The following is a 72089-nucleotide window of genomic DNA, read 5'->3' on the forward strand; positions in this document are numbered from 1 at the left end:
TATGAAATTTGTGCATTTCTGATATAAGAAAATAATTGATGAGAAAGAACAAGAAATTTTGTTTTTTATTATATTTTTAATAGTTAGAGGAATATTATATTGGTTCGAGCTTCTTGCCATATTGTATTGGTTTTTATTAATTGCCCATGGAAACCATGATGGCTTACTAAATTACGCCATAAGGAGTGCAATAACAGAATTACAATGTTATTATTATTATTATGTGTTATAATGCATTTTAAATAATTTATCTACTCCAGATATTCATAGTCCTTTCATCTGTTTTGATTGGATTTATTCTAATATCTCAATCAATAAAATACGATGCTTTAAATCTACTCTTCTATCTATTGATACTGATAATAAATTGTCATGAACTTTTAGTCTCAAAAACCCAAAATTTATGAAAAATTGGGACCACACTTAACTATTGACTTTAAATGCGTGTTGGTGACGAAAATCTTGCGAGATTTGACTACCTTCCTAACTCAAATTTTACTTGTGTTTTAAAGTTTAGTCCAAATACAGTCTCTCATTAATTCACATTTCAACATACAGTCCCTAGTCGGAGAGATGGATCTATAATTTAAGATTTACGGATTTAATTTTTAAAATTTCTAACATTGAATTGATTAAAATTTTAAAGTTATGGGTTCATATATCTCTACTACTATTTAAATTTTATTTTACACATTAAAAATAATGAATTTAGATAAATTCAGTACCATGTAAGTTAAGATATGAGGACAGCGCTTGCATTCCGATTATGAAGTCCGCCAATTAATCCGGTAGCTTTAGTGTATATCTTACATTTGTGTTAAAATTCACTTGGTAGGCGTATATATAATTTATCAAGAATTCAATTATTTCATTTTTTAAATGAAAAACTCATAAATTTAAAATTCTATATCCGTCTGCACAAAAAACCTGAGAACAAAATTTAAAAATGGTTCACACCAATATATATATATTCAGCAAGACGGACACATCTTACCAAATTTTTGTTGGTCCAAGATGCCACATTAATAGAGATCTAGGGTCGAATCAAGTAGTATAACTTTTACCACTGTCTTGGCATGCATATAAGTATACATGTAGTTACTTAAACATTAAGTTCAGTTGAGCCGTCGATTATGTATAACAAATAGCTCAATTCAAATCTGCTTAGACTTGATCAAGGAATATAAGACATACTTCAATTTTTATTTTATTTTTTTCGAATTTCAATTTTAAATATTTATTTTGTTTAAAAAATTTCAATCAAATCATGTCCAAACGCTTAGCAATTGACTTTTATGGTATTCTTGAAGGACGACATGTAGTGCAACTTGAAACTAAAGCGATCCCCTCGTGTGTAGCATTAAGGTACATATTACAAAATATTCAGCGACTTACGGCGATGTAAGTCAAAAGTTAGATTTTACGTAGTTGGTACTGATTACTTTTCCACCTGCTAAAGCTGACTGATAACATGTTCATAAAGGGAACAAATTAAATAAATTTCTATATGCATAGCATATATAATTAACGTGCTATATATTATAGAATAGGAACAACTTAAAATTGTTGCTTCATTATGGTTTTTATATAGGGTTGATTTATCATCGGATACTCAGTTAATTAATAGTTATCATCTTAAAAAATATTGAAATCTAGATTAAAAATATTTTTTTTCAGATAATAATTATTACTTTTAGTTGAGTAATCATCGATCAAACCGGGTTGGTTCGGATGTTTTGCAAATCAAACCAAACCATTTATGTCGGGTTATTAAATTTATAAACCAAACCAAACCAATAAAAATCGAATTTTTCGATATCAATTTTTCTCGGGTTTTTTAAATTGGTTCGGATTTTTTACAAACCAAACCAAATCATTTGTAGTCGAATAGGGTTTTCTAATTACATAACATATTTTGGGCTTCCGGTGTTCATTTCCTTCTGGATTTTTTTTGTATATTATTTAGATGAGTTTCTCAAGTCCAAATCTAAATGTAAGAAAGAAAACCAAAATTATGAAAAATTTTAAGAAAATATTTATAAATTACATTTTAATAAATATTTTTATGTATAACATAATTTAAAAATAATATATTTATAATCGGGTCGGTTTGAGTTCGGTTTGACTTTTTTTAGTTAAAACAAAACTACCCTATAATGGTCGGATTTTTTTTCAAATACCAAACCAAACCAAATCAAACCAAACCACTAGTCGAGTTTTTTTTCCGATTTGATTCGATTTATCGATTTGATGCGGTTTATCGGTTTGACTTATCCAACCCTAACTATTCCAATAAGTCCAGCTAATGTTTGTACTTCACATGCTTTTACATGGGAATTTTTCTGGACCCAACAGGATGTACTATGTAGTATTGACTATTGAAAACTCTATTTCTCTTCTTCTCTATCCTATACCACAGATCCAATTTGACTAGAATGTAATTAAGCTTACTTTGGGCTAATACAGACAATTCTCTATAACAATATAATTTATTTCGATCTATTTTTTGATGTTGTAGCAAAGTGTTGTTATAAAAATCATGTAATATATCATAATATGAAAAATTGATTTCACAGAAAACATAATTGTTATTGTTAAATGTTGTTATAAAATATAATGGTCGTAAAGAAGTCTGATTAGTGCCTTCAAACCTTCATAATTAACTAATTGAACACCCCGTATTGAAAAATTGCCTTAATTAATCTTACTTAATAATACATAAAGTTTGAATTCAGTTTGTTTTACATTTGGATACATTTGTAAGTTTGTTAAGTTTGTTACTACTCCATAACCATAAACTCCAGGAGTTAATTCCGTTGGCATAATAATAAAGCTGCACGTGTGAAGCAGTTAATATCATATGAATGTAGACTGATTATTTTCTTTTTTGCAATTTTGAACACCCCATTTTCAAACATGCACGTTGCAGTCTTGCAGAATCTAAAATATTCTTCGACTTAAGGCGGTGCAAGTCAAAAGTTAGATTTTATGTGGTTGTGCTCATAGCTTTTCCACCTGCTAAAGCCGACTTAAATGGAACAAATATGTATAGGATATAAAATGCTACAATTTCATGCTGTAGAATAGGAAATGGAAAAAGTTTGTACCTTCATGGTCTTAGCCTACGGTTCCAAAAAGTCAAGCTAATGTTTCCTACATCATGCTTTTACAAGAGAATTTTTCTGGTTCAACAAGGTGTAATTTTTAAAACTACTATTACACTCTACTTGGTTGCTAATTCTTATGACTATACCATGCTTCTTAAAATTGGGCTTACTTATTGGAAAACTTAGGTATTAGTCAAGGGTATCAAAAGCAACCTCTCTATCTCATCTCATAAAGATAACGTCAACATGCATAACCATCCCTAAACCCACAAAAATATACTGGTATGTCATTATCGTTGTGTCATTGCCATTCAAAGATTTGAGTGACTAGTTAAGCAAATGTCAAATGGATTTTTGACTAATGGGTCCTTGGTTGCAGCATTTTGCTTTGAAATGCTAGCCTTGAAATTAGAATTTCAAAGATGACAGCATACAAGCCAACAACTTAATTGAACCTTTCAACATTCCGCATGGAGAAATCATAGTACTACATACATGCCATAAAGTCTGGTTTTTTTTTTCATCCTGGACAGATTGTAAGTTTGAAACTATTCCATATTCATAAACTCTTAAAGAGTTAATTCTATTCATCTACGAGTCAATGATTGAAGACATTGACTATCAGAGGCTACACCCGCTTTGCATCCTACAGCCAACTCGAAAGGCAGAAGATTTGATGATGAGGATGGAATTTTTCTGAAGATGCTTAGCCTGAAAAAATAAACATGTATTGGTTAAAAAGACAATTTGTGAAACAGTTCTCTCTTTCAACGTTGGAATTCCAAAAAAGATGTGATTTGTCTTGAAAATCTAGTATACATGCCTTCCAATTGAACGACAAATCACCACCTTTTGTATCTACTTCAATATATGAAAAACTATAGCCATCATTTGCACAAGCAACAACATACCCTATGATATGCCACATGTGGGGTCTAGGAGGATAAGTTGTTGTCATGAGGTAAAAAAAGGTTCCGCATTTAATGTAAGTAAAAACATCTCACAAATAATAACCACGAAGTAGTAAACATGGTAATCTTTTCCACTTTCCTTTCATGCCTATTCTATGTAATTTGAGATCTCTCGTAATTGGGAGGGCAAGATTCTCGTGATAAAAGGAAAACTCTGAAATCAAGACACCCTTAAGTAAAGAGAAAACATAAAAGGAGGTAAAATGATGCCCTCCCACGCTGCTATAGTTAAAAAAAAAAAAACTCATACACCCCCTTCTCTGGTGCTTAACTAAGAAAGGAGACTCTTCTTTGCCAGGCCAGATTCTTCTCCTTTATCCCTTGTCTTGCTTTTTTGCTCGACGACTCTCTGTTCTTAAGTAAGGGTTCCCTCTTGAAAAAAAAAAGAATAACTCTAAAAGCATAACAAGTTATTCAGCACAAGTCAAACATGCCAATCCTAACACTGGGCAATTACCACCTTCCAAATGTTGCTTTCAGCATGTCCAAATTCGTTTACCACCTTAGCCCTAGATAAAATGAGCTACCGTGTTGCAGAGCGTGGGATTAATATCCACATTTGCAATATTAGCAATAATTGATTATGTCAAAATTTTGAGCTCGCCCAATAGACCAATACCAATCAGAAAATCAACTTCTCTTAATCCCCAAGCTCATCCCATTCTCCCTAAGTTTCTTCTTTCATCCAAACTCACTAAAGTTCATCTAGAGCCCGTTTGGATGGGCTTAAAAAAATAACTTTTATGTATGAAGTGCTTTTAAAACTTTGAAGTGCTGAAAGTTATTTTTATAAATAAGCAGTTGAGTGTTTGGATAAAAGTGCTTATATTGAAAATAAGTGTTTCAATTTTAGGGTTAAAAGAATAAAAAGGGTAGTTTGAGAATTTAGTTAAAATATAAAGGATATAAAAGTAATTTCCATGGTCAAACAAAATGGCTTTAAGCACTTAGAAAAAAAAAGTTAGAAATCCTAACTTTTCATTTTTGACTGAATTTAAGAACTTTATGGCCTAAAGTTTGCATTAGGCAAACACGTCCAAAAGCTAAAAAGGGGCTTATAAGTTGGTTTGACCAACTTAAAACCCATCCAAACGGGCTCCTAGTTTGAGAATACAGAGTATTCAATAAAAAATCCATAGCAGGCTATGTGTACCATCCATGTCATATTAATCGGTTAGTTCCCAAGTTCATCAGATTCACCCTAATGTGCGTTAAGTTAAAGAATAGACCACATTGTATTCACATTTAGCACATAAATGAAGGTAAGCAAACAAGGAGATATCATCCTCTATCAATCAGAACTGTGTGGTATGTGATAGTAGTATATATAAACACCAAAGATCTTGGCAAAAATACAATCAAACACAGCAGTGACTACTCACTTCCTGGTAATTAAACAAAGTTCGGACTTACGGAAAACAACCACTGTCTTTCATTCTTGTAGGCAGGACTCTTAACAAGTTCCATGAACTGAGCTTAACCTTTCTATTGCACTAACTAGACTAATATCAAGCCTCATTATGAAAAACTTGAAAACCAGTACAGTGTTTCTTACTCTAATCCTAGATGAAAAGATAAATAAGCTTCGATAAGAAGGATTCGCACTAACCCTAATGCTCTCACAAGTAACTCCCTGTTTATCACATTCTCCAGAACATGCATGGAGTTCATAAATAAGTATAGATTGCGCTCAATACGAATTCAGAATAGAAATACTCTTCACCTTATTAATGCACCTAAACATATACCAGAATATAGGGAAACAAACAAAACACAGCAGCCTCATTAAAGGAAACATGCATGTCTAAGCTCCAATACTGTAGTTATAAAGTAAATAATAAATAGAAAACTATTGAAAACTCACTTTCTATAATCAAAACAGCAGAACTCTCCCTGCAAATTTGTCTTATCTTCTTAAAAATCTATTGTTTGAGAGGACATCTAGTGACTTCTTTAGATGACTCTGTCCTCCCTGCTCATCTATTTACTTTTCACTACTCTTTAGGAATTTCTCTTGTTCCTAGATCTTGAAACCACATTAACAACAATTACTCATATCATTTCTTAATAGATCTACGATAGAAAGATCTGTATATGGACTTCATATCTAGTTATAGAAGGAACTTTGTTGCAACAATAAAAGCTCCACACTACATTGTTATCTAACAATGTTACCTGAGTGAATGAAAGTTCACTCTTGAAAAGCTCCAGCTCTCTCTTTTAGTTGTAACCTCTACATATGTTCCCTATCATACCTCATAGACTTAACATCTCTTAATCAGTGGTAATCAATCTATATACATTTATTCTTGCATAATCTTCACGTCACACCGAAAGTTCATTCAGTACATAATAACAAGCATCCACCAGTTCCATCCGAATCATAAAACAAATACATTCAATAGTATGCAGATCAATAGGCATTAAAAGGAAACATAAATAAAGTAATACCAAAATCCCAACTTTATCCATCAACCACCTTCAAATAGCAGCAATTTCATGATATCTAACACAACATTTAAACACCTAAAAGATCCATAGACTGCATATAGCTGATGTCTGAGTTAATAAAAAACCCTAGATAATTTCTCATTGCAGAAGCAAACATTTAACAAAACAGAAATAACTAAATGACCTCAGTGCACTCTTCAGGGCTCGGTTTCAACGGATGAGACTTCCCCAGTGATACCAGAAGCAGAGGAGGGTTCGGAAGCATCAGCCGGCAACTCCGACGGTTTGCTCTCACTCTCCGAATCAGCAGCAGGAGCAGATCTGGACTTAACAGTGTCAATCATGCGCTTGCTGATCTCCTTTGAGTAAACCTGAAGTATCTCGATGCCGTCATCGGTATCGGTGGCCGTAGATCCAGCAGCAGCAAAGGCCTCCTCCTCAATCCGCCTTGCGGCATCAGAAGCCTCGTCCTGAGGGAGAGTTCCGTAACGCTTTGAGAGTATGGAAGGTGTTGATAGAGACTCGATGAGGCGATTAATGACGGCGTCACGAGTGCGTTGAGTCGGTGGCCAAATGCTGAAGGAAATGTTCAGGGGTTTGTTTTGAGTCTCATGAGAAACGGTTTCTTGGGACTGAGCTGAATCGATTTCCGCCATTGATGGTGGTGCTGCGGTGGAGTAGAGATTGGGGTTAGGGTTATTCTGAAACTTGCCGTCGTTGCTTATTGAAAAATGGGAATTTGGGTAAATGGAAAAAAGGAAAGAGATATAAATAAGGGGACATTAAAGACGAAATTAATTGAGTTACTATTTTGGGAAAAAAGAGGCAGATCCCCACTGCTGTAATTTTGGGGAAATTAAAATTTAAAATTTTTCAATATAAATTTTGATTTAAAATTTTATATTTATAAAAAAAGGCTCATGCATAAATAGATTGTTCGTACCATGTAAAATAATTTTATTAAAAAATAATTAGTTACTATTATTACTAATCTATTCAACATTTTTTTTGTAAAATTATATATATTTTAAAATTTGTAATAACATATTCAAAAATATTATTTATAAAAGGAAAAAAATGATATATTATTTATTAGCTCGGCACGCGGTGATGAACTACGATTTGCTCATGTATCAAAGTTCGAAAAGTTTTAAATGGTTGTCACAATGTTTCATATTTTTTTTAAAAAATAACACAACTGAAAAAAATCTAAATTGTATATTCAAATTAAATTTCAACTTCAAATCATTATTTGAAATCATATCTAGGCATAGGCCGTTACTATTGTTGTTTTCCCCAAAAATTATTTTCGTATATAAAATTGGGATAATTATATTAGATGGCCATTTGGTCATTTTAATTACCAAAAAATAGTTATTCGGTGTATATTTAATATATCATAATATATATTTAGTGTATAACTCATATATAAGTAATTTATATTATATAGTCAGTATATACTTTCTATGACTTTTGACAAGCTATATTGTATAATCACTGTCAGAAGCGGACCCACGTGTAGTTGAGGGGTTCATCCGAACCCCCTTCGTTAAAAAATTACCCTAAGCATAAGCCAAGCCAAAGGACTAGCTCAGTGGCAAATGAGGTTCAATATTTCGCCTTAGCTTGTCTCAGCTCGCGGGTTCAAATTCGAATAAGCACATTTTTTTTCTGATTAGCGTGTTTAATTTTTTTTGAACCCCCTTCATAAAATTTCTGGGTCCGCCACTGGTCACTGTATATTTTCTATGATTTTGACTAATTTTTATGTAAATAAAACATTACTATATTTGTTGTAAACTAATTAGTTTAATGTATATATTTGAAATTGTCCTTATAAAATTTCAACAATAGTTTTTGGAGAAAATTCAACTTTGAAGCTTTAATAGGTTACGTGGACTTCAAACTTACTCTATTCATTTCAATCAATGTGATGTTGTTTGACTTAATACGAAAATTTGAAGAAAAAAAAAGGAAATGTCTTTTAGAATTGTGGTCTAAAAATATTATTTTGCGCAAATATTACAAACATAATAGATATATACAATTGCAACTTGAAATTTATAAGAATTTTTCAGTTTGAATATCTACAAGTGAAGTTTCATAAATGAAGAAGCAAGGTCTCTTCTTCTTTTTAAAGTTGTAGGTATTTTTGTCCAAGAATTCAAAGAGTGGGAATTTGTCAACTATATTTTAAAGTTTATATATTAATATAACTGCAACTATCTATTAGTTTACAAGTTGAATAAATTGCGCTGATGATCAATTGATCACACACATCATTCTGTAAGATCAATACACACAAACTAGAAATCTGAAAGTTCTGCTACAAAAAACTCTACGACGTTCATCTACAAGATCTTGCATAAATCTATCAAGCTTTTTCATCAAAGTGGCAAACTTTTTCTCTAAGAATGGTGTAATTGTAGCTTATAAGGTGTTTAGCTGCAATGCTAAATGGACGATTTGCAAAAGTGATGTCGTTGTTGGTAGAACATTATTATGTCTTTGAGTATGAACTTAATAGGCATCAGTCTCACACTATTATGCCTTTTCCTTTAGGGATATCAAAAATCCAACTTAACTTTAGCATTTGTTTATGATGTTTTACATGAATGCGATCGTCCTCATGAGCAATTAGCTTGGATTGATCAACATTAACATCAGTTTAATCTTGTATTTGAAGATGTGATGTTGAATTTTCAGGCTGGTGATCCTATAATCAACGCGGATGTTTCTGTTACTGCAAAGTTTAATGTCTACACAAAGACAAATTTATCAGTGACTCTCAAAACTCCCTTCATTATGACCAGAAGATTCATGTCTCAAAGGTCAGAAAAAAGTAGAAGATGATGCTTGAAACTTTAAGAATCCCCATTCTATGCGGAAGTCAAAAGGACCCGGGCAGAGCATTTCCAGGGCTTTTTAAAACTAAAGCACCAAGCCCAATTGGAAATGCACCATCGCCGAGAGTTAGTTGAGTTATGAAAATTACCTGTATAATCATTTGTATGATATGCTTTGTTTCGAAATCAAGTTGCAACATCAACATATCTAATAATGTTTTGCTGGGATAGATGAAGAGACTTCACTTGTAAGGATAGGTGATAAAAAAATTACATTTCATTTATACATCTTGTTTCAAATCTGGGAGAGAAGCCGCACGATGTTTGAACGTGGAGTGAGATAGCCTCCAAAGACTTAATTTTCTGATTGGTGATTCTAGAATTGTAGCTTGCCTCCAAGTTTTCCTCTCCCACACTTTGCCAATCAAAGAATTGAATAAGTGCACCAAGCGCCAACGAAATAGTGTGCATGCCCATGGCAGCTCCAGGACATGATCTTCTTCCCATTCCAAATGGTACAAATTTATGGTTGAACCCATCTTTTTCCCCTTCCATTGCCTCAAATCTCTCTGGTTTGAACTTGTTAGACTCCTTCCATACTTCTGGATCCCTCTGAATGGCCCAAGCGTTAACCAGTAGGATCGTATGTTTTGGTACATCGTAGCCACCAACTACAATCTTCAGATGAGTAGTGAGGCAACAGAAGTGGTACTGGAGGGTATAATCTCAGCGTCTCTTGATAACACTATGCAAATAAGGAAGATTGTTGAGATCAGATTCGTTTAGCAAATGCTCCTTCCCCACTTGGCTATCAATCTCAGCCCTCAGCTTAAGCAATGCCTCAGGGTGAGCTAAAAGAAGTCGCATTGCCCATTGGATGGATGTTGACGAGGTATCTGTTCCAGCAACAAATATGACCTGTAGTACAATTCAAGCAGCTAGCTTTCTAAGTCAAATGAAGCAGAAAAGATAAGATGGGGATACTATTTAACTGACACAATCTTGATTTTGTTCTTTTATCAGATAGCTTTGGTTCTAAATAAGTTAACAAACTGTAAAGAATATGTACATAGAGATGAAAGAGTTAATCGTCAAAATACATCTGATCTATTCTTTTCCGCAATTCATACTGCAACTATCAACTTTTCCTTTTTTTTACCTGAACTATCATCATATATAATATTAAAACACTCCTGGACTATCAATATCACCATCAGTTATTCCCTTTTCCTACCTGAACTATCATCATCTAATCTACTCAATTAGGTGTGCTTTAATATACAGCTGGTGATAGTTTAGATACAGTTGGTGATAGTTTAGGTAGAAAAATGGAACAGTTGGTGATAGTTCAGATAGGCAAAGGAAACAATTGATAATTAGGGTGTGAAACTAGAGAAAAAAGTGATAATTAAGATGTGTTTTTGACCATTGTCTCTAAGATGAAATAAGTTGTAGAAATATAAGGGAAGTGTAACAGGATACCAACCAGCATAATACTTTTGATTACATCTTCTGTGTAGAATTCAGGCTCAGATTCTTGAAGAGACAACAGAGTTCCAATTAGTGTGTTCTTTTTCTCCTTGTTTCCAACACTAACTTTCTCCTGTCTAAATTCCTCCACCAAATTGTTCAAGAATTCATTTCTCTGTTTATGCACTAAAGTCATTTTCTTTTCCATCCCCTTATAACCAATCCACCTCAATACTGGCAAGAAGTCACACATATTCAAGATTGGTATATCTACAAAGAAAATCCCCTTTAATTTTTCAATCATCGCTATCCCCTTTTCCATACCAGCATCTTCCTCACTAACTAAATGTCTCCCAGCAACAATTTTGTTCGTAAGGTTGAAACTAAAAGTATAAATCCAGTTTGTCAAATCCACATTTCTGCTGCTACCATTACAAAATTTGAATAATGACCGCGTAAAAATAACAACTTCTTGATCCCGGACATTAGACGTTTTTTGTAGGCTGTTTGAAGATAAAAGCTCCATAACGGTAAACCTTCGAAGAATTCTCCATAATTGTCCATAAGGAGCCCAAAAATAGGCTGTATAGTTGAATGTTAACTGGTCTCCTCCCATCAGGGGAGGATTCACAATTTAGACTTAACGATAAATATGAGTTCAAAACATAATATTTATAAAACGTTCTAGAATTTATCACATACATATATCTATTGTATAAGTAAGAAAATGCCCTTCCTACTAGGGGCATTTGGAAGAACCAGTAGCTTTGGTCAGAAATCATAAACTCAAAATCCTAACTGCGTCTCTCTGTGTCCTACCTGCCGTGGTACGTGGTCGGTTTGCAAAAATGACATCGTTTTTGGTGAAACATTCTTCGACTGCAGATGGCAATGAGACAATAAGTACAGGCCTAGAGCCGCACCTAAGATACAAAACAGGACCATATTTTGCTGATAATAAGTGTCAACAACGGACTGTTTTTCACAAGGTAAAAATGGCCTGTAATTGGAAGTGCTAGTGGACTAGGTGGTAGATTATTTTTTCTAAGATTGAAGAAATATTTGTAAAAAATTGGAAGAAGAACAAGAAAGATTGTAAGATAGTAATAGTATTGGTTCTCCATTGTTGAATTAACAAATTAAGATTGTTTTGGAGCTGAGAATTAATGAGAGTACTAATTGTTTAATCAACTAGATTAATAGAATGAAAGGGAAATGTAAACCCCTATTGTTTGTTTATGGAGTTTTTAAAAAATCCAATGTGCTGAACTAATAATTTAGTACACTTAACTATCATAAATTAAAGACTAGACATTGGGACAACAATATTTTTATTTATTACTAGAAATAAGGAATAGTAGAAATTAGATGACAAAGTTGGATTATCTATTGATATATATTGAGTTAATATATATTGAGTTAATATCTCGTATGGTCACTCAATTTTGAATAGTTCACATAAAAAGTCACTCAACTTTGTTTTGAAACTTAAAAATCAGTCAAATGTTGGTATTTCACTTAAAAAGTCACTCGGCCAATGTAAATGATTTTTTAATTAAATTTTATTGAAATACAATATTTGTTGAGTGACTTTCTATTTTCTAAGTGAACTACTCTATATTAAATGACTTTCTAAATGAATTATTCAAAGATGAGTGACCATTTGAGATATTGTTTCAATATGTATATCAGACCACACCATAATGGACAAGATGAATTTCAACTTGTCTGTATATTGCATTATTTTCCACTCGTGGAATCCCACTGAATATGTTGTTGTTATGGTGTGTATTGCACCATTCTCCATTATTTGAATTGATAGTTTTAATGGAAAATAAGAAACAAGCAATTGGTTTAGCAATAAATTGTATTAGGACATATCATGTGTTTTTTCTTTTCATTGTTAAAAAGAGAGGCGGTACTAAGTGCACGAGAGGTTTATTTGAATTCACTTTGTCAGAAATTATATTCTAAGATAAAAGTTAAAATAAAATTATTAAAATTATTTTCATTCCTATATAATAGATACTAAATATTTTTGTCTATTTTGTGTGTTTAATTCTTTAAACTTCCAATCCTCTTAAGTAGAACTATTTCTCAACCTCTAGTTTGACATGAACTTATGTCATTCGTCATTTGTATCGGTATTGAAACCCGACTAAATTCGAATTTGCGCATTACCTGGCTCATTTATGAGGGTGTCGCTCTCAACATGATTTTTTCCAATCTCAATGGCTCTAAGCCAGACCTCTAGTTAAGAGTAGAGGGATCTCAACCATTCCATCACAATCCATGTTGGTGTGAAATTTGAACTCTATAGTAGAGTGATATAAAGTGACACTATAATTTAGGGATAGCAAAATCAACCCAGCCCAAACCGTTTTAAGTTTGGTTGGGTATTGATCCGTCCATTCATTAGCTCAATTCATTTCAATCCATAAAAAATTAGGTTGATATGTAACCCGAATTGACTCATGAGAAATCTTTTAAAAATATTTTTTAATTTTTTTTTTCAATTTGATATGTTATATATAAGTCATAATGAGTTTTTGGCCAAAAACATCCTTAAACTATACCTCAAACTTAAATTACATCCTTAAAATATATATTTTGACAGAAAACATCCTCCAAGTATTTAAAAGTTAACAATTTTCATCCTTCAGTTAGATATTGTCAAAAAATTAAGGGATCCTACAAAAACATGTGCAATTCATATGAACAAAAAAATAATTCTGCATAATTCATTACTTGCTATAAAAAGCTTCTGAAAAAAAAGAATATTACAAATCATGGACATCATTGCTTGCTGAAACAAAAAATGTTAGGAAGATGTGAGGATACATGATCTGCTCTTCTACTCTTTTACCAACGGAAAGAAGCTGGAGCTTAATTATCTTCACCTTTTTTAAAGTCAAATTGTAGTTAGATCAATAATTTTCAGTGCAATCTGATATTAAGGTGATCAAAATTTTGAATATGTCTCGCATTCGAGTTTCATTCTCCATTATTAGAATTGAAAGTTTTCTACAAACACCGCTTAAGCAGATTCAGTTGAGAAGAAACATATTTCAACTGATAATTTTTTAATATTAAATCACATGAAAAATAAATAAAAAAATGTTAATTAAACTCAATCGTCCAAAACGTTCACGATAATATTTTTGGCGTATTTTAGAATAATAAATACAAATGAGTGACTTAATTTTTGTAGAATCTGTTACTTTTCTGAAAAATTCTAGCAGAAGGATGAAAATTGTTAAATTTAAATACTTGGAGGATGGTTTCTGCTAAGAATAATATTTTAAGGATGTAATCTAAGCTTGGAGTATAGTATAAGGATGATTTTGGCCAAAAACTCTAATCATAATAAAGAAAAAAATAATTTTATTAGATAATAAAATAGTTTGAAAGAACAAATAAAACAATTAAGCTTAGTAAAAATTAGGTTGAGTTGGGTTTTGACCCGTTATATAACTCATTCCCTAACCATTTTGACCCAAACTAATCTGGGTTGAATTGAATCTTGACTCAATTATTGTCTTAACACATTATGATCCGTCCAAATTTGATCCGACACGTTCAATTGCCACCCCTACGATAATTATCAAGCTATACAATTTTAGTATTTGCAATTCGTCCTTCTAATAAAATTCTCTTAAATGGAAGGAAACGATAACGTGAACGTTTGATTATGCTAAAAGCAATGCCAAAGAGTAATTATTCAACAATTGAACTCTCACCAAACTAAAATGACGGATAATTATGAACGGAGGATGACATATTTTCCCGAACTTCAAATTTTATATTTCAAGTTGAAATCAGAATAATTAATTAAATTTCACAGCCAAATAATTTCTTCTTCACAAATATTCGAAGTCATGAACGAAAAGCCTAAAATTCCAATCCATGCACTCCATAAATTCCATGTTACTTGAATAATTGAAAAATAGACATTGTCATGTCGTTCAAAGTCTAAAAATGAAACTCCGGGATATTTATGTGTGGAATTTAAAAGTCCAAGACAAAGATATCTTTCAAAGACAGGTGAGATTTGAAATTTCATAATGACTATTTCTCAAAGAAAATACCAAAAACTCGCCAATCGATGCGCAAATCTATAAGGATATTACAAAAAAATTACGCAAATTGGCTACAGCTTAATGGAATTTGCTATTATACAAATCTGAGAGCTCATATACAAATCTGAAAGTGAATATACAAATATCTAAATCAAATTTATATTTTTCTTTGATATTTGTATATTTCAGAATTCATATACAAATCTGTGGAGGCGCATATACTAATCTCTAAAGGTTTGTATTATATAAAGGGAATTTAGGGGTTCATATACAAATCTTTAAAGCAAATTTGTATGTGTCTATACAATCTCTTTGAAAACCCAATTTATATAATGCAGCGAGATATACAAACAGAAATTGACATATCAAATAAAACTATAGCTATGAAATGTAATTAGACAAGTCTTTGTTATTTTTGAAAGTTCCCAATAAAGTTGTACTAGCTCATATTAAACTCAAAGTTGAGAAAGGAGTGTGGCCATGGATTCTCTTGGCCTGTACAATGCCTCCAAAGGCTCAAGTTTACTTAACATCATCCCACAACTTTCATCTAAGCCCAATAATTCAGGCCCAATTCTTTCCCACTCAAAACACTGAATAAATAAGCCCAAAACCAAACCAATTAATCTCATGGCAAGTCCAGAACCAGGACAAGCCCTTCTTCCCATACCAAATGGTATAAACTTACACCCTTCAATTTCCCCTTCAAATCTCTCTGGCTTAAACTCATTTGGTTCTTCCCAAAGTTTACTATCCCTTTGAATTTCCCATACATTGACAAATAATATTGTACCTTTAGGAATATGGTAACCTTCAATTGTACAATCTTGTGATGAAAAATGTGGGACTAAAAGTGCTCCAGCAGGAAATAACCTTAATGTTTCGTTGATTATGCAACGCAAATATGGTAATTTAAGGATGTCCGGTTCCTCTAACAAACGCCCTACTCCGATAAGGCTGTCGATTTCGAGTCGTGCCTTTTTCATTTCCTCTGGATGATTTAATAACAGTGACATTGCCCACTCCATGGTTACAGCTGATGTATGTGTTCCAGCAGTGAACATTACCTTTAAAAAGACAAAAAGTTGAAAACATCATTCAAAATGTTGAAAATAACCAAAGCAAAGATCTAAGGATTTCATGAAATTTAAGCAATTAGTGTAGTTTAACTTCTTATAACATCTTATATGACGTTTTCTTAGGTTATTGACTCAAAGTTTGCTAGAAGTTTGTAAGTTTAACGTGCAGTTGATTTTTAAGTCGTGTAATAATATATGAGTTAAAATTATGTTGATTGTCTAATAAAAGCATTTATAATTGGTAATACAATAAAAATGGTAACTAATCTATGATAACATGTTAAAGATGGCAATAACATGAAAATATTTATATTGATATTGATAGTGTATATAACAATCAATATACAAAATGCTTGGCTGTGAATGCATAAAAATTAAACCATGATCAAAGATATAACTTATATTCCCTCGGTTTCAATTTACATATGTTACTTTCCCTTTTAGTGTATTTTAAAAAGACTGTTTCATTTTATATTTAGTACAATTTTGCTTTCAATATCCCATATGCAGAGGTGAATTTTATAATTTGAACTTTAAAGTTTTGGATTCACATCTACCCTTTATGTAACTTTAGTAAAATCTTTTCATGTAAATGTACACTTCATGCCCATATGACATATCTAAGACCATAAAATTCAAAAATTATTAATTTTGATATATTATTCACGTTTTACGTTTAAGATCATAATATTCAAGAATCTAACTTACTTAAACTCGTCAAATGAAGAAACAAAATGAAACGGAGGGAGTATGAACAAGCTTACCATTATGACACCCTTAATAATATCATCTGTGTAACATTCTGGCTGGTCTCTCTGCAAAGACAATAATGTGTGAATAATTGTTTTCCTATGGGCAGCCAAAGATAAATCATCAGCTCTGCTCTTTCGACATTCATCAATTAGGCCCTGAAGAAATTTATCTCTTCTCTTCTTTAACTCCACCAAATTCTTCTCCAATCCTTGAAATCCAACCCACTTAAGTACTGGAATGTAATCACAAATATTCATAATCATAGTTGGGCCGAACATGTCATCAGTCGATGGCTCGGCCCAACGTTTACCTGAGACCATTTTCGTTAACACATCGTACACTAATTTCTCAAACAGAATTTTCAGATTCACATTTTGGGTAATACCTCCTTTGTACTCCAGGATTAATTTTTTAGCCACGAATTGGACTTCTTCAGTGCGGATGGGAGAGGAATTGTTTAGGCTAAAAGTGGAAAATATTTGAATGTTAGAAATGCGACGGAGATTACGCCAATGGTCACCATAAGGTGAGAATCCAATTGTTGTGTGGTTGTAGCCAAGGTGTTTACTAGCAAGGGACTTTGGTCGATTGGCGAAAATAATGTCATTTTTCGTGAAGCATTGCTCTGCGATTGAAGCAGAGGATACGATTATCACTTGATATATACCAAAACGTAGGTACATAATTGGGCCATATTTGCAAGAAAGTGATTTGAAGGTTTGGTGGATTGGAGATTTGAGGAGATGGAGGTGTCCGATGATTGGTAGAGATGGTGGATTTGGAGGAAGATTTTTCTTTCTTGCATGTTGCAATTTTAGGATAAAAAAGATAGAGAAAATGAGGAATATAGTTGAGAATGTGAAGCCCATCTCCATATTCATGAACCAATAACTCTCACCATATGAAAACAATACTTTAACCACTGAGTTAAGTAGAGAGAATCAAATCTTCTTAAAAGCTTCACGTGGACTACTTTAGGATGACGGATGACCACCCGTAAGGGATTTATTGCACGAGGCCCCGGAAAGGCTTTATCCTACGATGATGCATGGGCTGATGACAAACTCTGCTAATTGTTTGATAGCATTAATTTCTCAAGCTAATCTTTTTGGGTTGTCGTTTATAATAAGGTCAATTAAATTGAAGCAAGCAGTGATGTCAAATGCACAATCTTATATTATAAGTCAAAAGAGTCTTAACTATGAACTAATTTAATGAATCAGCTGATTTTTAGATCTTGTAAGATATTGCTTAAGAATATGTATACACGTTAACCTCTGTATATTTTATAGTTTCAGAATTTCTGCTATTACAAGATATGTCGCTGACATGGTAGATAGAGATTTTATTGGATTTGATTGTATGAGGCTCCATTTTTCAAGGGTGTTCCACATGCAACAAATATGAAATAAAATTGTAAAAAGCCTCCAAAGATTTGATCAAATAGACATTAGAATTTGTAAAATTAGGTTTTGGGTCTATTCACACTTCAAAAACTAGATAAAAAAAGAAAATTCCCCTCTTTACTGTGTCTTTATTGACTGTGTTAATAGCCCTGGTGCAAGATTTATCCATGCTAATCTTGATTTAACTGTTTCTGATATACTTTCACCAAACGATGTGCCTTTAGTTGTCCAATCATTTTTTGATCATGATAGAGCAATTAACCATGATGGGCATGATTTATCTTTGTTAACTATTCAATTAACAGAATTAATTGATGGGGTTTTCATTGGTTGCTCAATAAATCATGTGGTAGCTGATGGTTCTTTTTTCTGGCATTTCTTTAACAGTTTTTCTGAAGTTTTCAAAGCCAATAATGGGCAGAAACAGAGCATTCCCATTTCCAAATCACCTATTTTTGACCATTGGTTCCCAGAAGGGCATAGTCCAATTATTAATCTTCCTTTTACTCACCATGATCAATTCACTGGTAGACACGAATCCCCACATATGAGGGAAAGATTTTTCCATTTCTCAGCAGAGTCTTTAAAGAAACTCAAAGCAAAAGCCAATCAAGAATGTAATACCACCAAGATTTCGTCTTTACAAGCTTTGTCAGCTCATTTGTAGAGGTGCATAACAAGGGTCCGAAAATTCCCATCTGATCAAATGACAAGTTGCAGAATGGCGATTAATAACAGAGCAAGATTGGATCCTCCATTGCCAGAAAACTATTTCGGATACAAACTGTTCGAGGAAATGCCTCAGCGGGAAAACTTCTTGAAAATAACCTTAGTTGGGCAGCTTGGGAATTGCATGAAGCTGTGGTGAATCATAAGAATAAAGAAATTCGTGAGTGGGTTGAACAAGTGGAATGTGGTGTGGTTTATCAGTTGGTGAGATTCTTTGATCCCAGTAGCATTATGGTGGCAGTGTTTGGTGAGGAAGCCCACAACTAAAGTTTAATATGATAATTAATATAAAAATAAATTGGATATGAGAATTTTATGTGGAAACCTTCTAACTGATAGAGGGGAAAAAACACGGGTAGAAGGATCTCACTATTTAAAATATAGAGTACATTGCTTTCAAATACAAGGAGAAAACAACAATTAATACTTCTCTCTTGTAAAAGGAACAACTGCTAAAGAGGACACTCAAAACTACAATATTTTTCTTGGTGTATGACTCTCTTTGTATTCTTACTCTCTCTTTTTTTGGATGATTTAAATGAGGGGAAAATACCCTCTATTTATAGAAAATAAAGACGCGTAAAAAAAATTCTACGCGTGAAAATTTTCTACGCGTTAATTTTTCCTGCCAACTTTTGGCAGTCTTTCTACGCGTTACCTTTTTTTGTTTTTCAACAAAAACAATTGTGCCTTTTGACTTTTCTTTTCAATTAAAATAGCTGTGCCTTTTTGACTTTTCTTTTCATTCTCCCACTTGAAGATTTAATTGAGAATCAATTAAGTCTTCACACCATCCTTTCTACCCAAGTACTACAATGTTACGTTTCTGCTAAGCCAATAGAAGATCAACACCATGTAAACTTGTTACTGTTGATCGGCTTCGTAAACATATCTGCTAGGTTGTCATTAGTGTGAATTTTCTGAATATCCACACTGCCTTCTTCCACCTTCTCACGAACGAAGTGATACTGAACTCGTATGTGCTTTGTCCTTGAATGAAATGCCGGATTCTTTGCAAGATGCAAAGCACTCTGACTGTCATAAAATAAAGCAACCTTCTCTTGTTTGTGCTCGAGCTCCTCCAGTAATATCTGCATCCATATTGCCTCTTTGTTAGCTTGTGTAACTGCTACATATTCTTCTTTCATCGTAGATGTAGCCACGATAGATTGCAGTTTTGAAACCCAGCTTACAGCTTCTCCAGCAAGAGTAAACACATAACCTGTGGTGGACTTGCTTTTATCAAGATCACCTGCATAATCCGAATCAACATAACCTTTAACAGTAAAGTCTGATCCTCCATAACACATTGCAATATCTGAGGTACCCTTGATATATCTGAGGATCCTCTTAACAGTATTCCAGTGCTCTTTACCAGGATTAGCCATGTATCGACTAACCACTCCCACTGCTTGTGCAATGTCAGGTCTTGTACATACCATGACGAACGTTAAACTTTCCACTGCTGATGCATACGGTACTCGAGACATCTCCATCATCTCTGCTTCATTGCTAGGACTCATACTTGAGGATAACTTGAAATTAATAGGAAGTGGGGTAGAAATTGACTTACAATCTTGCATCTTGAAGCGTCCTAAGATTTTCTTCAAGTAGTTCTTTTGAGAAAGTCAAATCTTCCTATTATTTCTGTCTTGGTGAATTTGCATCCCTAGAATCTTGTTTGCTGGTCCCAAGTCCTTCATTTTAAATTTTCTAGCCAACTGTGCCTTTAAATTTATCAGACGATCTTTGTTGGGGCCTGCTACCAACATGTCATCAACATACAACAGCAAAATAACAAAATCTTCATCACAAAATCTCTTGTAATAAACACAAGGATCTGAACTATGTCTGTTGTATCCAAGGATTATAATGAAGGAATCAAATCTATTATACCAACATCTCGACGCCTGTTTGAGACCGTATAGAGATTTGTTCAACCTGCAAACCAAGTTCTCTTTTCCCTGTTCTTTAAAATCTTCTGGTTGGAGCATATAAATTTCTTCTTCAAGCTCTCCATGAAGAAATGCAGTTTTGACATCTAACTGCTCCAAGTACAAGTCAAATGTAGCACACGTCGCCAGAACCACTCGAATTGTTGTGAATCGAACCACCGGAGAAAATATCTCATTGAAGTCTCTATCTTCTTTCTGAGCGAATCCTTTTACCATCAATCTTGCACGATACTTCTCCACTTGATCATTACTATTGCGTTTGATCTTGTAGACCCATTTGTTTCCAATGGTCTTTCTTCCTTGTGGTAATTGAACAAGATCCCATATTTTATTTTTATGAAGAGCTTCAATTTCTTCTTGCATTGCTGCCACCCACAAAGATGATTATTGACCTTTCATAGCCTCATGAAAAGTTGAACGCTCTCCATCTTCTGTTAGTAGGTAGTATGCAATATTACTCTCTATAGAATAATCTGAGTGCCAATCTGGTTCTCTTCTCTCTCTAGTTGACCGTCGAACTTCTGGAGTTTTGATCTCAACTTGCTCTTGTTTTTCGTGCTCTGGTGCTGCTTCAGAAGAAACTGAAACTTCTTCTATTTCTTCAACTTCAACTGTAGTAGTCTCTGATTTTTCTTTTGAAGTGCTACCTTCTTTTGCTTGTATCTTATTTTCAACAAACACAACATCCCTGCTGATTACCACCTTGCGGGCAGTGGGATCCCACAAGCGATACCCCTTGACTTCATCAACATACCCTAAGAAAATGCATTCCCGAGATTTTGGATCCAACTTTGATTTTTTTGGGGTGTTGTACATAACATAAGCAGGACTTTCGAATATATGTAAGCGGGAATAATCAGCTGGTTTTCCTGTCCACATCTCCATTGGCGTTTTTAGATTAATTGCGATTGATGGTGACCGATTGATCACATAATAGGCGGTTTTAATTGCTTTTGCCCAAAATAGTTTTTCCAACTCTGCAGTTGTCAGCATAGATCTTGTTCGTTCCAATAAGGTTTTGTTCATCTGCTCTGCTACTCCATTTTATTGTGAAATATATGCCATCGTGAACTGCCGTTTAATACCTTCTTTTTCACAGAAGTTATCAAATTTAACACCAATGTATTCTCCTCTATTATCTGTCCTCAAACACTTGATCTTTTTCTCAGATTCAAGTTCCACCCGCGCTTTGAACTCTTTAAAAACTAAGAAAACATCTGTCTTTCTCTTGATTGGATACACCCAACTTCTCCTAGAGTAATTGTCGATGAATGACATGAAATATTTCGCTCCTCCTAGGGACTTCATCATGCTTGCCAGACATTAGAGTGGACCAGATCTAATATTTCCTTGTTTTTAGCTTACTCGTAACACAATGCTCACAAAAGGATAGTGAAACCTTTTTGAGCCCCGAAAGAAGCTTTTGCTCAGCAAGAATCTTCAAACCTCGTTCCGATATATGGCCAAGTTTACGATGCCATATCATCGTTGATTCTTCAAATGAACTTGCTAACGCGGTTGATGCTTTTCTTTCTTGATGTGTTTCACCTTTAAGCACATATAGGTTTGCAGCAAGTTTTTCCGCTTTCATCACTACAAGCGCTCCTTTGGATATTTTCATGACTCTACCATGAGTCTTATATGAACATCCATTATCATCTAATTATCCCAAAGATAATAGATTTTTCCTCAAGTCTTTTGAATGTCGTACCTCCTGGATGATGCATATAGTTTCATCATACATTTTTATTTTAATGGACCCAATACCAATAACATCCAAAACATGATCGTCTCCCATGAACACAGACCCTTCTGAAATAGGATTATATTGATAGAACCATTCTCTCCGGGAAGTCATGTGCCATGTTGCTTCTGTGTCCATGATCCAGACATCAGTGAAATATTTTCTGCCTTCATTATTTGATATTGCTTCACTACATAAGATATCACCATCATCCAGGTACATACAATATTCCCTTGAGCATTTGATGGCTCAGGGTGTTCACTCTTCTTTTTGAACAGACAATCTTTCTTGAAGTGCCCTTTCTTGCCACAGTTGTAGCACTTGATATTCTTCTTACTTCTTGATTGAGATCTACCATGATTGTGACTCCTAATGGGGCCACGTTTCATTGGTCTTCCTCTCACCATCATCAAAGCTTCAACTTGCTGTGAACTTGCTTGTCTGTCTTCCTTATTTTTGCGCCGATTTTCTTTTTCCAAGACAGCGGCTGCAATTTCATCGAAAACTAGATTGTCTGTATTGTTCGTCAGGTTGATGATGAGTTGATCATATGAGTCAGGCAGACTTTGAAGTAGAAGCTCCGCACATTCAGTCCCCTCTATTTTGCAACCCATTGTTATAAGTTGGGAAAATAGAGTATTCAAAGTATTGATGTGTTCAGTAACCGACATGAACTCTGCCATTCGAAGAGTATATAATCTTCTTTTTAAAAAGATTTTATTATGCAAAGACTTGGCCTCATACAGTCCCGTAAGAGTATCTCATATTTCATTCGCCGTCCGTTTTTCAGCCACACTAGACAACACTTGATCAACTAGTGCTAAGTGTAGATCAACAACTGTGTTGCTGTCTATGTCATTCCACTTGCTGTCATTAGTAAAATCTGTGGGTCTGCCTTCAATTGCAGCTGAGCAATTGTCCTTTCTCAATATCATTTTTATTTTCATTTTCCACAATGAGAAATTAGTTCCATTGAATTTTTCAACGTCAAACTTTATTGTACTCGATATTATTATTTACTTCACACCCTTCTAGATTATTTCTGAATACTTTTGCGAACAATCGTTACAAACTATACTATCACCGAAATTTACTATTCACGTGAATAGTACTATTTACCGAATTTTACTATTCACAAAATTTACTATTCACGAATAGTACCTTCGCATAAAACAGACAGAATAACCGAGGGCTCTGATACCACTGTTGGGGAGAGGAAGCACCACAACTAAAATTTAATATGACAATTAATATAAAAATAAATTGAACACGAGAATTTTACGTAAAAACCCCTCTAATTGATAGAGAGGAAAAACCATGGGGTAGAAGGATCTCACTATTTAAAACCACCAAACCATTTCAACACTGGCAAGAAATCACACACGTTCAAAACCACCAACGTTGCGAAGAAAAATCCTTTTATCTCTTCAATGATCTGTTTACCTTTCTCTGTTCCTATCTCTTCCTCAATTACGCAAGGTTTCCCAGTACCACTTCTCATCATAACATTAAACGCAAAAGTAAAAACCCAATTACTCAAGTTAATCTTCGCACCACTACTACCATTCTTATTACAACTAGCTTTAAACAAACCGCGAATAAGAATTCTAATTTCTTCACTCCTCAATGCAGAAGACTTTTGAAGGCTATTAGAAGAAAAGATCTCAATTACCATTAGACGGCGAAGCGCCCTCCAGAGATAGCCATAGGAAGCCCAAATAACGGTCTTATAATTGAAGGAAAACTTATCTCCAGTCATAGTCTGAGGACGATTTGCAAATACGATATCGTTTTTTGTGAAGCATTCCTCCACGGCGGATGGAGAAGACACAACAAGCAAATTTCGACAGCCTAACCGGAGATACAGAACCGGTCCATATTTAGTTGATAATGAGGTTAATGTCTGGTGAAATGAATTTTTGATAAGGTAAAGATGGCCAATTATTGGAAGTGAAAGAGGACTAGGTGGTAAATGTTTTCTTGGATAAAGAAAATGTTTCATTAAAAAGATGGTAACAAAAAATACCAAGGTAGTAGCTAAGTAGTAGAGATTCTCCATGGCCGAAAAGTTGGAATAAACAGAGAATTGTAGAGTTCAGAACTCAGGGCAGTGTAGTTCTAAAAAACAGATGTGCGTTTTATACATATCAGTTCCGAGTGTGTAGAGGCTAAATTTCGTAAGCAATGATCCTATAGCTGACGCATTTAAGTGATTGACAGATTCAAGTATAACAAATGTCTACGTTTCTATAACATCACAGTAATAATTCAAGGGGCAGTTATATAAAGAAGAAAACAACCAAGGAAAGATTAAAGCAAAGAAAAGGTGCGTGGGGACCACAAGCCGGATGAGAGGTAAATCCAAAATTTGAAGGTCACCGTGCCATCGTTATTCTAACATAGAGGCTAGTGAAATTAGCTCAAAAAATAGGTGGTCTAGTCCTATATCCTTCATGTTTATCTGGAATCACGAAGGGAGTGAGAACATATTCCAACGGACACACTTTCAAGAAAAAGGAAAGCCAACTTACACCTTCTTAAAGCGTCTTTGCAATGAGGATTGAGGAATAGTGCCATGTCGGACTGATGACTAATGGCATTAGCACTGACGAAATACAAGTATACATACACAAAAAAGAAATTGGAATTTAAAAGGTGCACATTGTAAAATTACTGTATTTGTGTGTATAACATGCTGAGAAGATGAAGGAGATGAAGAACAAAAGAGGGAGAAAAGAATTTCTTGTATTAGAAGTAATCTAATGCAGTGTGAGCTGCTTATATACAAGTGTACAGCTATATATTTGTTCTAACTAATTCTGTAACTGACTGATGCTAACACTTTATAGTCACGTGCATAGCTGCTAACAAGCTAACAACCTTCTAACCACTTTCTAACAGAATAATTAGCTCAACTACTAACTATAGCTAATCACAAGAATTATACTTTCAAGGTACATCAACACATTTATTGATTTCCTTTACACTCCTCCTCAAACTAGGAGCCATGAAGATATTCTTCATTGCTAGTTTGGATATCAAATGTGTATGTAATGACCTACCAAGACCTTTAGTAAGGATATCAGTAGGTTGGTCTGCTGAAGGTATATAGGAAGTAACAATCAAGCCTTCTTGAATCTTTTCCGTGGTAAAATGGCAGTCTATGTCTATGTGTTTAGTTCTCTTATGGAACACATGATTAGCAGTTATTTGGAGAGTTGATTTACTGTCTGAGAACAAAGAAACAGGAACCTTGACCTCTACACCAAGCTCTTTGAACAAGCCAATCAAAACTTGAAAAAAATTATGGCCAAACACATAATGAAATTTCACCAAAACTCTGCCCAAAAATAACTTGCTAAGTATATTTGAGAACTTGGGCAAAAGGCAGAAGTTAGTTAGTAGCAGAGTAATCAGTTGGCAGTGTGTAGAGACAAAAAGCATGATCATGTTGCTGACGAATTTAAGTGATCGATAAATACAAAGTACTTGGATAAAAAGGATGAGGCTGAGAGAGGGAGAGACAGTGTGTGTGTGTGAAAGTGAAGTTTCAAAAGTGTAACACATTTTTCTCCTTTTTTTTGTTCTTCTTTCATTCACTTCTTATGCTGTGTTTCACTTCAACTTAAGAGTTTAAGTTATACACGTAGTTAGTGTACAGTGTTTTGATACTATTGGTTCACGTCAAATCAACTCAATCACGATGGTTAAGTAGTTTGATATAGTAAGAAAATGCATTAATTAATCATGGTTAAGTAATAAATGAGTATGTGCAAACAATATTATCATATATCGATTGGTTTGATATAAGTGTGTGTAAGCTTTTACATTTGCAATCCAAGTTGTTCCACATGCAACAAACATATATCAAATAGAACAAGGCACTGAGTTTTGCATTCATCAAGCTCATATACTTATTTATAAACATTCATTTAGAACACAAAGGCAAATCCTTACACTACATACATAAAAAAAAATCAGAGCTGGTCAAGGAATCGGATACAATTCTGGCGCGGAATGCATATGGCCTCCAAAGGCTTATCCTTGTTCAAAGTGATTCTAGAATTATAGCACGCGTCTAAGTTTTCCTCAACTTCCACATTTTCCCAATCAAACCACTGAATCAAAGAACCCAAAACCAACGAAACAGTACGTAAGCCCATTGCAGCTCCAGGGCATGCTCTTCTCCCCATTCCAAATGGCACAAATTTATAATGGAATCCTTCTTTTTCCCCTTCCATTCCCTCAAATCTCTCTGGCTTAAACTTTTCAGGCTCGTCCCATAATTCGGGGTCCCTATGGATGGCCCAAGCGTTAACCATTAGGATCGTATGTTTTGGTACATTGTAGCCACCAATAGTACAATCTTCTAATGAGTAGTGAGGCAACAGAAGTGGTACAGGAGGATATAATCTCAGTGTCTCATTGATAACACACTGCAAATAAGGAAGCTTTGTGAGATCAGATTCATTTAGTAAACGCTCGTTCCCCACTTTGCTGTCAATCTCAGCCTTCAACTTATGAAATGCCTCAGGGTGAGCTAAAACAAGGTGCATCGCCCATTGAATGGTCATCGATGTGGTCTCTGTTCCGGCATTAAACAACATCTGGCAAGCAAATGCACAAGTCTAATTAGTGAACTTACCTTAAAGTAAACATTTTATACTCTATCTCAAGTTACACATCTGTGAACAAGAACAATAAATCTAGGAATATATTTGCTCGTAATCAAAACTATCTATATCCAAATTAAGGGAATTTTGACCAGATTATGGCCAATATCATTGAGGGAAACGTACCAGTATAACACTTTTAATGAGATCATCTGTGTAGAATTCAGGTTCTGATTCTTGCAGAGACAAGAGAGTTTCAACCAGTGTGCCCTTCTTTTCCCAGTTTCTATCAGTACTTGACTCTGAAACACGAATACTTTCTTTCTTCTGTCGAAAGTCATCAAATAAACTATTCAAGAATTCATTTCTCTTCTTGTGAACTGAGACCATCCTCTTCTCAATTCCTTTGTACCCAAACCATTTCAATACTGGCAAGAAATCACACACGTTCAAAACCACCAACATCGCGAAGAAAAATCCCCTTATCTCTTCAATGATTTTTTTACCTTTCTCTGTTCCTATGTCTTCCTTACTTACGCAACATTTCCCCGTACCAATTCTCATCATAACATTGAACGCAAAAGTAAAAACCCAATTACTCAAGTTAATCTTAGCACCACTACGACCATTCTTATGACAACTAGCTTTAAACAAACCGCGAATAAGAATTATAACTTCTTCACTCCTCAATGCAGAAGACTTTTGAAGGCTATTAGAAGAAAAGATTTCAATTACCATTAGACGGCGGAGCGCCCTCCAGAGATAGCCGTAGGAAGCCCAAACAACGGCCTTATAGTTGAAGGAAAACTTATCTCCAGTCATAGTCTGAGGACGGTTTGCAAATAAGATATCGTTTTTCGTGAAGCATTCCTCCACGGCGGATGGAGAAGACACAACAAGCAAATTTCGACAGCCTAACCGGAGATACAGAACCGGTCCATATTTAGTTGATAATGAGGTCAATGTCTGGTGAAATGAATTTTTGATAAGGTAAAGATGGCCGATTATTGGAAGAGACATAGGACTAGGTGGTAAATGTTTTCTGGGATGAAGCAAGTATTTCCATAAAAAGATAACAAAAAATAGCAAGATAGGTAAGTAGTAGTACTTAGAGTTCATATTCTCCATGGCCGAAAAGTTGGAAAAAACAGAGAATTGTAGAGTTCAGAACTCAGGGCAGTGTAGTTCTATAAAAACATACGTGCGTTTTATACATATCAGTTCCGAGTGTGTAGAGGCTAAATTTCATATGCAATGATCATATGGCTGACGCATTTAAATAATTGACAAATTCAATTATAACAAATGTCTACGTTTCTGCAACAATATCACAGTAATACTTCAAGGGGCTAAATTTCGTAAGCAATGATCATATAGATGACGCAATGATCATATACAACGGTTGTGGTGGAGTCAGGAATGGTGAATACTCCTTCATCTTTAATAGAGGTCTTAGGTTCGAGTCTCATGGGCCTACAGAGTCACTTTTGTTAGAGAGTGACGTATGACTTTTCGGCACGAATTCAAATTTAGTTGGACTCCAATGTGAGTATCAAAACACCAAGTGAAAACAAAACAAAAAAAAAAAACAAGAAGAAAATAATCAAGAAAAGATTAAAGCCAAGTAAAATGTGCGTAAGCACAAGCTGGACCCAGTCGCGTGAGTAGTGGCGAAATACAAGTATTAGGTAAAATATAGGTTTCTGTCTAGACTTTCCCATTCTTGAAACAATTGAGTGTAATAGCTGATTGGTCAAAGATGTGCAAAATACACAAATTATTGTAGGCTAGAATCCTGAACAGAGGTATTCATGGTTCAATTTGATTCGGTTATTGGTTAAAATCAAAATCAATAACATGCATTGAGGTTTTCCTCTATTTCCACACTTCCCCAATCAAACCACTGAATTAACGAACCCAAAACCAACGAAACAGAGTGCAGGGCCATTGAGACTCCAGGGCATGCTCTTCTCCCTGTACCAAATGGTACAAACTTATAATTGAACCCGTCCTTTTCCCCTTCCATTGCCTCAAATCTCTCTGGCTTAAACTTTTCAGGCTCATCCCGTAACTCGGGGTCCATGTGGATGGCCCAAGCGTTAACAATTAGGATCGTATGTTTTGGTACATCATAGCCACCAACAGTACAATCTTCTAATGAGTAGTGAGAAAACAAAAGTGGTACTGGAGGGTACAATCTCAACGTCTCATTTATAACATAGTCTATTCAATGATTTGTTACCCTTCTCTGTTCCTATATCTTCCTCACTTGCGCAAAGTTTCCCATTACAAATTCTCATCATAACATTGAATACAAAAGTATTTCCCCAACTACTCAAGTTAATTTTTGCACCACTACTGCCATTCTTATTACTGTCCTTAAACAAACCGCGAATAACAACAGACAGAATTGTAGAGCTTAGAACAGATGTATTTTTTTTATATATAGCTACACGTATCTTTTGCTATATTTAAGACTATAAATTAAAAAAATTATATAGACGCACAAGTTTTAAGCGTAGATATGCATATAAATTTTGAATTGTTTTGAAGGAAAAGGCATAATATATCCCTCAACCCTCGTTATAAAAATGATTAATATATACTTTTATTGTTATACAAATAGATCAGATATATCATACCCTTTTGGTGTAGTGAAAATAATAATTTTATTTTTTCCTAAAAAAAGAATCATGTAAAGGTATATTTGATCCTGACATGTGAGATTTTTTGAATTTTTTATTCACAGGTTGATATGAATTTATTATTTTGATAGTCAAATCTATTTTTTCTCTCATTTTCTTGTAAAATTTATCATAGATGCCCCAATTTTATTTTTACAAAAAATAAATTACAATATAGCCGCAAATTTAATTATTTTTTTCTCTTTTTCCATTCACACTTTTTTCTTTTTATTTCTCATATATTTACACTAAAAATGAAATAAGAATAAGAAACTCAACTAATGATAAGCAAATATATCTATAATAGAGATATTTTAAACTCAAATTAGTTGTTGAATCAAAGAAATAAAAAAAAATCATGTATGAGTAATATCAAATATACCCCTAAACTTTGCCAGAAGTATCATATAAACCCCTACATATATTTTTTTAAATTAAAAATTAAAAATTATTTTTCAATTCTGTTAGATGAAAAGGGTATATGTGATCCATTTTTTAACGGTAGAAATATATGTGAGCTATTTTTTTAACGGTAAGAATATATGTGAATCATTTTTATAACGAGAGATATATCAGTTTTAAATCATAAAGTTGAAGAGTTGTTCGTACAAAAGGGTGACACTTTGATTTCACAAAGACTAACGATATTTTTAAATCAAAAGATAAAAAATAAATATATGTGAGTTATTTTCTAAATGTCAGGGATATTTTTAGCCATTTTTCGTTTCATGTGTTATCATTGGAAGTACCCAAGTGTGAAGTTAGTAGCAGAGTAATCAGTTGGCAGTGTGTAGAGACAAAAAGCATGATCATGTTGCTGACGAATTTAAGTGATTGACAAATACAAAGTACTTGGATAAAAAGGATGAGGCTGAGAAAGGGAGAGACAGTGTGAGTGTGTGTGAAAGTGAAGTTTCAAAAGTGTAACACATTTTTCTCCTTTTTTTTTGTTCTTCTTCCATTCACTTCTTATCCTGTGTTTCACTTCAAGGGGTCAAAGGGTCGTTTGGTTTAGTGTGAATAATAACATCAAATAGTTTTAGAATTATATTATAGTGACACTTAATTTATTATTTGGTTGACAAATTTAAAATAGTTGATTTCGAGGTTAATAATTAGTATTGGATAAGTTCTCTCTACTTTTGAGTGGTATGCTAATTTTGGAATAACATGTCTCTGAATAAAATAAGTAAATGACAAAGATATCCCCTTAATACCATATATAACAACATTTACAACCGTCACTTTATTTTTATGATAATTTTTCATATATTTTCTATTAAAAAATTACACTATATGATATAATTTATATTTATAAATTTATTTGACTAAGTCTTATGTTTATTTATATTTTGATTTCTCATAAATCCTTTTTTACTTTAACAAACTTAAAATGAAAATTCTATTTTAAAATTAAATAAGAAGAAAGTTTTATTTTAAATTTGAATATTGAATAATTAAATTTTACAAAAAAATTATTAAAAACTAAATAAAGTGAAGAGTATTTTTTAAAACGAGGCATGGAGCTTTGCATTCACCACACTCATATACTTATTTATAAACATTAAAGGAAAATCCTTACATTACATACATAAAAAACTCAGAGCTGGTCAAGAAATCGGATACAATTCTGGCGCGGAATGCATATGGCCTCCAAAGGCTTATCCGTGTTCAAAGTGATTCTAGAATTATAGCACGCGTCTAAGTTTTCCTCAACTTTCACATTTTCCCAATCAAACCACTGAATCAAAGAACCCAAAACCAACGAAACAGTACGTAAGCCCATTGCAGCTCCAGGGCATGCTCTTCTCCCCATTCCAAATGGCACAAATTTATAATGGAACCCTTCTTTTTCCTCTTCCATTGTCTCAAATCTCTCCGGCTTAAACTTTTCAGGCTCGTCCCATAATTCGGGGTCCCTATGGATGGCCCAAGCGTTAACCATTAGGATCGTATGTTTTGGTACATTGTAGCCACCAATAGTACAATCTTCTAATGAGTAGTGAGGCACCAGAAGTGGTACTGGAGGATATAATCTCAGTGTCTCATTGATAACACACTGCAAATAAGGAAGCTTTGTGAGATCAGACTCGTTTAGCAAGCGTTCGTTCCCCACTTTGCTGTCAATCTCAGCCTTCAACTTATAAAATGCCTCAGGGTGAGCTAAAAGAAGCCGCATCGCCCATTGAATGGTCATCGAAGAGGTTTCTGTTCCCGCAATAAACAAAGTCTGGCAAACAAATGCACAAGTCTAATTAGTGAGCTAGGAATATATTAGCTCATATGAAAACTATGTATGATCCAAATTAAGGAAATTTTGACCAGATTATAGCCATTGTTGAGGAAACGTACCAGTACAACACTTTTGATGAGATCATCTGTATAGAATTCAGGTTCTGATTCTTGCAGAGACAATAGTGTTTCAACCAGTGTGCCCTTCTTCTCCCTGTTTCTATCAGTACTGGACTCCGAAACACTAATAGGACTAACTTTCTTCTGTCGAAATTCATCAAATAAACTATTCAGGAATTCATTTCTCTTCTTGTGAGCTGAGACCATCCTCTTCTCAATACCTTTGTACCCAAACCATTTCAACACTGGCAAGAAATCACACACGTTCAAAACCACCAACGTTGCGAAGAAAAATCCTTTTATCTCTTCAATGATCTGTTTACCTTTCTCTGTTCCTATCTCTTCCTCAATTACGCAAGGTTTCCCAGTACCACTTCTCATCATAACATTAAACGCAAAAGTAAAAACCCAATTACTCAAGTTAATCTTCGCACCACTACTACCATTCTTATTACAACTAGCTTTAAACAAACCGCGAATAAGAATTCTAATTTCTTCACTCCTCAATGCAGAAGACTTTTGAAGGCTATTAGAAGAAAAGATCTCAATTACCATTAGACGGCGAAGCGCCCTCCAGAGATAGCCATAGGAAGCCCAAATAACGGTCTTATAATTGAAGGAAAACTTATCTCCAGTCATAGTCTGAGGACGATTTGCAAATACGATATCGTTTTTTGTGAAGCATTCCTCCACGGCGGATGGAGAAGACACAACAAGCAAATTTCGACAGCCTAACCGGAGATACAGAACCGGTCCATATTTAGTTGATAATGAGGTTAATGTCTGGTGAAATGAATTTTTGATAAGGTAAAGATGGCCAATTATTGGAAGTGAAAGAGGACTAGGTGGTAAATGTTTTCTTGGATAAAGAAAATGTTTCATTAAAAAGATGGTAACAAAAAATACCAAGGTAGTAGCTAAGTAGTAGAGATTCTCCATGGCCGAAAAGTTGGAATAAACAGAGAATTGTAGAGTTCAGAACTCAGGGCAGTGTAGTTCTAAAAAACAGATGTGCGTTTTATACATATCAGTTCCGAGTGTGTAGAGGCTAAATTTCGTAAGCAATGATCCTATAGCTGACGCATTTAAGTGATTGACAGATTCAAGTATAACAAATGTCTACGTTTCTATAACATCACAGTAATAATTCAAGGGGCAGTTATATAAAGAAGAAAACAACCAAGGAAAGATTAAAGCAAAGAAAAGGTGCGTGGGGACCACAAGCCGGATGAGAGGTAAATCCAAAATTTGAAGGTCACCGTGCCATCGTTATTCTAACATAGAGGCTAGTGAAATTAGCTCAAAAAATAGGTGGTCTAGTCCTATATCCTTCATGTTTATCTGGAATCACGAAGGGAGTGAGAACATATTCCAACGGACACACTTTCAAGAAAAAGGAAAGCCAACTTACACCTTCTTAAAGCGTCTTTGCAATGAGGATTGAGGAATAGTGCCATGTCGGACTGATGACTAATGGCATTAGCACTGACGAAATACAAGTATACATACACAAAAAAGAAATTGGAATTTAAAAGGTGCACATTGTAAAATTACTGTATTTGTGTGTATAACATGCTGAGAAGATGAAGGAGATGAAGAACAAAAGAGGGAGAAAAGAATTTCTTGTATTAGAAGTAATCTAATGCAGTGTGAGCTGCTTATATACAAGTGTACAGCTATATATTTGTTCTAACTAATTCTGTAACTGACTGATGCTAACACTTTATAGTCACGTGCATAGCTGCTAACAAGCTAACAACCTTCTAACCACTTTCTAACAGAATAATTAGCTCAACTACTAACTATAGCTAATCACAAGAATTATACTTTCAAGGTACATCAACACATTTATTGATTTCCTTTACACTCCTCCTCAAACTAGGAGCCATGAAGATATTCTTCATTGCTAGTTTGGATATCAAATGTGTATGTAATGACCTACCAAGACCTTTAGTAAGGATATCAGTAGGTTGGTCTGCTGAAGGTATATAGGAAGTAACAATCAAGCCTTCTTGAATCTTTTCCGTGGTAAAATGGCAGTCTATGTCTATGTGTTTAGTTCTCTTATGGAACACATGATTAGCAGTTATTTGGAGAGTTGATTTACTGTCTGAGAACAAAGAAACAGGAACCTTGACCTCTACACCAAGCTCTTTGAACAAGCCAATCAAAACTTGAAAAAAATTATGGCCAAACACATAATGAAATTTCACCAAAACTCTGCCCAAAAATAACTTGCTAAGTATATTTGAGAACTTGGGCAAAAGGCAGAAGTTAGTTAGTAGCAGAGTAATCAGTTGGCAGTGTGTAGAGACAAAAAGCATGATCATGTTGCTGACGAATTTAAGTGATCGATAAATACAAAGTACTTGGATAAAAAGGATGAGGCTGAGAGAGGGAGAGACAGTGTGTGTGTGTGAAAGTGAAGTTTCAAAAGTGTAACACATTTTTCTCCTTTTTTTTGTTCTTCTTTCATTCACTTCTTATGCTGTGTTTCACTTCAACTTAAGAGTTTAAGTTATACACGTAGTTAGTGTACAGTGTTTTGATACTATTGGTTCACGTCAAATCAACTCAATCACGATGGTTAAGTAGTTTGATATAGTAAGAAAATGCATTAATTAATCATGGTTAAGTAATAAATGAGTATGTGCAAACAATATTATCATATATCGATTGGTTTGATATAAGTGTGTGTAAGCTTTTACATTTGCAATCCAAGTTGTTCCACATGCAACAAACATATATCAAATAGAACAAGGCACTGAGTTTTGCATTCATCAAGCTCATATACTTATTTATAAACATTCATTTAGAACACAAAGGCAAATCCTTACACTACATACATAAAAAAAAAATCAGAGCTGGTCAAGGAATCGGATACAATTCTGGCGCGGAATGCATATGGCCTCCAAAGGCTTATCCTTGTTCAAAGTGATTCTAGAATTATAGCACGCGTCTAAGTTTTCCTCAACTTCCACATTTTCCCAATCAAACCACTGAATCAAAGAACCCAAAACCAACGAAACAGTACGTAAGCCCATTGCAGCTCCAGGGCATGCTCTTCTCCCCATTCCAAATGGCACAAATTTATAATGGAATCCTTCTTTTTCCCCTTCCATTCCCTCAAATCTCTCTGGCTTAAACTTTTCAGGCTCGTCCCATAATTCGGGGTCCCTATGGATGGCCCAAGCGTTAACCATTAGGATCGTATGTTTTGGTACATTGTAGCCACCAATAGTACAATCTTCTAATGAGTAGTGAGGCAACAGAAGTGGTACAGGAGGATATAATCTCAGTGTCTCATTGATAACACACTGCAAATAAGGAAGCTTTGTGAGATCAGATTCATTTAGTAAACGCTCGTTCCCCACTTTGCTGTCAATCTCAGCCTTCAACTTATGAAATGCCTCAGGGTGAGCTAAAACAAGGTGCATCGCCCATTGAATGGTCATCGATGTGGTCTCTGTTCCGGCATTAAACAACATCTGGCAAGCAAATGCACAAGTCTAATTAGTGAACTTACCTTAAAGTAAACATTTTATACTCTATCTCAAGTTACACATCTGTGAACAAGAACAATAAATCTAGGAATATATTTGCTCGTAATCAAAACTATCTATATCCAAATTAAGGGAATTTTGACCAGATTATGGCCAATATCATTGAGGGAAACGTACCAGTATAACACTTTTAATGAGATCATCTGTGTAGAATTCAGGTTCTGATTCTTGCAGAGACAAGAGAGTTTCAACCAGTGTGCCCTTCTTTTCCCAGTTTCTATCAGTACTTGACTCTGAAACACGAATACTTTCTTTCTTCTGTCGAAAGTCATCAAATAAACTATTCAAGAATTCATTTCTCTTCTTGTGAACTGAGACCATCCTCTTCTCAATTCCTTTGTACCCAAACCATTTCAATACTGGCAAGAAATCACACACGTTCAAAACCACCAACATCGCGAAGAAAAATCCCCTTATCTCTTCAATGATTTTTTTACCTTTCTCTGTTCCTATGTCTTCCTTACTTACGCAACATTTCCCCGTACCAATTCTCATCATAACATTGAACGCAAAAGTAAAAACCCAATTACTCAAGTTAATCTTAGCACCACTACGACCATTCTTATGACAACTAGCTTTAAACAAACCGCGAATAAGAATTATAACTTCTTCACTCCTCAATGCAGAAGACTTTTGAAGGCTATTAGAAGAAAAGATTTCAATTACCATTAGACGGCGGAGCGCCCTCCAGAGATAGCCGTAGGAAGCCCAAACAACGGCCTTATAGTTGAAGGAAAACTTATCTCCAGTCATAGTCTGAGGACGGTTTGCAAATAAGATATCGTTTTTCGTGAAGCATTCCTCCACGGCGGATGGAGAAGACACAACAAGCAAATTTCGACAGCCTAACCGGAGATACAGAACCGGTCCATATTTAGTTGATAATGAGGTCAATGTCTGGTGAAATGAATTTTTGATAAGGTAAAGATGGCCGATTATTGGAAGAGACATAGGACTAGGTGGTAAATGTTTTCTGGGATGAAGCAAGTATTTCCATAAAAAGATAACAAAAAATAGCAAGATAGGTAAGTAGTAGTACTTAGAGTTCATATTCTCCATGGCCGAAAAGTTGGAAAAAACAGAGAATTGTAGAGTTCAGAACTCAGGGCAGTGTAGTTCTATAAAAACATACGTGCGTTTTATACATATCAGTTCCGAGTGTGTAGAGGCTAAATTTCATATGCAATGATCATATGGCTGACGCATTTAAATAATTGACAAATTCAATTATAACAAATGTCTACGTTTCTGCAACAATATCACAGTAATACTTCAAGGGGCTAAATTTCGTAAGCAATGATCATATAGATGACGCAATGATCATATACAACGGTTGTGGTGGAGTCAGGAATGGTGAATACTCCTTCATCTTTAATAGAGGTCTTAGGTTCGAGTCTCATGGGCCTACAGAGTCACTTTTGTTAGAGAGTGACGTATGACTTTTCGGCACGAATTCAAATTTAGTTGGACTCCAATGTGAGTATCAAAACACCAAGTGAAAACAAAACAAAAAAAAAAAACAAGAAGAAAATAATCAAGAAAAGATTAAAGCCAAGTAAAATGTGCGTAAGCACAAGCTGGACCCAGTCGCGTGAGTAGTGGCGAAATACAAGTATTAGGTAAAATATAGGTTTCTGTCTAGACTTTCCCATTCTTGAAACAATTGAGTGTAATAGCTGATTGGTCAAAGATGTGCAAAATACACAAATTATTGTAGGCTAGAATCCTGAACAGAGGTATTCATGGTTCAATTTGATTCGGTTATTGGTTAAAATCAAAATCAATAACATGCATTGAGGTTTTCCTCTATTTCCACACTTCCCCAATCAAACCACTGAATTAACGAACCCAAAACCAACGAAACAGAGTGCAGGGCCATTGAGACTCCAGGGCATGCTCTTCTCCCTGTACCAAATGGTACAAACTTATAATTGAACCCGTCCTTTTCCCCTTCCATTGCCTCAAATCTCTCTGGCTTAAACTTTTCAGGCTCATCCCGTAACTCGGGGTCCATGTGGATGGCCCAAGCGTTAACAATTAGGATCGTATGTTTTGGTACATCATAGCCACCAACAGTACAATCTTCTAATGAGTAGTGAGAAAACAAAAGTGGTACTGGAGGGTACAATCTCAACGTCTCATTTATAACATAGTCTATTCAATGATTTGTTACCCTTCTCTGTTCCTATATCTTCCTCACTTGCGCAAAGTTTCCCATTACAAATTCTCATCATAACATTGAATACAAAAGTATTTCCCCAACTACTCAAGTTAATTTTTGCACCACTACTGCCATTCTTATTACTGTCCTTAAACAAACCGCGAATAACAACAGACAGAATTGTAGAGCTTAGAACAGATGTATTTTTTTTATATATAGCTACACGTATCTTTTGCTATATTTAAGACTATAAATTAAAAAAATTATATAGACGCACAAGTTTTAAGCGTAGATATGCATATAAATTTTGAATTGTTTTGAAGGAAAAGGCATAATATATCCCTCAACCCTCGTTATAAAAATGATTAATATATACTTTTATTGTTATACAAATAGATCAGATATATCATACCCTTTTGGTGTAGTGAAAATAATAATTTTATTTTTTCCTAAAAAAAGAATCATGTAAAGGTATATTTGATCCTGACATGTGAGATTTTTTGAATTTTTTATTCACAGGTTGATATGAATTTATTATTTTGATAGTCAAATCTATTTTTTCTCTCATTTTCTTGTAAAATTTATCATAGATGCCCCAATTTTATTTTTACAAAAAATAAATTACAATATAGCCGCAAATTTAATTATTTTTTTCTCTTTTTCCATTCACACTTTTTTCTTTTTATTTCTCATATATTTACACTAAAAATGAAATAAGAATAAGAAACTCAACTAATGATAAGCAAATATATCTATAATAGAGATATTTTAAACTCAAATTAGTTGTTGAATCAAAGAAATAAAAAAAAATCATGTATGAGTAATATCAAATATACCCCTAAACTTTGCCAGAAGTATCATATAAACCCCTACATATATTTTTTTAAATTAAAAATTAAAAATTATTTTTCAATTCTGTTAGATGAAAAGGGTATATGTGATCCATTTTTTAACGGTAGAAATATATGTGAGCTATTTTTTTAACGGTAAGAATATATGTGAATCATTTTTATAACGAGAGATATATCAGTTTTAAATCATAAAGTTGAAGAGTTGTTCGTACAAAAGGGTGACACTTTGATTTCACAAAGACTAACGATATTTTTAAATCAAAAGATAAAAAATAAATATATGTGAGTTATTTTCTAAATGTCAGGGATATTTTTAGCCATTTTTCGTTTCATGTGTTATCATTGGAAGTACCCAAGTGTGAAGTTAGTAGCAGAGTAATCAGTTGGCAGTGTGTAGAGACAAAAAGCATGATCATGTTGCTGACGAATTTAAGTGATTGACAAATACAAAGTACTTGGATAAAAAGGATGAGGCTGAGAAAGGGAGAGACAGTGTGAGTGTGTGTGAAAGTGAAGTTTCAAAAGTGTAACACATTTTTCTCCTTTTTTTTTGTTCTTCTTCCATTCACTTCTTATCCTGTGTTTCACTTCAAGGGGTCAAAGGGTCGTTTGGTTTAGTGTGAATAATAACATCAAATAGTTTTAGAATTATATTATAGTGACACTTAATTTATTATTTGGTTGACAAATTTAAAATAGTTGATTTCGAGGTTAATAATTAGTATTGGATAAGTTCTCTCTACTTTTGAGTGGTATGCTAATTTTGGAATAACATGTCTCTGAATAAAATAAGTAAATGACAAAGATATCCCCTTAATACCATATATAACAACATTTACAACCGTCACTTTATTTTTATGATAATTTTTCATATATTTTCTATTAAAAAATTACACTATATGATATAATTTATATTTATAAATTTATTTGACTAAGTCTTATGTTTATTTATATTTTGATTTCTCATAAATCCTTTTTTACTTTAACAAACTTAAAATGAAAATTCTATTTTAAAATTAAATAAGAAGAAAGTTTTATTTTAAATTTGAATATTGAATAATTAAATTTTACAAAAAAATTATTAAAAACTAAATAAAGTGAAGAGTATTTTTTAAAACGAGGCATGGAGCTTTGCATTCACCACACTCATATACTTATTTATAAACATTAAAGGAAAATCCTTACATTACATACATAAAAAACTCAGAGCTGGTCAAGAAATCGGATACAATTCTGGCGCGGAATGCATATGGCCTCCAAAGGCTTATCCGTGTTCAAAGTGATTCTAGAATTATAGCACGCGTCTAAGTTTTCCTCAACTTTCACATTTTCCCAATCAAACCACTGAATCAAAGAACCCAAAACCAACGAAACAGTACGTAAGCCCATTGCAGCTCCAGGGCATGCTCTTCTCCCCATTCCAAATGGCACAAATTTATAATGGAACCCTTCTTTTTCCTCTTCCATTGTCTCAAATCTCTCCGGCTTAAACTTTTCAGGCTCGTCCCATAATTCGGGGTCCCTATGGATGGCCCAAGCGTTAACCATTAGGATCGTATGTTTTGGTACATTGTAGCCACCAATAGTACAATCTTCTAATGAGTAGTGAGGCACCAGAAGTGGTACTGGAGGATATAATCTCAGTGTCTCATTGATAACACACTGCAAATAAGGAAGCTTTGTGAGATCAGACTCGTTTAGCAAGCGTTCGTTCCCCACTTTGCTGTCAATCTCAGCCTTCAACTTATAAAATGCCTCAGGGTGAGCTAAAAGAAGCCGCATCGCCCATTGAATGGTCATCGAAGAGGTTTCTGTTCCCGCAATAAACAAAGTCTGGCAAACAAATGCACAAGTCTAATTAGTGAGCTAGGAATATATTAGCTCATATGAAAACTATGTATGATCCAAATTAAGGAAATTTTGACCAGATTATAGCCATTGTTGAGGAAACGTACCAGTACAACACTTTTGATGAGATCATCTGTATAGAATTCAGGTTCTGATTCTTGCAGAGACAATAGTGTTTCAACCAGTGTGCCCTTCTTCTCCCTGTTTCTATCAGTACTGGACTCCGAAACACTAATAGGACTAACTTTCTTCTGTCGAAATTCATCAAATAAACTATTCAGGAATTCATTTCTCTTCTTGTGAGCTGAGACCATCCTCTTCTCAATACCTTTGTACCCAAACCATTTCAACACTGGCAAGAAATCACACACGTTCAAAACCACCAACGTTGCGAAGAAAAATCCTTTTATCTCTTCAATGATCTGTTTACCTTTCTCTGTTCCTATCTCTTCCTCAATTACGCAAGGTTTCCCAGTACCACTTCTCATCATAACATTAAACGCAAAAGTAAAAACCCAATTACTCAAGTTAATCTTCGCACCACTACTACCATTCTTATTACAACTAGCTTTAAACAAACCGCGAATAAGAATTCTAATTTCTTCACTCCTCAATGCAGAAGACTTTTGAAGGCTATTAGAAGAAAAGATCTCAATTACCATTAGACGGCGAAGCGCCCTCCAGAGATAGCCATAGGAAGCCCAAATAACGGTCTTATAATTGAAGGAAAACTTATCTCCAGTCATAGTCTGAGGACGATTTGCAAATACGATATCGTTTTTTGTGAAGCATTCCTCCACGGCGGATGGAGAAGACACAACAAGCAAATTTCGACAGCCTAACCGGAGATACAGAACCGGTCCATATTTAGTTGATAATGAGGTTAATGTCTGGTGAAATGAATTTTTGATAAGGTAAAGATGGCCAATTATTGGAAGTGAAAGAGGACTAGGTGGTAAATGTTTTCTTGGATAAAGAAAATGTTTCATTAAAAAGATGGTAACAAAAAATACCAAGGTAGTAGCTAAGTAGTAGAGATTCTCCATGGCCGAAAAGTTGGAATAAACAGAGAATTGTAGAGTTCAGAACTCAGGGCAGTGTAGTTCTAAAAAACAGATGTGCGTTTTATACATATCAGTTCCGAGTGTGTAGAGGCTAAATTTCGTAAGCAATGATCCTATAGCTGACGCATTTAAGTGATTGACAGATTCAAGTATAACAAATGTCTACGTTTCTATAACATCACAGTAATAATTCAAGGGGCAGTTATATAAAGAAGAAAACAACCAAGGAAAGATTAAAGCAAAGAAAAGGTGCATGGGGACCACAAGCCGGATGAGAGGTAAATCCAAAATTTGAAGGTCACCGTGCCATCGTTATTCTAACATAGAGGCTAGTGAAATTAGCTCAAAAAATAGGTGGTCTAGTCCTATATCCTTCATGTTTATCTGGAATCACGAAGGGAGTGAGAACATATTCCAACGGACACACTTTCAAGAAAAAGGAAAGCCAACTTACACCTTCTTAAAGCGTCTTTGCAATGAGGATTGAGGAATAGTGCCATGTCGGACTGATGACTAATGGCATTAGCACTGACGAAATACAAGTATACATACACAAAAAAGAAATTGGAATTTAAAAGGTGCACATTGTAAAATTACTGTATTTGTGTGTATAACATGCTGAGAAGATGAAGGAGATGAAGAACAAAAGAGGGAGAAAAGAATTTCTTGTATTAGAAGTAATCTAATGCAGTGTGAGCTGCTTATATACAAGTGTACAGCTATATATTTGTTCTAACTAATTCTGTAACTGACTGATGCTAACACTTTATAGTCACGTGCATAGCTGCTAACAAGCTAACAACCTTCTAACCACTTTCTAACAGAATAATTAGCTCAACTACTAACTATAGCTAATCACAAGAATTATACTTTCAAGGTACATCAACACATTTATTGATTTCCTTTACACTCCTCCTCAAACTAGGAGCCATGAAGATATTCTTCATTGCTAGTTTGGATATCAAATGTGTATGTAATGACCTACCAAGACCTTTAGTAAGGATATCAGTAGGTTGGTCTGCTGAAGGTATATAGGAAGTAACAATCAAGCCTTCTTGAATCTTTTCCGTGGTAAAATGGCAGTCTATGTCTATGTGTTTAGTTCTCTTATGGAACACATGATTAGCAGTTATTTGGAGAGTTGATTTACTGTCTGAGAACAAAGAAACAGGAACCTTGACCTCTACACCAAGCTCTTTGAACAAGCCAATCAACCATGTTACTTCTGCCGTTTACACAAGCACCCCAATCAGCATCACAGTACACCTTTAAAAGATCATCATTTGTAGTTGACATCAATATTCCTAATCCTGGTGCATGTTTCACATATCTAACCAATCTTAAAGTTGCCTCCAAATGGGACTTCTTTGTAGAGTGCATGAACTGACTAAGACTCTGCACAACAAAGGCAATGTCTGATCTTGTTTTTGTGAGATATAACAATCTCCCAATGAGTTTCTGGTAACTAGTAGGATCACCAAGTACAGAATCTGCATAAGTTGGTGATATATGATGATCAAATTCCACTGTAGTGAGCTTCTGATTATGGTCCAATGCATACTTTCTTTGATGCATTAGGATTCCATCTTCACTCCAAGCAAATTCAATTCTAAAAAAGTATGTAAGTTCTCCCAGATATTTTATTTTGAATGTTTTATGCAGTATATACTTAGTATGTTGAATCATGGATTGATCATATCCTGTAAGCAGCAAATCATCCACATATACTAAGACTATAGCTGTTAGATTTTTAAACAGATAAGAAAAAATAAGGTTTTGCAACAGATTTTACATTCATATGACATCTTACATAAGGCTTGAATACATATAGCTATATAAGCTTTTTCAAAAAGTAAGTAGAGTCTATACCTATCCAACCACTTACAAAACAAATTCCATAAAACAAGGATTACCCTTCCTTTACAAACCAAATATAATATTTAAAAGAGAACACTATTAGACTAAAAAACTATCTAGAAAATCTCATTTTCTAATACTCCTCCTTGAGATTTTTCTTGGATACTCCCAGCTTAGCCCTTAGAACTTCAAATTTCCCCTTAGGAAGAGCCTTGGTCATGATGTCTGCAATCTGCTGATCTGAGCTGCAATGAACAAGTTTAACTTCGCCATCCTTCTCTGCTTGTCTGATAGCGTGAAACTTCACATTTATATGCTTGCTACGACCATGTTGCACTGGATTTTTGGCCATAGATATTGCTGACTTGTTGTCAACCTTAATGACAGTAGCTTCAATGTCATTTTGCTCCAGATCACATAGAATCTTTCTTAACCATAGAGCTTGATTAGTTGCACCAGCAGCGGCGATGTATTCAGCTTCTGCAGAAGAATGAGCTACCACCTCTTGCTTCTTTGAATTCCATGAGAACATGCCTGAACCAAGTGTAAAAGCATATCCAGAAGTACTTTTCATATCATCAATGCTTCCTGCCCAATCACTATCTGAATAACCCATCAATTTCCCTTGCTCTTCCTTTTTAAACCAAATACCAAAATCAGCAGTTCCCTTGATATACCTCAACGTTCGCTTAGCGACGCCAAGATGAACTTGACTCGGAGCATGCATAAATCTCGACAGAAGACTTGCTGCGAACATGAGATCAGGTCTTGTTGCTGTCAAATACAGCAAACTACCTATTAAACTTCTATAAATTGCAGGATCAGCCCTATCACCTCCTTCAAACTTCGAAATCTTTTCATTGTGAACTAGTGGGGTCGATACAGGCTTGCATCTCTCCATCTTGAATCTTTTAAGAATATCCCATGCATATTTTCTCTGTGAAATAAAGATTCCATTTGTAGCTTGACGAATCTCCATTCCCAGAAAGTAATTCATTTCACCCAAATCAGACATTTCAAACTTGGTCTCCATTTCTTGCTTGAATTGATTTATCATAGCTTCATTGCTTCCTGTTAACAGAAGATCATCAACATAGAGTGACACCAAAAGCACATCTCCTCTTTTAGCCTTCTTCACATATAAAGTGGCTTCATTTTCACTTCTCTTGAAGCCACAATAAATAAGATGAGAATCAATCTTACTGTACCAGGCTCGAGGAGCCTGCTTTAATCCATACAATGCCTTATGTAGCTTGTAGATTTTATCCTCCATTCCTGCAACTTGAAATCCTTCTGGTTGGTCGATATAAATCTCCTCCTGCAGCTGTCCATTTAAGAATGCTGATTTCACATCCAAATGATACAATTTCCAATTTGATTGAGCTGCCAAAGCAAATAGAAGCCTTATTGTATCATGTCGTGCAACTGGTGCAAATGTGTCTCCATAATCCAGACCTGCAACTTACGCATAACCTTTCACAACAAGCCTTGCCTTGTATTTATAAACTGAACCATCTGGATTAAGTTTGGTTCGATAAACCCATTTCACCCCTATTACATTTCTGTCTTTTGGTTTATCAACCAGCTTCCAAGTATCATTCTTCTCTATCATACCAATCTCCTCCTTCATAGCTTCAATCCAAACTTCATGTCTTGATGCTTCTTGATAGCCATTTGGCTCTGAGATTGCAACATTGCATCTTTCATATATCTCAGAAAGGGACTTTGTTTTCAAAATGGGCGAATCAAGTGAGGATTCCCCATCTGATTCTTCATCTTTTTCCAAATTTTCAGAGCCAAATGATTGGATTTCAGGCAGCGGACGCAAGTTCTGAAAATCTGCATTATCTTTCTCAATTTGCTCCTTATCCCAGTTCCAAAAAGCATGCTCATCTACTACAACATCTCTTCTGATGGAAATACTTTTTGTTTGCAAGCTGAAAACTCTATAACCTTTGGCTTGCGATGAATAACCAATAAAGATCCCCAATTCACCTTTCGGTTCAAGTTTGCTTCTTTTGACTGAAGGAACATGAGAATAGCAAATCGAACCAAAGATTTTTAAGTGCTTGGCAGATGGTTTTATTCCACTCCAAGCCTCAATAGGAGTTTTCTTATCCACAGCTTTAGTTGCCAACCTATTTAAAAGATATACTGAAGTATAAACAGCTTCTGCCCAAAAGCTTTGCGGTAGTTTCTTTTCAAGCAACAAACATCTAGCCATTTCAACAACAGTCCTGTTTTTCCTCTCCGAGACTCCATTTTGTTCGGGTGAATAACTTACTGTCAACTTGTGATCAATCCACATATCTTCACAATACTTATTGAACTCATTTGAAGTGTATTCACCACCATTGTCCGATCTCAAAGACTTCAGCTTACAACCACTTTGTCTTTCAACAAAAGCTTTAAATTTCTTAAAAACTGAAAATACTTGGGACTTGTTACTCAAAAAATACACCCAAGTCATCCTTGTTAAGTCATCAATAAAGAGAACAAAATATTTATTTTGTCCTAAAGATGATGTCTGCATAGGTCCACACACATCAGTATGAACTAGTTCAAGTTTTTCAGTTGCCCTCCAGGTAGCACTTTTAGGAAATGATTTTCTGTGTACCTTACCCATCTGACATGCCTCACATACTTCTTTAGACAGTGTGATCTCAGATAACTCTTTAGTCAAGTCTTTCTCATACATAGACTTTAAAGTAGCATAGTTAAAATGCCCATATCTTTTGTGCCACAATCATGACTCATCCATACTTGCAAAATTTGCATTATCAAACTTCCCATCTAAAGGAAAAGATTTATCCACCATTTCTACTTTAACAATCAAACTATCTTTTGAGTCAAAAACCAAACAATGTTTGCCCTTAAAAATTAAGGAACAACCTTTCGACATCATTTGAGCCACACTTAACAAGTTACATGCTAAACAAGGAACATACAACACATCATGTATAAACTTTGTACCTTGTGTAGTTTGAAAGGTAACTGAACCCTTTCCATGTGCATCGACTGATTCACCATTTCCCATCCTAACTTTAGCTTTGAACGACTTGTCAAGTGTGTGAAACAAGAGCTCATTATGTGACATATGACTCGTACATCCACTGTCTATGAACCATGAGGATTTGTTGCTTGTGTTTTCTTCGTGAGAAGCCATAAACAAGCTTTCTTCTTCCTTTTCCGACTCTTCAACAAAATTTGCCTGTTGCGCATGATGTTGTTGTGGCTGATTTTGCTTGACCCTGCAATTTTTCTCAATATGACCCATCTTTTTACAGAATCTACATTGAATGGATGGCTTTCCTTTGAACCAGCAGTCTTTTTCTTGATGATTGGTTCTTTTACAGTGGCTGCAAGGTGGAAACTTCCCTTTCTTTGAAGATTCCTTCCATGGTTTTCCCTTTGCTACTTTATCTCCTTCCATCCTTCTATTGTCCTTCACAAGCTGCTTGCCTTTATGTTGTGCCTGAAATGCCATTTCTGCTACTTCTCCATCTCTTATGCTTGATCTTTGTTCTTGGGCTTGCAACTTGCTGATCAGTTCTGCAACTGATAAAGTCTTTAAATCACAAGATTCCTCTATTGCTGAAATCTTGGACTCGAACCTTGCTGGTAAGCTTATCATCATCTTCTCCACCACCTTTGAATCTGGAAAGATTTCACCAAACAACCTTATTTTGTTTACAACTTCCACAAGTTTGGCAGAATACTCTTTCACAGTATCTCCTTCTTTCATCCTTAACATCTCAAATTCTCTTTTGAGAGTTAAGAGTTTGACAGCCTTCACTCTATCACTTCCATCGAACTCCTCTTTTAGCTTATCCCATGCTTCTTTAGGTGTTTCACAAGTCATTATTCTTGTGAAAATCACATCTGAAAGTGCTGAATGAAGACATGTGAGAGCCTTTGGTTTCCTTGACTTCGCATTTTCATAAATCTTCATTTGTGCAACTGTTGGATTTGGTCCAAGTAGAGGAGGATCATCTTCTCTTTCAATTGTTTCCCATAGACTAAGAGCTTTGAAATAAGCCTTTATCTTTATCACCCATATGTGATAATTTTCTCCTGTAAACATAGGAGGGCCTGCACCCAAGAAGCTGTTGGATGCCATGTTACTGCTGCTCACTGCTCAGCTCACCTTAGAAGAACTGGAGAAAACCTTGGCTTTCTTGCCTTCATAGATCCCTCAAGAAGAAGGGCTCTTGATACCACTGTTAGATTTTTAAACAGATAAGAAAAAATAAGATTTTGCAACAGATTTTACATTCATATGACATCTTACATAAGGCTTGAATACATATAGCTATATAAGCTTTTTCAAAAAGTAAGTAGAGTCTATACCTATCCAACCACTTACAAAACAAATTCCATAAAACAAGGATTACCCTTCCTTTACAAACCAAACATAATATTTAAAAGAGAACACTATTAGACTAAAAAACTATCTAGAAAATCTCATTTTCTAACAATAGCTATGTTAGATCCCTCGAAGCAAAGAATAGTCTTTGGTACTTTGGTGAAATCCAGATGAAGTCAAAGCTGCAGTAAGCTTTATATTCCATTATCTGGAAGCTTGTTTCAGTCCATATAATGATTCAAAAGTCTACACACCTGACCATTATTTCTTGCCTTGTCAGAAAAACTTTCAGGAATAGTCATGTACACTTCCTCATATAGATCTCCTTGTAAAAATGCTTTGTAAACATCTATTTGGTATAGTTTCCATCTTTTTGTTGCTTCTATGGATATTACAGCTCTCACAGTGGCCATTTTAACCACTGTTGAGAAAGTTTCCTCGTAATCTAGTCCTTCTTTCTAGCTATATCCCTTTGCTACCAATCTAGCTTTCAATCTCTCAACCTCACCATTAGCTTTATATTTACTCTTGTACACCCATCTCCGGCCTATTGCCTTCTTCCCCTTGGGAAGTGACATGATCTTCCATGTTTTATTGTTCTCCAAATCCTATATCTCAACCTCATAGCCTGCACCCATCTTTGGTCTTTTGCAACTTTTGAATAACTGGTAGGTTCAACCTCTATTGAAAACTTGGACATAGAACTTTGATACTTGGCTGACAGTCCAGTATAGTCTATATTATTAGCAATGGAATAAAAACAAGTAGTAGAACCTGCGTTCACCACATAGTCCTTGTGCCATATAGGAGGTTTAGATCCCATTAGTGATCTTCTGAACCCAACTACATCTAAGTTGTTTGTGATTGTGACAACTGGTGTATCCATAACAACCCTCGTAGGAGTGATCCCATTAATGTCATTATTGTTATCCAGAGCAACTACATCAGGAGGAGCATATTCATTAACAGAAAGAACCACTGGTTCAGCAGCTGGAGAAGTAGTGGGAATAGGCAACTTGAGCAGATCATCGTAAGAAAAATGTTGGTGTGGCATATACTGAGTATGCTGATCTTCTACACTCCTCTTAAATGGAAATACATTCTCCATGAAGACCACATCTCTACTCATAAAAAATATCATATTTTCAAGATCATATAACTTGTATCTTTTCTAATAAACAATATAGCCAGCCAGCACAGCTCTTACTGCGGACTGAACTTGTCCTTTTGAGTAAGACTTGTGGCAAAGCATAAGCAACCTATAACTCCCAAATGCTTCAATGATGGATTTTTACTGTATAACATCTCAAAAGGTGACTTTTCACTCAGTACAGTAGAGGACACCATATTCAAAATATATATAGCTGATTCAATACACAATCCCCAAAATCTATTTGGTAAACTACCTTGAAACTTCATTGCTCTTGCAGTCTCAAGTATGTGTCTATGTCGTCTTTCCACCACACTAATTTGTTGTGGTGTATACAAGAGCTTTCATGCATTATTTCATACCCTTGAAATAATTTCCTATAAGCATGACTGAAAAATTCACCACCATTATCAGATCTTAACCTTTGAACCTTCTTTCCAAACTAGGTTTCTACACTGACAAAAAAATATTTCAACAGTATTAATACATCTGATTTAAGTCTCATTAAGAAAATCAAAGTCCATCTTGAATAGTCATCTACTACAGTTAGAAAGAACCTCATTCCATCAAATATTTCCTATTTATATGGTCCCCAAACATCTACATGTAGCAATTGAAAAATAGTAGCAGTCTTACTCACACTATATGAAAATGGTAGTCTAGTCTATCTAGCAAGTGGACATATTTCACAATGATGCAAAGTAAAAGTACTATTCTTACTACTATCTTGAAACATAGGAATCCTCTTAAGGACATTCATTGGAATATGACATACCCTTTGATGCCAAGTAAGAGCATCTGCCTCTTGTGTTGCTGCAAAGCACTTATTAATCCTAGATTTCTTGTTTTCTGTTGGTGAGAATAAAGTATAGAGACCTTTCTCTTCTTTATCAATCTTCCTCACCCTCCTAGATCTCCTAGATGAGAGATCCTGAAACACACAACAATTTTAAAAAAAATATAGCACTATAATTCAAATCTTTTGTCATTTTGGAAACTGACATAAGATTGAATTTGAAAGCTGGCACACACAAAACATCTGTACGAACATCACCTTCTCCAATGTGACAGTTCCCTACATGTGAGACCCTAACAGAATCCCCTGTGGGCAATTGGACTTGTCCTGCATTTTCTATCAGACCTTCAGCAAGTAAGTGTGTATGATCACTTATTATATGATTAATAGCTCCTGTGTCTACTATCCATTTTATAAATTCTTCCTGAATTAGAAAGAAAGTTGTCCCTGCCATTTTAGCACTACTAGTAATAGTGGCACTTCCACCAGTAGCATCTCTATTGCCAGATGTGTTTGATGCAAACATAGGTTATTGTTGTTATAGCACATACTGAGAAGAATATGATTCATATCTAGGATGCATCTGCATTTGTTGAGGATAATACTGAGGAAATCCTTGTTGTTGAGAATGCATCATTTGTTGATTTGAATATATCAGCTCTTGTGTTCCTGCAAGATTAGTGTCAAGCATAGGAGTACTACCAGACATATTGCTACTTGTCATAGGTGCTGTCATCACATTTGATGTCTCTCTTTCCCTTGAAATCAGCTGGATATCCAATGAGTCTATAACAATCTCTTTTCGCATGTCTAGTTAGATGACAAAAATCACACTTCTTCAACTTATTGCAATCTCCTCTGGTATGTCTTTTCATGTGACAATGATCACAGAAAATGTTTCCTCTTTTCTGTTTGTAATCATCACCACTAGTCCTGGAAGTATACATAGCTGCAGGATTAGAATGTTCCTGCACCATTTTACTTGTTCCTGCCACAATTCTCTGACTTTTATTTTGATTTACCATAGCATAAACTTCGTTAACGGAAGGAACTTGTGGCATTATTAGAATCTGACTTCTTGCTTAACTGTAACCATCATTCAATCCCATTAAGAATTGTAAAGCTCTCTGATACTGCAAATGTTCAATGAACTCTCTAGACTTAGGACAATCACAAGAGGGAAGAGGCATAATTGAATCATACTTATCCCATAGATCCCTGAGCTTAGAATAATAGACAGATACTAAAGATACTCCTTGAACAGAAGTAAAAATTTCCTTGTGTAACTGAAAAGTTCTAGAACTATTGATCTTATCAAAACGTTCCTTCAAATCCTCTCAAATCAAATTACTATTTGAACAAAAGAGCACCCCACTTAAAATGTCACGACCCAACCCCGTGGGCCGTGACTGGTGCCCGAACTGGACACTCATATACACCTGTTGCCTATAATCGATCAGGAACTAAACATGATATGGGACTTATACGGGTAGAACGCCATCTTAAAACTGTCACATACACACACACACACACATATATATACCAAAATCACATGTCTCCTGAGGATTCACAATCCTCAAAAGATATACACCCCACATTCCAAAATATACATGTACATACGCAAGCCGACGAGGCTGTCACTATGAATGGGAACGTCCCAAACGTAAGTCATACTAGTACAGTTGGATAACATCTATATACAACCCATACATATCTACAGACCTTTAAGAGTATGAATAGTAGCATATGACGTGACAGGGCTCCATCGTACCCTTGGATAACCAAATATATACATCAAAATGATCGATACCAAAAATCTAGGCTCCGAGATAATGGAGCATCCAAAATAGCTGAGTGAAAATTCTAAGTTGCGGATCCCCAAAATGAGTATCTGTACCTGCGTGCATGAAATGCAATCTCCCGAAGAGAGGGGGTCAGTACAAAATATGTACTGAGTATATAAAACATAAAATACCATAAATGAGATCACATCTGAAATAGAGATTCAGGAGACAAGTATAATAATCAAGAAATCACTGTACCTGTATTTTATAAATAGAGCCATACATATCATTGTCATATGCCGTACCCGGGCCATTATGGGACTCGGTGAATAAATTCGTATACACGTATATCGTATCCAGCCCATCATGGGACTCAGTGCCATAATCATATCATCATAACATCGTATTATCATATCAGGTACCTGCCCTCTAATAAGGGACTCGGTGAATAATGTAGTGGAATCCATACATGATAATATACCAGGCCTATCGTAGGACTCGGTGGATAAAACAATAACAATATGCACGAATAGGGTATCATTAGCAACCATGTACAGTTAGATCATCATCTGAGACTCAATAGAATAATCAAAATGAACCATCATTTAAAAATCAAGACAGTAGTCATTTCAAGCACCCTTCGATTGTCATTATGAATTATACCAAAATATGAATTATACCAAATTAGGACGGCCGGATTCATACACATGTATCAAGACACAATGATATAATTTCTGAAAATCAAGAACATTAGCCATCCTAGTGTATCTAAGAATAAGAGCTTCTTTGGAATTTATAAGTTCGTCGTCTGTTTTTTTCATATGGATCATGCCAAAAGAAAAAAAGATTAGCTTTACATACCTTTAGCATTTATTCGCACACAACATGTATATGCTGCCCAATAGCGTCTCAACCTATATTAAGACGTTAAATACTAGGGTTAAGCTATGAAAAGGCATAAAATGTACTTTATCATTAGTAGGCTATTTCTGGAAAATTGGATAGCACCTCCCCTACATCACTCACTTTTCTCACGCCCAAACCAGCCATACAATCACCAAGCAGCCTCAACAATCACACGTCCAAATGCTATGTTAATACTAGCTAGGATGAGATTCAAAAATACTCCGAACAGCCCATATACCCTTTTGACTTCCATTAATTATCAATATGACGACTAGAATACTATTGAATTGCTCTTAATAGGTCGCAGTCATCACACCCTATCGAAAGAATTTATAACATACCAACAATTATAACCATACAATGCACAATCGTAACTATGCTTAATCCTTCAATTCAACACAAACATCCACACGTTACAACCAGCCCTTAGAATAATTACAACTCCAACTTGACACATCAAATTCCTTCATTTTTATTATATAATCAGCCACAATAACAACCACAATATTAATCAAAATTAATCCACCATTTTTAGATTAGAACAGCTCCAACCAACATACAACACAATGTATAATCTTAATTAACATTATTCTTCCAAGCTCAACAAGAACAACAACAACATATCAAAACAGTCCCTAACCACAACATAAAAAGATGCCCGATAATCTTACGAACACCTACGAATACACCAAGCAAACCACCTATGTTTCTCATATGTTATCTCATACAATATTTTCATCCAAATTCGTGATTTATACTAGCCCATACACGACGACAACATCACATTCATATGCAAGAAAACTATGTTAATATCATCACAAGTTCTGCAACAGCCCACAAAACAAATTCAACCTCAACTTTAATCATTTAATTCCTTCACTCTCATCACATAATTCATGATAACAACAACTCAAAATACTACTTACAATTAACTCATCAATTCTGACTATAATAGCCCCCTAACACGGCTCAGCAACACTTCAACATCAACATACATAATTTCATGTATTCAATTCATATCTACCAATTTATAACAAGTCCAAATACCTACTAAAACGTGTAGAATATGATCAAATCTTACCTTATTAACTTGACTCCTTAATTTGCTGAATTTGGCAACTTTAATTGATAATCACCCTTGTTTCCCTCAAGGACCAATTCACGTTACCATAGACCTTTCTTTGATTTAAAATACCATGGAAAATTAATTTGAATCAAGCTTGGTGAACTTGATTTGGATCAGCCATAGCCATGAGCATTTCTTTCTCTATCCCTATGATTTAATGTTGTGGAGAAGATGAAATGAGGTTATTAGTCATCCACTTGCCCTTTGTATGCAGCACATAAGGGTGACACATGTCCGGCCCTTGACATGTGTCCCATTAACATCCAAGACCAATCAGATTTTGCCACTTAGTAGTGGGGCCCACTTAGCAGCCTAATTAGCTTAATTAATCATAATTAATCAATAATTCTCACTTAATAATCTAATCATAATTAATTATTCCCTAGTCTCCATTAATATTTCTATACCAAATAAAATTTATAAGCAATTCGTACACTTAATTAAAATCAGGAATTAAAAATCTCTATCTCATATATCAAAATGATCTTATCCTTAAATTTATCTCGATTAGTGTAAAATATTCCAACGTTCAAAAATACGAGGTATAACATAAAAGATCCTTACTTACATTGCACATGATCCATGATACAACAATCACATTACAACGATCCCAAAGCCTTGCTAAATCTCCAGTGAATTGACTTCGGGTGACTGATCCATCGATGAAATCAAGCTTGTTTTTGCATAGTTATGCAAGGTCTACTGCTCTGCTCCATAATGTGTGATTATCCGATCATGTTAACATGATTCCAATTGATAACGAAACAGGAGCATCAAATGGATAAAAAAAAAGGATGATGATAATTGATAGGATTTGTAGTCGCAGGAGCAGAATCATTTTCTCCTAAAACTCCTGAATTCTCCATAGAAATGAACTGAAAAGGCAACAAATTGAAAAAATGAGTACAGAATCCCTCGAATTCTTCACTGTATGTGATAAAATTTCCCTTGATTTGCACTCGAAAGCTCTGATACCATGTAAAATTACTGTATTTGTTTGCATAACATGCTGAGAAGATAAAAGGAGATGAAGAACATAAGAGGAAAAAAAGAATTTCTTGTATTAGAAGTAATCTGATGCAGTGTGAGCTGCTTATATACAAGTGTACAACTGTATATTTGTTCTAACTAATTTTGTAACTGACTGATGCTAACACTTCACAGTCACGTGTATAGATGCTAACAAGCTAACAACCTTCTAACCACTTTCTAACAGAATAATTAGCTCAACTACTAACTATAGCTAATCACATGATTTACACTTTCAAGATATATCAACACATTTATTAATTTCCTTTACACACATGACCCCCTAACTTGAACGTGAGTGCGCCTCTGGGCCCGGAACTACAACACAGTTGTGACATGCATGTACGGTTGTCAACTTCCAATCAATCCCACAAGAAAGAGGTTTGTATAAGATAAAGATGTAGGTTAAACAAGAAATCTACTAAAGAAGTATTCTTTTCATTATCAACAAAAGGCAATTGATTAAGTAACTGACAAATTCAATATACTATTATCACTTTACGATAGATACGGAGAAGATAGAGAGACTGAAAGTGAAGGGGCAAACATTTGGCATTTAACACTACGTTTTATTAATGCACAAAAAATTGGATTTGGCTCTTATTTGACAAACATTTGACTTTTAATTCTTCTCCAAATTTTCTCCGAGTTACTGCTTAAATGTGTGACAACTATATTGCCTAAATATCAATGGTTTAGATTAATTAGTTTTCTTAACCAAAAAAGTATATTAATTAATCATGATTAAAAGAAGACATGTTGCTATTTAAGTTTCCCAATTTTGATAAGGAAATATACATCTTCCAAAATTTTCAAATCGAATGGAATTACTTCTATATTTATTTTTTAATTAAATCAAAAGTTTCTATATTTTTTTGAAAAAGTGTATCCAATAAAATATTGAATTTATATTTCTTTGAGACGGAAGGGAGAGTAGTACATTCCATTAGAATAGAAAGACAAGTACTTATATCACTTAAACACACTACAAGATCCATTTAGCATACTCATTTATTACACAAAATACACACACACATAGACGAATATCATCGTTAGAGCTGCGAAAGGAATTGAATACAATTCTGACGGGGAATGCAAATAGCCTCCAAAGGCTTATCCTTACTGCAACTTACTTTAGAATCATAGCATGCATCCATAAAGTTACTATAATTTTCCTCAAATTCCATACTACTTTTCCAATCAAACCACTGAACCAACGAACCCAATACCAATGAAACAATGTGCATGCCCATATTGGTTCCAGGGCATGCTCTTCTACCCATACCAAATGGTACAAATTTATAATTGAACCCTTCTTTTGCCCCTTCCATACCCTCAAATCGCTCCGGCTTGAACTTTTTAGGCTCGTCCCATAACTCCGGGTCCCTATGTATGGCCCAAACGTTAACCATTAGGATTGTATGTTTTGGTATATCGTAGCCACCGATAGTACAATCTTCTAATGAGTAGTGAGGCAATAGAAGCGGTACTGGAGGGTATAATCGCAATGTCTCTTTTATTACACATTGCAAATAAGGAAGATTAGTGAAATCGGATTCGTTTAATAAGCGTTCGTTCCCCACTTTGCTATCAATTTCTGATCTCAGCTTGTGAAATGCTTCAGGGTGAACAAGAAGAAGTCGCATTGCCCACTGAATAGTCATTGATGAGGTCTCTGTTCCCGCAACAAACAAAGCCTAAAGCACCAAGAGAAATTATACTATGTATTAAAAACATATTATGCATATAATATAAATGTATTATAAACGTCTTAAAATGTATTAGGCTTGTTTTGATAAAAAATTTACATTATGTATGGAAAGACAAGAAATATAGATGTATTAAAATTATATAGCTATAATTGATAAATGATTTCTAAATATTGTATATTTAGATAAGTTTCCCTTGATATTAATCGTGTGAAACTTATTTTTGTCTCATAAGTTAGTGCACTCAAATTTAACATTTTTAAGTTCACAAACTTTGAGTTCACTTTTTTGTAAGATAAAAAGAAGTCTAACATACTAATAATAGAGATAATTACGGATATATACCATTCGGCCGTCTAGTTTATCAAAAATGGCCAAAATATATGTTACATCTACACTGTTGTATATGTTGTGTATACCTGTATATTATATGTACATGTATGTATAAATGTGTATATTATACACTATCTATACACTGTGTATATATTTTATAAAGGGAAAAGGCTCAGATATGTCATCGAACTTTGAAAAAAAAGCTCATTTATGTCATCCGTTAAAAGCTTCACCATAACTTCAAAGTACTTGAAATTTTGAACATAGACTCAAAAAACACTATGTCAAAGTTCACTTTGTCTATATTCAAAATTTCAAGTGATTTGGAGTTGTGGAAAAAATTCTACCATTAAAGGAGGTTAAAATTTTGAAACTTTGAAGAATTTTTAAGTATGTCTTGTTGGGTTAGGTTGAATTTGAGCTTAAAAGATATTAAGTTTTGATATCTAGCTACTATTGAAATTTGAGGTGATTTCGTGAAAAATTGAAAAAGTTGAAAATTTGGAGTTGTTGGTGTCCTTCATATGTTCTTGATGTTGTTGAACAAAAATGAGCAAAAAGAGTACATTTGATTCAAAACTCCAATTGAAAAGTGTTAAAAATTGTTTGGGTGGTTTTGCAAAATTGAAGTTAAAAAATAATGGCATAGATAAACATTTTCTCAAATGGTAATGGCTTAGAAGAGCCAAACTTTTAACTAATAACATAAATAAGTCTTTTTTCAAAATTCAGTCAATTTCACATCTATCTCAAAAAACACGCCAGCAAAGTTAGAAAGGATATACATATTTCTTGATAGTACGTATAGTAAATATTATGAGGCAAACCAAGGAACATTTGAGGGAACATTTGTACGTACCACTAGAAGACTTTTAATGAGATCGTCCGTGTAGAATTCAGGTTCAATTTTTTGCAGAGACAATAGAGTTTCAACCAGCGTCGCCTTCTTCCCCTTGGCTCTATGATCACTACTCATACTTTTTTCCTGTCGAAATTCATCAAGTAATCCGCTTAAGAATTCATTTCTCTTCATGTTCGTTAAGTCCATCTTTTTCCCAATCCCTTTATACCCAAACCATTTCAAAATTGGCAAAAAATCACACACGTTTAAAACCAACAAATTTGCAAAGAAAATCCCCCTCATTTCTTCAATAATCTTTTTCCCCTTTTCCATTCCCATATCTTCCTCACTCACACAACTTTTTCCAGTACCAATTCTCATCATAACATTAAACACAAAAGTAAAAAACCAATAGCTCAAGTCAACTCTTGTACCGCCATGTGTATTCTTTTCACCAGCTTTAAACAAAGAACGAATTAAAATCCTAATTTCTTCATTCCTAATTAAAGAAGACTTTTGAAGACTATTTGAAGAAAAGAGTTCAACTGCTGTTTGACGACGGAGAACTCTCCAGAGTTGACTATACGGAGCCCAAAAAATAGCAGTATAGTTAAATGAAAACCGATCACCTAGCATGCTACGTGGTCGGTTTGCAAATATGACATCGTTTTTCGTGAAACATTCTTCCATGGAGGATGGGGAGGATACAATAAGCAAATTTCGACAGCCAAACTGGAGATATAAAACCGGACCGTACTTAGTTGATAAGGAGTTTAATGTTCGGTGAAGCGAATTTTTGATAAGGTAAAGATGGCCGATTATTGGGAGAGACAACGGACTAGGTGGTAATTTTTTTCTAGGATGAAGCAAATGTTTCAATAAAATTACGAAGAAAAATAGAAAGATGATAGATAGGTAGTAATAAGTGGAATTAGAATAGAAGTTCTGCATGGCTGAAATAACTTGAAAAAAAAATGGTTGAACTTACAACTCTTAATAACTCATTTGCTGCGTAGTCGTTTTATTATATAGACGGTGTTTGCCCGCCATAAATGTATATTCTATAATACTTATATTATATGGTGGTATTAAATTAAAGGATCACGTGAAACACAATTGAATTGTGAAACTCGTTAGAGTTTGGAAAGGATACGTTAGGGGTGGTCCCACTCGTTAGGTTTTTTATTTATTCTTTCATCATTTTACTTTGCTTTTATTTGATTTTATATTTGATCTCTTTACTCAAATTTCATTGAATAATTCTACTATTTCACTTCAAAATCTCAAAAGTTTCAACAAAGAAAAATCTTATATTATTTTTTGATCTAAAATATGCAAATGCAGTCATTGAAAACCTCTAATTAATTTGCTAGTTTAGCTTAAATTAATTTATACTAAATTATTTATTGAAATTATTGGCTTATTTTATAAGCTAACTTCTCTTATAACTTATACTCCGTATTAGTGTAGTTTAGGTCATATACTATCTCCTTATTTGTGTTCTTTTATTTATAATAAATAACTTTATTCTTTATTAATAAGAAAAAAAGATTTTAAATTTTGTCAAATTTGTTGGAGTTTGATAAATTCTAATTCGGTAAAAAAATATAATTTTTTTGTTTAAAGTTTAACAAATTGTAAATTTCGTTGAAATAGTGTTGCTAAATTACATAATTTTTTAACATTTAGTTAACGTAATAGGTGTTTTTTATTAAATGTTTTAAATTTTAAAAATTATTCATTTTATTTATAACCCTCACCCCGCCAAACAAAAAAAGTGTCTTCATCAAATTTTACTTATCAGTATCATTTTTATTGTCGATTAAAGTTATTTTTTTATTAAACCAACTAACCAAAAATCCTAAGTCCGCCACTAAATACATAAGGTGAAACTTAATTATGTGAGTTGTGCAGGTACTAGTGTTTAACTGTTGGTTTTGTGTTAAGAAGTGTAAAATTCAGAAAAATAGTGAGTAGTTATTTTTTATAATTAATACTATAAAAAAATCTCTTCTCTCGTTTTTTTTTCATTCTAAAGATGCTAACACTATGCTCTGAAAAAGTAACATCTCTAACTTAATTCTTAAGTTTTATAAAATGAGCAAAAATATATAGTTTATTAGGTGAGTCACATGACCAAACACGAAATACATGCAATTTTAATTGAGTTATAAAAAATAGAATAATCATCAATATAGCGATCAATTATAGTAGCACTAGTTAAATGGATTACACAACGTTCTCTCAACCTGCACTCCACATGTATAAGATATCATTCATGACGCTTGAATTTTCCTTTTAAAATTAAGAATATTTTGCAAGACCTGATCATGAACTGAAAGAAAACTAATAATTCTTCAGATTGTTTGATAAAACCATATAAGTATTTGATTAACGTCATTTAGAATTTGAAGTTATTTTGTCTTTCTTTTAAAATTTTGTTAAATGAATATCACTAGTTTTGATTCAAGCAAACTTTGAGCATGTTGGATCAAAATTTATTTATTAGCTTAGTTAATTTTGACTCATTAAACTTTGACCTGATCCATTCATTTGCCACATCTAATTGTAGGATTACATTGAGTATGTTATAATTATTCAATTTACACATGACAACTAAAAAAAAAGGTTTCTCTATGAAGTTTGGCTTTAGGCCTCGAATTTGTTAAGACACCCCTGATCATGAATAAATTTACTTAATTATTTAATTCTCCTAATTATCAAATCTGATTAAAAGAAGTACCAATATGAGATTTTGACTTATCAGAAAGCATGCTTTTTCATAGATTCTGAAAACAATTATTTCCCACGGAGAATCTCAACGAAAAGTGTCTAAAATTAAATAGAAACAAAAGTTGAGAACCATAATTGATTGGAGGAAACTAATGGAGGAGAAAAAGGGACGACGAAAAGAAAGAAATTGAACGAAAAAAGCTCATATCTTGTTCATATCAAGTATGGTCGGTTAGATATTTTATTTATTTTCAACTAATTCGTTTTCAACACTCCCATAGTCGAACCAACCGTCCAACCCGTTTGCCACTGCTGGCCTACTATTGGTCATACATCAAGATCAATCAATATCAGCTAAGATTGTTGTTCAAACACTAACTATTAAGTAATTCATCGAAAATATTTTTTTTATAAATATGGTATTAGAAGAAAATCGATTAATCTAAAATTCATCATGAGTAGACTTACTAAGAAGTAAAACACTTTTTATATACGAATTCAAGACAAGGGGTAAAACACTCTTTTTTGTCTTGGGTTGGAATCCCGGTAGGAGGCTTCGTATAAAATATAGAGATAGATCCCAATAATCTTTTTTTAAAATTTAGAGGTGTTTCCTTAAAATTCTTCAAGAAATATTTGCAAAAAGTATTATATTATTTAGGTTTTTAAGAGGTGGTTTTAGAGTTGATCTTTTTTTAAAAAAAAAAACTAATCATTTCCATGGATTGATTTCTCACATGTTCTTAATTAATAATTTTTGAATTTTTTTAAAATGAATGGAAATAATGAAAAATGTGGTAAATAAAGGAGTATAATTAGATAGTTTTTTCTTTTTTTTCTATAAAGAACGTGATATTTTGAGATAATAATTACTATAGTTAGTTAAGTTTGAGAAATCAACTCATTTTCCTCCTATAAAAAGCTAAGGAATCTATTAGTAAAATCTACACATGTTTGTTCTTTTTCATATGAAATTGAAATGTATACATAGTGATAAAGAATTAAAAATTGGAGAGGTGATCCAGTACCAATTTCGAATATTTAGTCGGTGTAGGTGATGGGAACAAAAACACTGATTTGATTGATCATGTAACAAGATACATATCACCGACATGGATGGAATCTGTTGTTTTTACACAATGAATGCGTGGTTATTAAAATAAAACGGAGTAATGTAAATACCGACACTAAAAAAAAATCATTTCAAGAAATAAAACTCAAATGAAAATGGGAGGGATCCATAAACTTGGTCTGTAATCCAAGAAAGTGGGTGAAGGAAGTGAATTGCCTTCTTGATTTCATTGAACTTGGTCAATATATGCAAATTACAAGATATGCTAAATACAAAGATTAATACTAATAGCTAAAACTAAGGGACCTAAATATATGCTTGTTATAAATACAAAAATATAATATTAATTAGAATATATTCAAAATATATTATTAAAGACATAATATATTTTAACATATTCCAACACACCCCCTCAATCGAAGCGGGAGGTTCTTGTATGCTTAGATTATCCCGAAAATCATTAAATAAAATGCGCGGAAGCCCTTTTGTAAAAATATCAGCAATTTGATAACGAGACGGCATATGTAGCACACGTACTTCACCACGAGCTACTTTCTCACAAACGAAGTGAATATCCATCTCAATGTGTTTAGTGTGTTGATGTTGAACTGGGTTGCCATATATCGCACTCACATTGTCACAATAAACTAAGATAGCCTTTTGAATGGAATAATTCAACTCTAGTAGTAGGTTTCGGATCCAGCATGAATTAGAAACAACATTAGCAACACCCATGTACTTCGCCTCTGCACTACTGCGGAAGAGAGTAGGTTGTTGTTTGGAAGACCAAGAGACCAGATTATCCCCAAGAAAAATACAATACACAGAAGTGGAACGACGGGTGTCAGGACACTCACCCCAATCAGCATTTGTATAAGAGATAAGTCGATTAACTAAGAATTTGTACAAATGCAAATCGTGGGTTAAAGTACCCTGAAGATAGCGTATAATACGCTTGAGGGAACGCATGTGCTCATTAGTCGGAGCGTGCATATAAAGACAGACCTACTGCACCGCATATGAAATATTTGGCCGAGTGAATGTGAGATACTGAAGAGCACATGCAAGACTACGATACTTAGTCGGATCATCATATGGAGTATCTGCGGTTGCACTAATTTTGGACTTGGTGTTAACATGAGTAGGACAGGGACTGCAGTTAGATATTCCAGCACGTGCAATAATTTTTGTAGCATGTTGTGTCTGAGATAAGAAGACATCATGGATGTTATGGGTGACAGCAATACCCAAGAAGAAACTCAGATGACCAAGATCTTTCATAGCAAATTCAAAAGATAAGAGAGCCATAATATGTTTACTAAGATAGTCAGAAGAAGTTGTAAGAATAATGTCATCGACATATAACAGAATATAAGCACTAGCAAAACCATTCTTGTAAACAAATAAATAATGATCTGACTTACTATGAGAAAACCCAATGGTAGCCACAAAATCAGCAAATCTTTGGTATCAAGCTCGAGGAGCCTGTTTTAACCCGTATAAAGACTTTTTCAGAAGGCAAACATAGTCTGAAAATTGTTTGCTACAAAAACCCATGGATTGATGCATATAAACTGTTTCATTGAGACGACTGTGTAAGAAAGCATTCTTGACATCTATTTGATGAATGGTCCAAGATTTAGAGAGAGCAATACTGAGAACTGCTCTAACGGTAGCCAGTTTAACTACAGGGCTAAACGTTTCATCACAATCAATACCCTGATGTTGTGTATTTCCGTTACCAATAAGACAAGCTTTGTAACGCTCAATAGAACCGTCAGAATTATGTTTATGACAAAAATTCACATAGACCAAATAACATTCACATTAGGTGGCCTAGGCATTAATTCCCAAGTATTATTTTTAATTAAAGCATTAAATTCATCCAACATTGTACTTTTCTAATTATGATCACGAAGCACACTAACAGAATTTTTTGATATAGGAGAAATATCAGTAGTGATCGTAGTGTGGTAGTTGGAAGAGGATTTGGGGTTGGGTTTAAAAATGTCGTTAGATGCATGAGTGGTCATGTGGTGTGAAATGGGGTTAGTAGGCCTAGAAGTAGTGTGAGAGGGGGTCAAGATAGTTGGGCTGGGTGTAGGAGATGATAGGTCGTGGACACCACTACTTGAGGTAGTGGCGTCGTAGAGAGGAAGAGAGGGAGTGGGCTACTATAGATGTTGGGCTAAAAGAGAAGCAGCATGAGGTAAGGTGTGATCTGGGCCGGTGTGAGACTGCGGCCCAGATAGAGGAAGAGACGCCAAATTTGTTTTGGGCTACACAGATTAGTCCGGTTGATTAGGTGGGTTAGTTTGCAATATAGTATGAATGGAATTTTGTGATAAATGATATATTAAATGGAAATTAATAGTGTCACTAAAAATATCATAATTCGAATGTTTTATTTTGTGAAGTTTGGAGAATGAAAATTCAGTTTCAACAAAACGATCATTACAACAGATTATGGTTTTACCACTAGACATGTCATAGCATTTTAAACTACGATGATTAGGAGCCGGACCTAAATAAGCACAAAGAGTGGACCTTTCTTGTAATTTATGAATAGTAGATGAGGAGAATAATGGGAAATATAAGCAACCAAAAACACGCAAACCCAAATAATTTGGATCACTTTGATATAAGATTTGAGCGGGTGATTGGTTATTCAATACCTTGGAAGGAAGGATGTTGAGAAGATATGTGGCCATGGAGAGTACATGATGCCAAAAGGATAGTGGCGTAGATGCATGAGCAAGAAGAGTTCAGATGATATTATTGATGGATTTTATGTGTCTTTCAGCCTTGCCATTTTGAGGAGATGTATAAGGGCATGAAAGACGAAAAAGCATGCCATGTTTCTCAAAAAATTCCGTAAAAGTGTCATTTATGTATTCCGTATCAAAATGTCTTAATATTACGTTCAAATTGAGTTTTGACTAAAACATAAAAAACTAAGAAAAGTTATTTGACTTGGCATTTTTTGGCAATAAGAAATGTCCACAAAAACTTACTATAGTCATCAAGAAAAAGAGCATGATAACAATGGCCAAAAGTACTAACAATGGGAGAATTCCAACGATCACTATGAATAATATCGAACGGAAGAAATTATATGAAATCGAATCATAAAAAGGTAGCTTAGAATGTTTTTCAAGAGGACAAAAAGAACAAAAAGTTTTACAAGCCTTATTACAATTAATAAACTTTTTACTACAAAGAGACTTAAGTATATTATCGTCAAGGTGACCTAGACGATTGTGCCAAATATTCAAAGGCAAAGCAGTAAAAGCAGATTGATTGGTGGAAGAAACGGCTTGAGAGTTGGAGAAAAGTGGATATAAGTCTTCGGTGCTATCATATCTCATTAGACTGTTCCCCGTCTGTAAGTCATTAACAGAGAAACCAAAAGAGTCAAATGATATAGAAATCATATTATCTGTGGTAAACTTACGAACTGAGACTAGATTTTTGTTGAGTTTTGGAGCATGTAACACATTGTTTAAGGTAAATGGTGGGTGGGGGAAAAATAGTGCGACCGTGATCAATAATTGAAATTAAATGACCACTACCGACAATAATATTATGATATTTATTGCTTGAATTAAAATAAGAAGAGAGAATACTTGCATCCTCCGTCATGTAAAATGTAGCAACGATATCAATGTAGTAGTTCCCATCCGGTTGAGAAAATAAAAGAGCATGCATAGCGGCCTCAATGTCTATACGTGTATAGCTAGGAGCAGTAGGTGCAAGAGCATTAAAAGATTGAGGTCTGGGCTAAAGTACGCCTGGCCCAGAGGTTGAAGGGCGTTGAGCCCCTGGATTGGGCCTTGGCTGCCACTAGAATGTAGGAAATGGGCAAGTAGGCACTGTCCAACCTCCCCAACCAAGCTGCCACTGTGGTGGTGGGCCCTAATAACGTGGATGCCACTGGTGGTGCTGATATGGCGACTGACTTCGACTGGGTCCACTTGGACTTTGTTGAGCCGCCTTTTTCTTGTCATTTGATTTCGAATTGTTCATGTTTTTATTATTGTTGTTTCTTTTGTTGCTAGCAGAGGAGTCATTTGAAGAGGTAGAAGGTACAACAACCATGGAAGCGCTATCAGCCCAACTTCTGGACACACTATTTTTACAAGCTTGGCGAGCCTTTATGGTACGCTCAGCCATTATCAATCTGGAACGACAACTTTCAAATGGGGGCAATAGCTCTTGATTTTGTATAAAATCCACCGTACCACTATACGCCTCCGATAAGGAGTAGTTAAGACGTAAAACCAGGTGACTATTAGTCATTGGAGCATCAATATCAGCCAACATGTTCTCCAGAGATTGTAAATAATTACAATAGCTGTCAATTATGGTGAAATCTTCGAAAATAGCGTTCGTAAAGTCCTTCTCAAGACGGGTGGCTCGGGAGGTTTTGTTGTCTTGAAAAAGAGATTTAAGATAGTTCCACGTGCCCTCTACCATGTCATTGCATTTAAGAATAGCCAGAAGATGATCAGGAGCAATGGTAGTGTAAATCCATTGCAATATAATAGCGTCCAAACGCTTCCAAAGAGCCGGATCAGCCGACTTGGTCGTAGTGTAGGCAGTTAGAGCCGACGCTTCCGTGGGTGAAACCAAATGATCATAAAGATCATAAACCCTAGCAATATTGATGAACAGAGTAGCTCAAGAATGATACAAGCCTTGCTCATTGTCTAATATTACTGGTATGAGAGACTTAATATTACTGACGGTGAGAGCGGGATAAAATTTAGGCGAGTCTGCCATGAGAAGAGATGAAAGGAGATAGGGAGAAGAAGACATGAGGCTAGGATTAGGAGATCGTAATAGTTTTATACCATGAAGGAAGTGAATTGCCTGCTTGATTTCATTGAACTTGGTCAATATATGCAAATTACAAGATATGCTAAATACAAAGATTGATACTAATAGCTAAAACTAAGAAACCTAAATATATACTTGCTATAAATATAAAAATACAATATTAATTAGAATATATTCAAAATATATTATTAAAAGCATAATATATTTTAACATATTCTAACAGTAGGGACATCAACGATGATTATCGACATCGTATTGATGTAGCATGAATAAAGTGGAGACTTGCATTCGAAGTTTTGTATGATAAGAAAGTTCTATATAAACTTAAGAGTAATTTTTACAGAATTGTGGTTAGACCGACTTTATTGTATGGAGCAAAGTGTTGATCAGTCAACAGTTTTTATGTTCAGATGATACAAATTACGAAAATGAGGATGTTGAGATAGATGTATGGGTACACTAAAAGATATAAAGTTAGGAATGAGGATATCCGGCCTAATATGGGAGTGGCCTCTGTAGTGGATAAGATGAGGAAAATAAGACTGATATGATTTGAACATGTGAAAAAAATATGCAGATAAATATATATGAAGTGTGAGAGGTTGGATATAGTAGGTACGAGGGAAAGGGAGATCGAGGTTGTCAAAAAAGTATTGGGGAGAGGTGATTAGATAAGACATGATGAAACTCCAGATTACCGTGGACGTGACCTTAAATACGAAGGTGTGGAGATCGCATATTAGGGTAGAAAGTTGGTACGCAAGGAGTGTTGTCTTTGTTTTCAAGGATTTAGTCGTATTCTTATAGTGTCCTGCTTTTGATTCCATCATCATTTATTATTTATTGTGTTCAGGTTATTGCATTATTCAGTGGTTGTTATATTTTCTTTTTAGTTGTTTTGTTTTCTCCACATCGATTTTCCTATTTCAAATCTACTTTATTTATTGTACTCGAGTTGAGGATCCTCTAGAAATAACATATTTACATCCACAAGATAGGGATATGATCTGCGCACACTTTACATTTTTCATACTCCAGTTATAAATTTTTACTAAATATGTTATTGTTGTTATCAAAATATCTAGATAAGTAGCATTTTCTTCTCAGATAAAACGCGACTTGATTTGAATTATTGAACCCAGTGTTTTAAAAGGCAGTATTGGGACTCGCCTCGGGGCAGGACTCTAGCAAAACGCCCTGAGGCTGATGTTTGGGGCTTAGTTTTGTGAAACTTACGTTCTAAACGTCCGATTATACGCCCTAAACACAATCAACGCCTAACGTTCGGGGTTCACCTAATAGAACTTACACAAATCATGTGTCAAATTCTTTAGTTAACATTGTTGATCCTCATAATTTTTTAAGATGGATGATACTTAATAGTTTATTCATCTATAAAAATAAGAAGATTGAGAGCAACTCAACTAAAAAGTCATAGTATTCTATATTTACTCTTTGATAACACACTGAGGGTGAGTATTACTTAACATTTCTTTTAAAAATACATTGCCAAATTTTACATCTTCACTTATCATTAATCTTCATATTTTTGTCATATGTCTCAAAATAATCATATTTTATTGTTTCTTTATTTGAAAGTAATTTTATTTTTTTCACGATGGAGTGATATTTTTATTATAATACTAATAAGTTTATTGATTATCTTCTTTTAAGAAGGTAAATTGCATAGTATAATAGTAATATATTTTAAGAATTAATGACTTTTTTTATTATTTAATTTGAAAGTTAAGATATTAAAGTTGATTTGCATCTCATAATAATTTTATATCATTGCATTATTTATACTTGTAACATCAAGTTAGAAGTTTTATTTTTTATGGGTTTCTTTAATTATGTTTTTAATTATTTTAAACTATTGATTTTGTGTTGTTATATTATTTTATCATATTATAAATTAAAAATTTGAAGATCCATGGGATTATGGTTGAGGATGGTAAGGACTAGTAGATCATGTGGAGATGATGATGATTTTATTTTAAAGATTATCTCGATTATTATTATTATTGTGTTGTTACCTTTCTCAAATAATAATTATAATTTTGTTTCTATATTGTTGGTGATTTATTTAAATTTATTTATAGAATTATTGAGAATTTTACTTTTTTTTTTATTTTCTTAGTAATATAATTATAAAATTAAAACATACATGAGATATAAGTCTTGTAGATCCATGTAACTTACGCTCAGTGTCTTGGGGCTTAAGTCTCGCCTTGCCTTACCTCACACTCACCCTTTTAAAACACTGATTGAACCTATGAATTTCAAATATTCAATATTATTAAGAAGAAAAAGGAAGAATAGTACTTATAAATGATTAAGGCCACAAGCTCTATAATTTCTGTCTTAGTAACAAGTTTATGAAAATTTCTGTCTGTGCTTTTCCTTCGTCGTATTCAATGAGTTCCGTACCACCTTAAAGGCCTCGACATCAGAATTAGAAGGAAAAAAAAGAAAGTTTTTGCTTCTCGATGTAAAAAAAAGGTAAAGTAGACAAACTTGGCTTTTAATTTACTCTTCTACTTAATTACTGTCCTAAATAACATGGCACGCTTGTTACATAATTAGCATACAGTATATACCGATTAGTATTTACTAAGGTTAGAAGGACCAATTATATTAGCCAAAATCATGATCATTTGATTCCTGAAATAAGATAGATATTTTAAAATTAAGTTTGAGATTAAATATATTTTATTTGATTAAAAATATATATTTATGCTTCAAAGTTAGTGTAATTTTATCCCATTATCCCATCTCGAAGTGGGATAAATTAATCTCTCGACTATAATATTTGAATAACTTTTTTGTTTGTGAATCCAACAATCCTATTGAGGAATAAGGAATTATAAGTCGGGATTAGTTTATCCTACTAGGACAGGGGCGGATCTACGTTGATTAGAGTGGGTGCCACGCGGCCCACGCCACTCCCTGATCTCTATTGAAAATTTGTGTATACATGTATATTTGTATATATATTTATAAGAAAAATACAAATATTAAACGTGACACCCTTAGAATAATGAGTTTTGTGTTATCAGTGATTAAAGCTTAGGTTTACTACCGTAGGAATACAAGTTTGAACTCTGCCGTGGGTGTATTTTCTTTAAAAAAAAATTATCACGCAAGACATAGGTAGTGAATTTATTGTAAAAAGAATTGTGAATAAATAGATTAGAACTCTAGATCTAACAGTTTAGATTTTGTATACAAATTTGCTAATAAATATTAAATATTAACTTGCTCTACAAGTTTTTGCCATAGGTTACTGTTCAAAGTAATGTGGTACCCACAGGTTCAAAATCTTGGATCCGCCTCTATACTAGGATAACAGTTATAATTAGGTAGTTCAACATTGTCTTGCTTTCCTGGGAGATAAATTCGGTGGTAATTTAGTGCAGCGTACCTATTTCTTCTTCCATACGAGTAATACTAGCAAGATATCATTAATAAGTATGTATGTCAATCATTTCTATATGTTTATTCTCATAATTTATTATTTTTCTATTTTTTTACTATCTATTATTTCTTGAGCTTCCGTTGTCAAATTATTTTGTTATTGCTATTATTTCTTTTATCTTGAATGCTATGGAATATTTTCTCTATTATTTGTTGTCTTCTTTACTTTGTATTTTCTTTTGCAAATTGTTCTGATATACATTACTTGAATCAAAGGTCTTTCGGGAAAAAAATCTCTACTTTCAAGAAGTAGAGGTAAAATCTGCATACACTATATTCTTCTCGTACCTCACATGTAAAATTATATTGAATTTATTATTATTGGTTAATTATATGTATTATTTTTATCCTTTACTCCCTGTAGGATAACAATTCCGTAACTAGTAATCCCGATATTAAATGCCAAAATGACACATTTTCCTTTTTCCGAATTTTTCCTCCAAAAATCCTTTAAGAAGGCTAAATTAAAGTTAAAAATTCTAAATAAAAGTTATTCATTTTATTTAGTTCAAATCAAATGCATGGTTAAATTTTACCAAATATATATATATACCCCATTATTAGTCCAGTAAATAAAACATCTCTCAATAAAATATATATTCATTAAGTATATATAATTATACCCAACTCATTATTAATGTTATAATCTAATCATTACCCCCTCCGTCTCATTTTAATTGTCAAGTATAATTATCAATTTAAATAATAAAGAAATAATTAGTCATTTTTTTTCAACTCTATCCTTAGTAATTATATCATTTTATTATTACAACTTTACTCTATTACTACGGTTTTCAAAAAAATTATTTTAAAGCTACAAGACTACTTCTTGTTAAATTTTTGGTATTCTTGCCTATTACTCCTTCCGTTCCTATTTACTTGTCAAATGTTTTCTAATTTGATTTTCCTTTTTACTTGTCATTTTTGACAAATCAAGGAAGGACAATTTTTTTCTTCCTATTATACCCTCATTTTATTAACATGAAATTAATATCTTTGAAAAATATAGTCAGTAAATATGTTTAAGACTCTATCAATTAATAAGGGTAAAATGTTAAACTCATTTACCAATCATTGTTTTTCTAATAGGTGTGTCAAGTTAAGTTTGACAAGTAAAAAGGAACAGAGGGAGTATTCAATACAGAACACATCAATCTATGATATTTAATGTATAAATTTAATAATCCATTAATAGAGACTAATTCTCATAGTGATTGAAGAATATTTACAGTAGAGTTATACTAGTCAAATTGCATTCCTTATTAATTTTTTTTAAGGGTTGTGCAAGACATCACTGAGAACTAAAATGAGACAGAGAAAATATTAATTTTGGAATAACTTGTTCACCAACTAAACAATCCCCCTCCGTTTTTTTTCTTTTTTAATTTCACGATTTCCTTGTTTAAAATTAAGTAATACTCAAAAAGGTCAAGTAATTATTTTGGTTTCAATTAGCATGAAACATGAAAGTTGATGTGTTCCACTTCATTTTTTAATTGACCTTAATTAGGCGTGTTAATGTTGTGATCCATGTCATCCCTACTTTTATCCAAATTTATTTTTTTAGTATTTTTTGGCTCAAACTTTGTCGAAACTGCATGCGTGGTTTCAGACATGTTGGCGCTATCTCTTGCAATCCATCAGGTAGAAATACAATTTTTTATTTGTACAATAATGATAACCCTAATATATACTATAATAAAGATAAATACTTAATCACCCTAAACATTATGTTTATCATCTGTTTTAGCAGTAAGATTAAAACAAATGGAAATAAATGAATGTTATGCTATGTTGGTGTAATGAGAAATTGAGAGAAATGAAAGTATGAGTAAAGTTCTTTTTTTGGATAGGAATTTTCTCCCTCATTTATTCTCGTTGAATAAAGAGAAGAAAAACTGAGAAAAAAATAAGCCTTAAAACGTTGTTATTATCTGGTTTTAGTTTCAGCTTTGATGAAATGATTGCTTGATAATTTTTTGAATCAATGAAGTTTCTTTAATATTAATTTTGCAAAATATTAATTTATTTAATTAATTTGCTGATTTTATTTTAATTAATTTTGCAAATGTTATTTTGCTTCCAAAAAGACACAAGGCCTTTTACGGATAGGCATCATTTTCGAAATGGGGGGAATTAAAATCCTTCAAAACATACCTGAAATATGTTTTATGGGCTTGGAAAATTAAATTAGCGTTTCGGTATTTTTAGATTACTGTTTTAAACGCAGGATACACATATGTTCATCATTTTCTTATTAAATAATTACTCAAAAAGTGTTAAATTTTCACATTTAACACACTTTTTCAAAAAAAGCTGTTTAGGTACAACTCAATTCATGTCTC

The 72089-nt window shown here is 34.0% G+C and overlaps 8 protein-coding genes and 1 pseudogene across 8 annotated transcripts; all 9 read right to left on the reverse strand.

Moving 5' to 3' along the window:
- Positions 1 to 3538: 3538 nt before the first annotated feature.
- LOC129903486 (MFP1 attachment factor 1) lies at positions 3539 to 7295 on the reverse strand. Its single transcript, XM_055979052.1, has 2 exons — positions 6714 to 7295; positions 3539 to 3818 (listed from the first exon to the last, which is right to left on the reverse strand). Exon 1 carries the CDS (start codon positions 7183 to 7185, stop codon positions 6727 to 6729), a length of 459 nt encoding a protein of 152 aa, XP_055835027.1. The 5' UTR covers positions 7186 to 7295; the 3' UTR covers positions 3539 to 3818; positions 6714 to 6726.
- Positions 7296 to 9601: 2306 nt separating this feature from the next.
- LOC129903456 (cytochrome P450 81C13-like) lies at positions 9602 to 11969 on the reverse strand (annotated as a pseudogene).
- Positions 11970 to 15353: 3384 nt separating this feature from the next.
- On the reverse strand, positions 15354 to 25314 carry LOC129904727 (cytochrome P450 81C13-like). The gene is made up of 3 exons (XM_055980312.1): positions 23941 to 25314; positions 16768 to 16988; positions 15354 to 15991 (listed from the first exon to the last, which is right to left on the reverse strand). The coding sequence occupies exons 1-3, from the start codon at positions 24647 to 24649 to the stop codon at positions 15380 to 15382; spliced, it is 1542 nt and encodes a 513-aa protein (XP_055836287.1). The 5' UTR covers positions 24650 to 25314; the 3' UTR covers positions 15354 to 15379.
- A 1165-nt stretch (positions 25315 to 26479) lies between these two features.
- Positions 26480 to 28447, reverse strand: LOC129902725 (cytochrome P450 81C13-like). The gene is made up of 2 exons (XM_055978101.1): positions 27390 to 28447; positions 26480 to 27197 (listed from the first exon to the last, which is right to left on the reverse strand). Exons 1-2 carry the CDS (start codon positions 28329 to 28331, stop codon positions 26568 to 26570), a joined length of 1572 nt encoding a protein of 523 aa, XP_055834076.1. The 5' UTR covers positions 28332 to 28447; the 3' UTR covers positions 26480 to 26567.
- Positions 28448 to 31459: 3012 nt separating this feature from the next.
- On the reverse strand, positions 31460 to 33681 carry LOC129902693 (cytochrome P450 81C13-like). The gene is made up of 2 exons (XM_055978062.1): positions 32240 to 33681; positions 31460 to 32117 (listed from the first exon to the last, which is right to left on the reverse strand). Exons 1-2 carry the CDS (start codon positions 33176 to 33178, stop codon positions 31488 to 31490), a joined length of 1569 nt encoding a protein of 522 aa, XP_055834037.1. The 5' UTR covers positions 33179 to 33681; the 3' UTR covers positions 31460 to 31487.
- A 1205-nt stretch (positions 33682 to 34886) lies between these two features.
- Positions 34887 to 36979, reverse strand: LOC129902765 (cytochrome P450 81C13-like). Its single transcript, XM_055978152.1, has 2 exons — positions 35920 to 36979; positions 34887 to 35727 (listed from the first exon to the last, which is right to left on the reverse strand). Exons 1-2 carry the CDS (start codon positions 36859 to 36861, stop codon positions 35098 to 35100), a joined length of 1572 nt encoding a protein of 523 aa, XP_055834127.1. The 5' UTR covers positions 36862 to 36979; the 3' UTR covers positions 34887 to 35097.
- Positions 36980 to 39989: 3010 nt separating this feature from the next.
- On the reverse strand, positions 39990 to 41955 carry LOC129902703 (cytochrome P450 81C13-like). The gene is made up of 2 exons (XM_055978072.1): positions 40770 to 41955; positions 39990 to 40647 (listed from the first exon to the last, which is right to left on the reverse strand). The coding sequence occupies exons 1-2, from the start codon at positions 41706 to 41708 to the stop codon at positions 40018 to 40020; spliced, it is 1569 nt and encodes a 522-aa protein (XP_055834047.1). The 5' UTR covers positions 41709 to 41955; the 3' UTR covers positions 39990 to 40017.
- A 917-nt stretch (positions 41956 to 42872) lies between these two features.
- LOC129902453 (uncharacterized mitochondrial protein AtMg00810-like) lies at positions 42873 to 43301 on the reverse strand. The gene has a single exon (XM_055977690.1). The coding sequence runs from the start codon at positions 43299 to 43301 to the stop codon at positions 42873 to 42875; it is 429 nt and encodes a 142-aa protein (XP_055833665.1).
- A 12327-nt stretch (positions 43302 to 55628) lies between these two features.
- Positions 55629 to 58648, reverse strand: LOC129902786 (cytochrome P450 81C13-like). The gene is made up of 2 exons (XM_055978188.1): positions 57642 to 58648; positions 55629 to 56437 (listed from the first exon to the last, which is right to left on the reverse strand). Exons 1-2 carry the CDS (start codon positions 58572 to 58574, stop codon positions 55793 to 55795), a joined length of 1578 nt encoding a protein of 525 aa, XP_055834163.1. The 5' UTR covers positions 58575 to 58648; the 3' UTR covers positions 55629 to 55792.
- Between the last annotated feature and the right edge of the window lie 13441 nt (positions 58649 to 72089).

The sequence above is a fragment of the Solanum dulcamara genome, chromosome 9 (genome assembly GCF_947179165.1).
Source record: "Solanum dulcamara chromosome 9, daSolDulc1.2, whole genome shotgun sequence".
NCBI lineage: Eukaryota > Viridiplantae > Streptophyta > Magnoliopsida > Solanales > Solanaceae > Solanum > Solanum dulcamara.

Bases quoted from the DNA above. Each gene is read 5' to 3' on its own strand.
- LOC129902786 (XM_055978188.1), bottom strand. From the start codon at position 58,574: ATGCAGAACTTCTATTCTAATTCCACTTATTACTACCTATCTATCATC. The intron at 56,438-57,641 runs GTACGTACAAAT...TTGGTGCTTTAG, and splicing joins TCATTAAAAGTCTTCTAGTG to GCTTTGTTTGTTGCGGGAAC.
- LOC129904727 (XM_055980312.1), bottom strand. From the start codon at position 24,649: ATGGAGAATCTCTACTACTTAGCTACTACCTTGGTATTTTTTGTTACC. The intron at 16,989-23,940 runs GTGGTTTTAAAT...ATTACATTCCAG, and splicing joins GCCAGTGTTGAAATGGTTTG to TACTTAAGTGGGTTGGATTT. The intron at 15,992-16,767 runs GTAAGCTTGTTC...GTCTTTTTAAAG, and splicing joins TTATTAAGGGTGTCATAATG to GTAATGTTCACTGCTGGAAC.
- LOC129902765 (XM_055978152.1), bottom strand. From the start codon at position 36,861: ATGGAGAATATGAACTCTAAGTACTACTACTTACCTATCTTGCTATTT. The intron at 35,728-35,919 runs GTACGTTTCCCT...TTTGCTTGCCAG, and splicing joins TCATTAAAAGTGTTATACTG to ATGTTGTTTAATGCCGGAAC.
- LOC129902703 (XM_055978072.1), bottom strand. From the start codon at position 41,708: ATGGAGAATCTCTACTACTTAGCTACTACCTTGGTATTTTTTGTTACC. The intron at 40,648-40,769 runs GTACGTTTCCTC...TTTGTTTGCCAG, and splicing joins TCATCAAAAGTGTTGTACTG to ACTTTGTTTATTGCGGGAAC.
- LOC129902693 (XM_055978062.1), bottom strand. From the start codon at position 33,178: ATGGAGAATCTCTACTACTTAGCTACTACCTTGGTATTTTTTGTTACC. The intron at 32,118-32,239 runs GTACGTTTCCTC...TTTGTTTGCCAG, and splicing joins TCATCAAAAGTGTTGTACTG to ACTTTGTTTATTGCGGGAAC.
- LOC129902453 (XM_055977690.1), bottom strand. From the start codon at position 43,301: ATGCATCAAAGAAAGTATGCATTGGACCATAATCAGAAGCTCACTACA.
- LOC129903486 (XM_055979052.1), bottom strand. From the start codon at position 7,185: ATGGCGGAAATCGATTCAGCTCAGTCCCAAGAAACCGTTTCTCATGAG.
- LOC129902725 (XM_055978101.1), bottom strand. From the start codon at position 28,331: ATGGAGAATATGAACTCTAAGTACTACTACTTACCTATCTTGCTATTT. The intron at 27,198-27,389 runs GTACGTTTCCCT...TTTGCTTGCCAG, and splicing joins TCATTAAAAGTGTTATACTG to ATGTTGTTTAATGCCGGAAC.